We start from the raw sequence: 72,089 nt of genomic DNA on the forward strand, positions 1-72,089 counted from the left end.
AAAAGAGGTAAATTTCAGTCTTGATGGGGCTCCCCGCCCCCTCCTTAAATGAGCTCAGTATCCTTGGTTGGGTCCACCTCCATAGATGTGCTCGCAGCAGCAAGCTCATCGGTCTCCATGACCTCGTCGGCTGCTACGTCGGAGTTCCCCGACTTCTCTCTGGCTTCCAAATCAACATAATCATCCCCATCCTCCTCGGAATCGAGATCTTCACCCGCTGCCTGGATTATAGTTTTTGTGGAGATCCCGATCGTGGTGAGTGGTTGAAGATCAAGCTAGGGAAACGCACGCCTTTCCAACCAGCAACAGACTTTGAAGCCCTTGCGGAAGGCCGAGGTGGTTGCCTCGTTCACAAAGTTCTCAAACTCCGAAGATGTTTTGTAAGCATGAATAGCACGAGCACCGGCCTCCTTTAGCTCTTGGGAGAAGATAGCCTCGCATTCAGTGAGGAGAGCTTTCTTCTCCTCGACCTCCTTCATCAGTTTGCGAATGTGTTCCTCCTTCCACTTCACCTCTGCCTCCTACTTCTTCGCCAGCTCCACAACCTTCAGTGTTCTGGTCTAGCACTCCACAGCTTTCATTTTGGCAACTAAAACCTTGGCCTTTGACTCCAAAACTTGTAACAACTCCATCTAACGGTCGGACCGCTCCACCAAGGAGTGAATCATCGAGTTCGTCTGCAAAAGAGCTGTACCGATAAGTAAGGTAGGAAAAATGCAAAGGATAGAGAAGAGAAAATAGAAACGTACCACCATCAAATGACCCCACGCTGTGGTAGCGAAATTGGAGCATGGCATCCCAGCATACTTTGAAACCTCGGCGGGGAAGATAGCTTCCTTGCTCTTGAGAGTGGCAACCTGGGCATCAAAGATGCTTTAGCCCTGCTTGGGAATTGCACCGAAAGTGGCAACCTCGGATTGGATGAGTTGGGGCTTGAACTCTTGGGCCACCTCGAGCTCACAAGCTAGAAACCTAGTTCCCTGGTCATCCTCAACCAAGTTGATGACAGGCACGTCCTCTCCTTCCTTGTCGGGGCAGCAGGTGCAGTGGGACTAGTGATGGGCTCGGCGGCTGGGGGTTCGGTGCAAGGCACCTTCCTCTTCTTCTTTTTCTTCAAATTAGAGAAAAGCTTGGAGACTGGGATATCCGCCATGGTACTTGTAACACAGACACTGACTTAGCAAAGAAGCCGGTGAGAAAGATCAAAGGTTTAAGTGTGTGAAACCGAAGTGGAGACCTACCCGGACTCAGCCCTGCATTAACTAACTTTTCCTTGGCTAGGAAGTCGTAAAACTCCAACCTGAGCTTCGTCCAGGCACATATTTGTTTCTTCATGTTCTTATCTAGCTTGATGTCGGGGTCACTGATGGCCGTTCTCCAATGCGTCAGAAACGGCCACCCCCCGACTACAGTGACAATAAAATAACACCTCTTCCAGGTTGGGAATTTGTTGGGGAAACAATACAAGATCTTGTATCCAGGTCGGGGGGTCAGGTAATAACTACGGTGTTTGGAAGAAGGAAGACTGGTAGAGTTTTTCTTGATAGAACAGATCGAGCTAAAGGTGTCCATGGTTAGAGGTTTGGTGAAGTGATGAAACAAGGAAATAGTGCCTACTATAGAATGAACCGAGTTCGAGTGAAGCTGGCCTATGGTGATGTTAAAAAACTGGAGGATCTCCACAATGAACAGGTGAAGCGGGAAGCGCATCCCAGCAGTCAGCTGCTCTTTGAACACTACAACCTCGTCGGGATCGGGATCCCAAGGATACCCTTCTAAAGGGATACTCCAGCCATGGTCCTCAGAGAATTTGTAGTACTTGTCTAGTGTTTGTAGTCTCTCCGCAGTCATCACAGAAGGACCGAAGCAATCTGGCCCCGACCTCCAAGAACTGCGGAAGCTCGAGGCTTCCTTTTTGGAGTCCTCTCGCTCCTTTGTTTGGGAGTCCACATCAGGTGGACTAGGCTCAAAGCCATGTGCCGAGGTGCCCAACTCGGTAGGACCTGACTCTACTTTTTGGCCCGAGGAGTCCACCTCGGTCCCACTTGACTCACTACTAGCATCTAGTTGACTACCAGTGTTGACACTTGACATTGTAATTGAAGGAAAACAAGTAGGAATGAAGGATACTTACCTAGATTGGGGAGAGGAGGAGATGACTTTGAAAGACAAGAACAGGTGACACCGGCCTGGAAGAAGACACGCGAGCTCATACCACGAATGCACAAATCACGACGAAGAAAATGGGGACCCCATAACCCCTATTTATAGCTACTGTAGTCGATTTTGGACGGGCAAGATCAACATGATATGACGGCTCCCCTAAAAACTGGTTGCACTCCTCCTAAGGCCAAAATCAGTTGAGCGCGCATTTTGATGTTCGCACGGTTAATAATCTGCGTGACGTCTATGGGTTCTTGATATGTGATCTGGCTTCCTAGTCGAGCCGGACAGGTCACTAAGGTCAAACCACCAGATCGGCCAAGGCCAAATCCACCTCAACTCGTCATGAACTTCTCACATCGAGTCATGACCTGTGCACGAGGAGTGGGGGGCAATTGATGAGGGATGATTTGGCCTGACCTGATGAACAGAGGACTTGTGGACAAAACTTGCCAGCCAAGTGATGACTTAGCACTTCCAACCACCTCGGTAGATCGGTCACCTCGAGTGTCTCATTCACTTCGGATTGGCCCGAGGATAAAGTATCCCGGATGCCTGTATTTGCCGAGATGACATGTAGTAGGTTCTAGAAGCTGAACAGTTGTCTCCAAGCCTTTCAGGATCACATCGCACATTCGTAGGTCTTATCCTTATCCTACCGATGCCGATGGACACGATGAGGTTTATCGGCCAACACATTATCCACCTTTTGGAGTGGAATGGACTCCTACTGCTTGTTCTGAGGATCTCAGAGAGGTTTCGTGAGGCTCATGGCAGCCCAACTATATAAGGGCATTAGCCCCCATAGCACAAGGTACGCGTGATTACTTGCTCACTAGCTTACTGCGTTTAAGCTTTCAGCTCGCTATCAGAATACACTTCTAACTTAAGAATCGGAGCAACCTCACCGGGTTAACTACCCTGGGTTAAAATACTAAAAATAATTAAAAAATTAAATTAATTGTATTTTATTGCAAAAAATACTAAATAATAATAAAAAAATGTATTTTAATTATTAATAGTAATATAATTAACAATAATTAATTTTAAATTGTAATTAATAGTAATTATAATTTAAGCTATAAATAGTAGAAAATTACATTTAATTACCAAAAAATTATATTCAATTACCAGAAAATTACATTTAATTAGTTTTAGTCATGAAATGAGCAATATCTCTAAAAATATGATAATTTCCAAAAAATACTGTATTTTAAATAAATACAGTAATTTAATAATTATAATATTTTAATAATTAATAATAAAAAGTAACAAATCATTTATAATTTAACCCAACCCGATTATATCTATAAATTTGTAGGCTCAAGCAACAACTATTTTCTTTTGAGTTAGGTCTAACTGAGATATGCACCATGCCTACACATTATCAGAGATAATCAGATTCGAAGTCTAATTGTGTATCAAACTTTTGGAGTCCAATGATGGCTTTGGCAATAGGCCCAAGCTAAACAACCTCTAATAAGCTCAACTTGGAAATTATATGCATATATAGTAAATATTATTATATAATATTTAAATAACAAATTTTATATTAAGATATATAGAAATGTTATATATTTTTTTTATATAAACTAGAATTAAATAAAAATTTTAATTTGTAAAAAATTATAGTTTTAAAATTAACACGGTTATTTTATTTTTTTGAAAAATGCAAAATTCTATGGGGTAAAATGAGCATATATCACTGCTAACATAGTTGAAAATGTCCAATAAATGGTTATGTATAGGCTCTGCAATGGTTTGTACCAGTTGATTATCATGTTACAATAGTTGAATGTGGATTTTTAATAAGCAAACATGGTTTATACTAATTGAGCATGAAATTGCAACAGTTGGAAGAAGTTTTGTGGTAGCTTATTATAGTTGATTATAGGTTTGGTTTTTAACAATCGAGTATCGATTGGTAGCACTGAAGTACGGACCGATACAAACTTATCAATTTTTTTCAAAACCGCTATTTTCCTTTTGACCCTTGCATATTGATAGTTTAAATCTGAAATTGTCAAAAGAGCAGTGAGAGATTTTTTGACACTTAGCAAAAAACAATCCATTTTGGCGAAGAGGACGTTGGAGTATTACAACGTGGTATGTATCTTAGCATAGTTTTTGAACTATTGTTGACCAGATAGTCGAAACCGTTTGGGCCAAAAACCATTCAATTAACCAGTTCTGTTCCTCCTCTGAACCAGAATATTGTCAAAAACCGTTGATTTTGTCAGTGACCCGCTGACTTGAAAGGTCAAACCATTGCCTCGAACAACATTTTTTGGTTGCTTTTTATTTTAATTAATTTTTTTAATTTTTATTTTTTTAGAACGCAACAGATTGTCCATTAAGACTGAACGTTTGAACCACTGACCCAGAAACCAGTGGCCAAAGTGATTCTGGTTCCATGTCGATTTTTAAAACATTATATCTTAATGTATCACATGGTATATATTGATTTTCAAATCAAAATGTCAAAGTACAGGAAAACAGGATGTCTCTAAATATTTAAAGAGAAAAACCCATCCCAAATTCCTAGTAGTGAAGAATTCAAATTAGTTGAACGCTTTAACTGTTCAGCAGGCTGTGGAAATAATGAAGTTCTAGCCAATAATAAATTCATAAGCCCCACTGTAAAGATGCGGGCCTCATGTATTTAAATACTAGTTTGGAACCTTATCATTGGTTCCACAGCCTGCTGAACAGCTAAAGCATTCAGCTAAATCTTGATTAGTTGTGAAAACCAAGGATTTTAAAACCAAACCAGAGAGGGAACCGTTCAGGGGTCTGATTTCTGGGTCAAGTGATCCAATTGTCTGGTCCAAATGAACGGCCCACTCTGACACAAAAATTTAAAAAATTTAAATTTAAAAAACCCAAAAAATTGGCCAAAAACCATTCTTGGGTCAAACGGTTTGACAGTTCAACCACTGAATCAGCAGTTCACTGACCAAATCAATGAATTTTAGCCAAACAGTGGTTTTGGGTAAAAGAGAACCGGTCCCCGATTTTTCCAATCCGATTTTGAAAGCATTAGTGAAAACATAAAAACAGACAAACGAACCAAATGTTGTAGGTATTAACAAGGTTCAAATATCGATATGCCCAATACACCGATAGGGGCATATCAGGCGAATCGATACTGTTTTTTTTTTTTACTTTTTATTTTTATTCTAAAACCAGTTCAGGGGAGCAGTTTAGGATTCCACCCCTAAACCGGTCAAACCCCCGATACACCCACTGAGAATCAAATAATGGCGGCGAACATGACTAGGAACACTGCCACTATACCATATACAATTGTTTGTCAAAATGACACAAATCAAATTAACTTTTGAGTTTTGGTTAACATCATAACAGAAAAATAAAAATTGTGAAGAGAGTAATTATTTGTTAATTAAACTTTATATGCCTTCTGTCATTTCACATGACATTGAGGTTCCGACTTTTTCCACATATCACGAATATCCAAAACAAACCCCAATATATCTCTAATTGCTTTTCAGATACTTTGGGCCTCGTTATTATGCCCAAATAATCGCTGTAGTTGGACACTCTAACGAATGGATAAACTCTAGCAAGGAAAAGTAGCATGCACTGTATAAACATTTTTAAGTAACTTGGTTAGAACATAGAAGATGAAAAATTTTTATAGGAAGATTTTTTTTTTTCTTTGCCGCACATGCATAGAGCAAAATTCGATTAAATGTACAAATGCATATTGAATAGTTACAAGATGAACGCAATCAAAAAGGCATGAACAAGGTGTTTGAAGTAGTAAAAAAAAATACTAAACAGTTCCGTTTGGTCTAGTCCCAGCCTTTGTGGATCTCTTTTGCAACTCAGCTTCATAGTGTGCAAAAGCAGCATCTAGAGCCTATAGACAATATGACCATTATCAAGGTGCTATAGGTCTTAAAGAAAGGAATAACTAAAAACACCTAATTCAAACCCTAGTCTCAACATAAAATGAAAAGTAGAAAAATAAAAAATGTAATGTACCTGTGTCACAACTAAGAAATATAATGAAAATCCAAAGAGAGAACTTTATGCTAAATAGAGGAAAACCGAATAGAACAGAGAATAGAGATAATTATAGATACAAATTTGAAAGCAACGAAAACAACTAGACCAACCTAGAAATTAATCTTTTAAATTAATTTGCGACTTTGGGTATACAGGACAGCATACTTCCAAGGATGATTCCTGCAGTTCTTTCAGTTCTTCCATGTAAAATCTATTTTTTCATATACATAGGATGACAATGTAAACATACAAAGAAACAAAGGAGTCCATTTGTTTGGAAAGCAGTATGAATCAACTTGATGCAGCAACTTTTCATAACATTTCTTGTATTTTGGACTTAATAGTTGGTGCCACTGAATCAGTGAAATGAAAAGGAAAATCATTACTGACCTGAAGCATGGGTTGGACAAGGAGAGAAACTTGATGCCGGAAATCTGACTGCATAGACTCTTTTATCTCCTGGTTTTTTGATAGAGAAAAACAAAAATAAGATAAAGTCTAGGTCAGAATGAAGTAATACTGACTAGGGGCTTGCATCCTCTTCATTTTTAATAGCATCTCTTACTAGTTCTAGGAAGTGCAACTTGGGTGGGCTTGGGTTGAGCGTTTATTAAATTTTGAAAGGACCCAAAGGCCTGGGCCTGGTGCATAAAAAATCTTGAAATTGAGCACCTGAGCTGCATGCCTATCTAGGCACAACAGCTGGGTTGCTCACTTGCTCCATTGCAACCTGGGTGACCAGGGTTCAAATCTTGGAAACAGCCTCTCTGTGTATCTACAGGGGTAAGTCTGTACATCTGTCCCTCCCCAGAAAACGCCTTGGTGGGAACCTCATGTACCGGGCTGCCCTTTTTAGTAGCATGCCCATCTAGATCAAACCTATGAAGATTCATATGTTGAAACATTGCTGGAACCATAACCTTTTATAATCATTTCACCAAATAAAAACTAGGTTGTCACATCAAGATCATTGTAGTTAGGGTGTCACCTAGGCATCAACTAGGAGACGTCTAGGTGTCTTTTAAGTCCATCACTGAGGCAACCAACCAGGCAGGGTGTATAAATATAAAAATCTTAAGTGGGGCAAATACGTGTTGATATGAGTTTCTATAACCCATATGGAGTTGATAGGAATACATGCAAAGCTAAAAATAGTGCTCTTAATCCCAGTGTGTATGTGTGCGTTTTCTTTTGAACCAGGGAAGGTCAACTCTTCACAACAACAGCCATTGAAGTCCCACTTACAAAGGAAAACAGAAACCCAAAAAAGAAATTTTACTTTCTTTTCGTTGTGGTGAGAAGACCAAAGGCCTAAATCTAATGGCATCAGGGCAGGGATGATGTGGCCAAAATCATGTGAAGAGCTTTCAGGCCGCCAATTAAGCTTGCAATATGGAACTCCATTGAATGACTAATCTACTTGCGTTAGTTTATATTTCATTATGAAATTTAGTAGCAATCCATAACAGTGTTGTCAGACTCGGATCAGATGTTCAGTTGTTTTTATTCACTGGAGCATGAGTCAAATGGTCCAACTGCTTGGTTCAACCTCCCAACTCCATCAAATAAAAAATGGAAAAAAATCAGAATAAGGAAAAAGGTAATAAAAACTTCTAACCATCTTTTAAGTCTGTTTTATAACAAAACAAGCTTTAAAAAATAAATATTATAATGTAACACCCATTAACATAGGCATTTGAGAAAACTTTGGCCAAGTCAACATTTCTGAAAAAAAACAGGCATCTTGAAATTTGTTTTGACCAACAAATTCCCAGTCCTGGCAATCTGACCAGTCTGATCTAATGTCTGACAAGGCCACACCCAAAATATTACTGCTCTCATTCTAAGAAAGATGAAACTGTAAAGGAATATTTCAGGATTTTCCTATGCCATGGACACACTAGAAGGGTCGAAAATAGAACTTCATGCAAGGACAGTTCCTTGAAAAAAAATAATTACATGTGACATCCCATGTGAAAATGGCCATGACATGTCTTCCAGGCCTTGTACTTGAGATGCAAAGAGAGCCCACAAGTGTGGTTGGAGTGCTACCAAATGTACATAAAAATACAATATTAAATAACCTTACCGGGAAAGCAATAAGACTCTTATAAGAGTATAAACAGTATCTATAAAACAAACAATTCGTGGACTAATGGATCACAAACTTCACTGTAACTTCAATAGATGACATAAGAAAATTAAAATAATAGTTTGAAAAACAATTTAATTGCATAAAATAATTAGTAGTCTGATGCAAGTTGAGTGGTTTTAGAACATAGGAAAAGATCAAAAAGGACATAGATTGAAGTAGTGAGAAACAATCATCTACATGAACTCTGTTCTGCTTAGGGGTGATCATTTCTAGCCCAGCCTGGGCTTATATTCCAAGCCTGACCCATGATCACCTCTAGACTAGTCAGTACCATATCCATTGTTAAATTGTGGGGCTTTGTTTCTTTCACACTGCTTTGTTAATCAGAAAAAAAAAAGTTCATACAAAATTTTGCCTTTCTTGGGGGGTCAAGTTGAACATACAAAAATTCAAAATAAAGAAGCAATGGAGCTTATTTCACATATATGCTCCAACAGTGTCTTTTCAAAATTTTAGAAAAATGGAGAATAGTAAACACTTTGTCCCTTATTGGCATTGTAATGACAAACAGTTGGGGTAGCTACTCCATGTTTGGAGAGGACTGAATTTTTTTTTCTTTTTAACCCCTCCTTTCTATTTTGTCAGTTGATTAGAGGATTACATTATGGTGTCTAACAATGGCTGCAAACTTGACTGCAGTCCATTAGAAGCTCCAAGCTGAATCTTCAAAGGATAACATGCTCTATGTTTTTCCCAGGACTCAGGCAAGAGCATAATAGAAGAATCTTTGAAGGCACATCAAAACCATTTCCTTGAATTTGTTGTTATATTTGCTCATATAAATCTAAGAAATTCAGAAGATGGGTTTGTGTGGAAATTAAAAATGTGACAAATGTCATGGATCAACATCTTACAGAGTTTTATCAAAAAAAAAAAAAAACATCTTACAGAGAATGGAAAGATTTGTGGAGAGGGCCCTTGGTACTTGGGAGGGTATTTTAATGGAATAAGATACATATCAGATTCAAAGTGTCAAACAATGTTCATTAGAGGGTCATAAATAGCATGAGAAAGCTCAACAACCTTATTAGAAATTATGAACCGAAGGAAAGATAATATGCTGCATGTTAGATTCACTTGGTCTAATTTCCAAGAGGACCCCATAAAGCCAAAACTGGACAGATTCCTCTTTTAATTGGATTGATTAGAAAATTGAGGGTTGAGGGGTGACATAATTTCTAAGACACTTCCTAGACCCATGTCACACCCTATTGGAACTATCAAGAAGCAATTACCTGTCAAATTGAATAATTGGATGATAGTAAAGTAGTTGGGTACTCCCTTCAGAGGATAGGCAGAAAAAGGTGGGAATAGTTTCTCAACCTCCTTTGGATACAGGTGGACTCTTCCGATAGAGATAACCACTTTGAGCCAATTTGAAACTCTTCTTGTCATAGTTTCTATACTTCTACCTTCGTTTTTTCTCTAAATTTCTGCCTGGCATAGATCTTGTCCATTGCAATGTCTTGAAACCTGCCCCTCTTTCACGTTCAATAGCAACTCCTGTAAAACCTCTGTGTAAAAGATCTCCACCCTGCTCTCTCTACCCTTTGGCACACATAACATATGTTTTCTTCTACCGCTGTTACTTCCATAACCACAACAAACCAACCATTCGAGTTTCTTCTTAACTCATTTTCAAAGCTTTTCCCAGCTATACTCACTTCACCCTACCAACCCAGTCTTTTAATGGAAAGAGTCGTCCCATCCATGAATCCCTTCAGCCATGGAATCGCTTCCTCAACCACAAAAATGGTGGGTCTTTGCTTCATTATTGACTTCTCTTCTCCATTTCCCACTTTCCAACATAGCCCTCATTGTTGGTAAGAACTTTTTTTTCTGAGGAGCCCTAGGAACACTAATTGCTTCATGCTTCTTTTATCATCTCATAAAATACCATTGCATAGTTTTGCATATTTAACAATGTTCCTATCAGCTCTATAATTTTTACAATAATTCTACATGACATTTATGACATGTTTCCAATATTTGGATGACCAACATTTCCATTGACATGTGGACTACAGGGCTGAGGTCACAATTGAGAACATTATCAGATTTGAAGAATTTACACTGCATTGGAGGTCAGGCTCCTTAAGCCAAGCCTGCCCAAGTTGCACTCCTAGGTTCTTCTGAGTAGCAAAAAATTATAGGATAAGAATGGATAAATACAGAAAAAAGCAAATAAATGGAGCAAAAAAAATACAAAAACAGAAATAGACCTTGCTAAAGTGTACCTGAAGCTTGGGATAGATCTGCGACATGGCATCCTTCAGTCTGGTTACCTACAGTAAGATAAAGTTAGCCAAATAAAAAAGAAAAACTAAGAACCACATCAGTTCACAAAAAGAGAAAAATCATGCACAAAGGCATGTTTCTCGGATTTTCTGCATCTTTATTATGTGTTATTAACTGTTATCCAAACAGTCCTTGACAAAATCAAGATTTGTTATTCTAAAAATTTTCATGCAACTTGACCATGTATTCATGAGAAAATACTTTTACATGCTCTACACATTATTGCACAATGTTTTATTTAATAAAAGTATATTATGTATTTTATTACATAATAGAACTAATATTGTGGGCATTTCTGTTGATCAAAACAAATCTTATGGGTTTTCCACAAAGCCAATGTTATCAAAGCATTGACCCATCAATGATTAGTCAGTTGAGATAATAACAATTGCATAGTTGGCTAGTGGGTTGATATTTGTGATGCGGTCACTTTGGAATGCCAAAAAGAGTGGGATTTAAGGACTTGGCTGCAACAGAAGAGCTTCAAGTTCTTCAAATTTGGTTACTACTCTGCCGGCTCCTAATGGGCCAGGACGAAGGTGATGGAACTAATCAAAAGAAAACGTTTGGAGGAGGAACTGAAAAGAATCTGAGAACAAATTTGTGCCTTACTAGAGGAGTATAGTTTAAAGGAAGAAGCATTTGAGGCCACAAACCAACTAGGAAGCATGGAAGGAAAGGAGAGTAAGATGGTAGAAAGGGTGAGCAGTAATTTGTTAGAAGGAACTTTGACACAGCAGGTTGTTGAAAAGAATGCTCAGAATTCTGAGAAGAAAGAAGACGATAGGCCCTTGATTAGGAAGGAGGAAAAAGAAGAAAAAGTCGGAGGTGAAGAGGTTCATCTCTGATATTGAGGGAGGCATTGAATTCGGTGCAAGAGGGGAGAGAAGGAAATATTCTAAAAACAAGGTGTCTTTGTGGTTATCTGGAGAGTTTCTTTAATGAAGATTATTAGTTGGAATGTTAGGGGCTTAGGGAGCGCAAGGAAAGAAGAGTAAGGACCTACTTAGAAGAGAAAGGTCTGACACTATAATGCTTTAGGAAACAAAACCATCTGAACGTGATAGGAGATGGATCAGAAGTGTTTGGAGAGCTAGAGGAGTAAGCTAATCTTAAGTGCCTTCTTGGGGAGCTTCTAGAGGCTTGGTTACCATTTGGGGGGAGGATATAGTAGAACCACTGTCCATAAAATTTAAAAACATGGAGGATGTAGAGATAATGTGCCGAATGGGACTTAGTTTCTTTGCTTTTCTTTAAGTTATGTTTAAGATTTGTGTTAGAAGGTAGTGGGCCTTAGTTATAGGCCTGTTTTCTCCTTTTTTCATTGTTTTTTATGGTTTTCTTTAGTGATGGACACCCTACTAAGGGCACTCATGTAATTGATCTTACTTTTTACAACAAAAGAATAAAAGAGATCATTGGGGGCTGAAGAGAGGTTTTGAACTACACTCACTTCTTCCTTTTCTTTCATCTTCTTCCTCCACTTCTCTCTCTTCAATCTCCTTTTCTCCTGTTTCTTTTCTTTTAATTCAGATTATTGAAGGTGTGATTTACAACTTGGTACCAGAGCAGGTTATCACCTTCTTTTCTTTCTTCTCTCTTTGCCCATACATAGTTTGTATGTAGAATTGATCGGCTGATTAAGAAGCAGCTTATGTAGCCCAGTTGGGAGGGTTTTTGGAGAGGTCTTGTGAAGTTTTTCATCCCCAATTGAAGCCCAAGGCAGGTTCTTGGAGTTTTTTCCCAAAAACACAAGACAACTAGATAAAACTACTTATAGGTCCTAGAAACACATTGAAATTGGCGCTTGGGGATCAAAGGGTAGCCTTTTGATTTTCATTAAGGGCGATTTGAGTTGGACAGGATTCTGGAACCTCTAGTAGGAGCAGTTGAACTTTCTCCTCTTCTCTCATTCAAGCAGGTCCTGTAAAACTCTAGATTTGGTTGTTCGAAGAATAATTTTTTGCTTGGCATAGCAATTCTAGCTGAGTTGAGACTTATTTTGATCTTTGTTTCACTCAATGGAGCAAACTAGAGGAGAAACCAAATATCCCACAAATTTCGGCTTTGGACATGGGGGTCAATGGAGAATATTTTTGGGGCAGTAACCACTGTGAAGATGGATTGGACCAATTATATATCCTGGTCTTAGTCTATTAAGATACATGTGTCTAGTAGAGGGAAATGGGGTTACATCACCAGGAGCAGGAAGAAACCAGGGGAGGATGACCCTACCTATGAGAGGTGGATGCAAGAGAATTATACAATAGTGAGTTGGTTAGTGAATTCCATGCAACCACTATTAGCCAGCATTACTTGTGGATGGAAGCTACAAAAGAGGTGGTGTGGGATAGTGTCACAGCACTACTTGTGTCTACTACTACAACACCTACTTCATCAGGGACAATTCCCTCTTCATTCGCATATTCAGGTATTTGTGCTACTATTATCATCCTTCTATCTCAAGTAATCGTAGGATCCCTTGGATAATTGATTCTAGTGCTTTTAACCATATGACTAGTGTTTCCCATTTTCTTTTCTACTTACCAGCTTTTATCAGACCGAGATAAGATGACCCTTGCAGCCTTGCCGATGGCTCTCTTTCTCTTATCTCTAGCAAGGAAAACACCAAAGCTTCACACACCTTATCCTCAATCCTTCATGTTCCTAAATTAAACACTAATTTTCTTTCAGTTAGTAATTGACAAAATCTTTGAATTGCAGTGTGATATGCCTGTTGGACATGCCTGGACAAAGTCAAGTATCACCTCCGAGAGCAGCTTTTTGTTCAAATGTGTTGGAGTCAATCAGTCATATGTCATTATCGTTTGGATTATATTTTTTTTTCTTCATTGAGTCTTTTGCTTCCAGCTTTAAAGAAACTAAGTTGTTAAGTCTACATTATGAGTTATGCAAGTTGTGAAAGCATTGTAGAAACTCTTATTCTGCAAGTGATAAAAGATCTACAGTTCATTTTCATATTGTTCACTCTGATGTGTGGAGACCATACCATTTACCTTGTATGGGTGGTTATAAATATTTTATTCTTTTCATTGATTTTTCTCGTTACACACTTACACCCGGCTTTATCTTACACATTCTTGTGCTAAAGTACCCAAACTTGTAAAACAGTTTCATGAATTTGTGCTTACCCAATTTGATACCCACATCATGATATTGCGATCAGATAATGCCAAGGAATATTTCGAGAATGATCTTGTATCGTACTTTGAGAAGTTTGGGGTACTAGAGAGAGAATCGACATGTTGTTGAGGTATCCAAGAGCATCCTTTTTGCCTCTCATGTTCGAGTGAGATTTTGGGGTGTAGTGATGACAACTACCTACCTTATTAACGGCATGCCTTCTCAAGTCTTGGGGTTCAAATCTCCCTTTGTTGTCTTGTTTCCTAAGAGTGAATTGTTTCCTATTCCCTTGTGTGTCTTTGGGTGCATGTGTTATGTTCATATCCCTAGATCTTAGAGACATAGGTTTAAACCCAAGGCCCAGAGGTGCATTTTCTTAGGGTATGCCTCCACACAAAATGTCTATCACTGTTTTGATCCCACTAGAACTCGTTTTGTCTCCATGGATGTTACCTATGCAGAGTCACTTCCATTTTATGGTCATTCTTCCGAGGGGGAGCATTCCGTTGAACTGTTTTCTTCACTACTTCCTTTGCCTTCTCCTGTTGATCCTAAGGTTCTCATGTGGTTCCTTCTGTTCCAATGGCAGAGCCTTTGTCTCCAAGTTCTACCACTCCTGCTCCTCCTCCTACTAGTCCTCCAGTTTTCATTACTGATCCTATTATCCATAGGTGGTACCAGACACAAAGGCTATAGCGTGATCAAGTTGTTTCCCCATCTATAGTTGAGCCTCAACCCCTGAAGAAAGGACAAATCCTTCATTGCCTACTCCAAAACCTCCCTTCCTAGACGTGGGTGTACCTATTGTTGTAAGAAAAGGTAAGAGGAAATGTACAACACATTGTATTTCCAAAAACTAGTCTTACAACTTGTTATCCCCATTTTATTGTTCTTTCTTAACCTTCATTTCTTCTTAGCCTATACCCAAGTCAATTACAGAGGCCTTGTCTAAGCCATAATGGAGGGAAACCTATACCCACAAGTTTGAATTGATAGATTCAAAACTGCACTTGTTGAGTTTGGTTATACACAGACACAATTCAACCATACCTTGTTTGTGAAATGGAGAAACACTCAAGTTACCTTCCTCATTGTTTATGTTGATGATAAAGAGGAAGTTCAAGCACTCAAGACATTCCTTAACTCAGAATATGAAATTAAGGATTTAGGAGAATTGAAAGATTTCCTAGGAATTGATGATGGTGAGCTTTTGGCAAACAAGGGAGTGTTCCAAAGACTTTTGGGGAAGTTGTTATACCTATGCATGACATGACCAGATATCTCATATGTTGTCAAGTGTGATCAGTCAATTTATGCATGCCCCTAGAGATACACATATGGCTGTTGTAAAACAAGTTCTCTGTTACTTAAAGGGAACTCCAAGAAAGGGTCTCTTCTCTAAGCATAGACACATGAAGCTAGAGGCATACATACATGTCGATTGAGCTGGTAGTGATAATGATAGGAGATCTACATCAGGTTACCATGCCTTGGTTGCAAGGAACATTGTCTTCTAGACAAGTAAGAAACAATCAGTAGTAGCCAGGTCTTCGGCTGAGGCAGAGTACAGGGCAATGGCACATGGAGTTTCAAAATTGTTATGGCTCAAGTCACTTCTAGAGGAGATGGGTATTACACATGTTAAGCCCTTAATGCTTTACTGTGATAATCAGGTTGCACTCAACATAGCTCACAAACCAGTTCAGCATGACAGGACAAAACATATTGTAAGTTGACCGGCATTTTATACGAAAAAGGGTAGCTTCCAAAGAAGTTTGCCTTCCTTTTATTGCCTCGCAGCAACACTTAGCAGATGCTCTAACCAAGGATGTCCCAAGGCAAAGTCACAATGTTGTGTAAGCAAGCTAGGCATGGTTGATATTTGTACTCAACTTGAGGAGTGTAGAGATAATGGACCAAATGGGCCTCAGTTTCTTTGTTTTTCTTTAAGTTATGTTTATGACTTTTGGCACTCGTGTAATTGTCCTTATTTTTTACAACAAAAGAATAAGAGAGATCATTGGGGGCTAAAGATAGGTTTTGAACTATTCTCTCTTCTTCCTTTTCTTCTATCACTTCTCCCCCTTCAACCTCCTTTTTTTCCCATGTTCTTTTCTTTTAATTCAGATTATTGCAAGTGTGATTTACGACTAAGAACAACTTCATCTAGGTGTTAACCAATGTGTTCAAGCCAAACAATTATAGAGAGTGGAATGAAATGTGGGAAGAGTTGTACGGATTACAAGATCTTTGGGAGGGACCTTGGTATTTAGGTGGAGACTTTAACGTCTTCAGACTTTTTAATGAAACCAATAACCCCCAACATTTTGTTACAACTACCATGCGGAAATTCAATGAGTTCATTAGTGCTTATGAGTTAAAGGAGATCCCCATGATGAAAGCTACTTTCACTTGGTCAAATTTAGGTGGAGACTTTAATGTCATCAGATTTTTTAATGAAACCAATAACCCCCAACATTTTGTTACAACTACCATGAGGAAATTCAATGAGTTCATTAGTGCTTATGAGTTAAAGGAGATCCCCATGATGAAAGCTACTTTCACTTGGTCAAATTTCTAGGAAATCCTTTTTGTTCTAAATTGGATAGGTTTCTTTTCAATGAAGGGTGGGAGAACCATTGGAGGAATTTGATGACTAAAGCCCTACCAAGAGTTACTTTTGATCACTAAAGTCTTCTAGGAATGCACCAAGACCCTTCAGATTTGAGAAATGTGGTAAACACATCTGGACTTTATACACAAGGTTAAGGAGTGGTGGAATGAAGAATTGGGAGGGGTGGAATGGAAGAGAGTCAAATTCCATAAGAAATTTAAAGGACTTGGAACCAAATTAAAAGAATGGAATAAAGACCAGTTTGGGATATTAGAGGAGAAAAAAACCCAATTGTCCCAAATTAAAGAACTAGATGAAAAGGAGGCTCAAAGATCTGAGTGAACAAGAGAGAGAAGTGATATAGAAACCTAAAAATGATTTGGAAGAAGTCATTCTAACAGAGGAGATTTCCTCGAAGTAGAAATCAAGACACAAATGGATCAATGATGGGGATGCAAATACTAAATTCATTCATGCTTTGGCCAATAGGAGGAGAAAAGGTTATGTTGGTAATTAGAGGTCAACGGGGAAGACGTCACTTCCCAAGATGTGAAAACAATAATCTTTGAGTATTTCAAATCAATCTGTAGTGAAACAGTGGACCAGACCTGATATGTTTACTTGTGGTCCCATAAGTTCAGTTATTTTTGTTGCTCTTTCTACATTATGCTTACTTTCTTGCACTGTTATAGGCAGCAGGGCATTTCTGTCCTTTTACCTCATGTTATGTTAAACACATATACTTAGGGTGGCAGCATCATAACATTCTGCCCCCGTTCCTCTTCTATTCTTCTTCTCTCTTCTTCTCTTTTGGTGGAGTTCAAAGCTTGCCCAAGACACTTTTATTCTTGGAGATTGCCCAGCAGTCAGAAAGAATCAGAGAAACTTAGTTTGAGTAAGATTTAGGGCTTAAAGCTCAGATTGAAGGTGCCGTCCAGAAGTTTCTGGGTAGTTTTTCAGCTTTCCTGAAGTTTTGCAACAAGAGGTAGGGTTCTTTGAATCTCTGTGAGTGGCTGCTCTTTTTCAACCTTCTCCAAGACTGTTTTCTAGGGTTTCTTTAAAAAAACAAAACAATAAATCTACTGGGTTGTTGTCCCTATTCTCAGTTTTGGGGGTTTTTTGTATTCAAAAGGGGAGCCAATTGTGTTCTTTTTCTTCTCTTGTTGAGTCCATCATGGAGTTCTTTGGGACTGAACAGAAATCTTCTCGAGAAGGTGATGGAGGAGCTGTTAGTATGACTGATAATAACCCTTTTCAGATTACCACAAATAGGTTTGATGGTTCAAACAATTAGGAGTGGGCTCAATCTGCCATGGTGGCCATTGGAGGAAGGGGAAAGTTAGGTTATGTGACTGGAGACACTATGGAACCAGCCAAGGAAGACCCTTCTTATGCAAAATGGATTCAACAAAATTATCTTGTGATGACATGGTTGTGCAACTCGATGCAGCCCCATATTAGCAAAAATTACCTGGGCAAAGACAGCCAAGGATATTTGGGATAATATGAAATAGGTTTACTCACAGCCACTTGATGTGGCTAGGGCTTATGAGTTGATAACTGAAGTGAACAATCTGAAGTAGGGGGAGAAACCTGTACCGACTTATTTCTGTACTATGAAATCCCTATGGCATGAGATAGATCACCTTGAAACAATTGAGTGGGAGAGCAGTAAGGATGCAACAACTTATAATAAAAGTTGGTTGAGAGAAATAAAGTTTTTGAGTTTCTTGCGGGCCTAAATTCTGATTTTGACATTGTTAGACAACAACTTCTCACTAAGAAAAACGTTACCTTGTCCAAAAGCCTACTCCCTAAAGCACGGTGACGAGAGTAGGAGGAAGGTTATGCTACAAAATTCTCAAATGGAAGTAGCATTAGCAACTGCAAGACAGAAGCATGGTGGTAAGAGGGAGAAAGAGATGAAGAGTGAAGGAAAGAAATTGGTGTTTTGTGAGTATTGCAAGAAACCCAAGAACACAAAACTGACAAAAGACACTTGTTGGAAGCTCCACCCTAATCTTGTACCAGAAAGACTCAAGAATAAGAAGGGAAATGCAAATGCAGCTATCACATCTGATGGTTCTTCCCTCCCTGGCCTCGTTCTACTTCTTTAGAGGCCTTAGCTGCAGTCAGGGCAGCTTTGGCACAATTGGAGAATGAAGTTGGACTTACAGGATCATCTCAGCCTACCTCTGCCACCACTGCACCTCCTTCCTCTACATCAGCTTTTCCCCACTCAGGTACAAAAGCCACTGCTTTCCATACCTCAACTCCAGGTAACACTAATCCTACTTGGATTATAGACTCGAGTGAATCAGATCATATGACCAGCTTGTCTTCATTATTCACTTCATATAATTTATCTTCAGGCAAAGATAAAGTATCTTGGACCCCTGATCCATATACAACGCTCCTAGTTTCTCCCGATATTTCTTTTCTTGGCTCAAGAGTTTTATGTACTTCTAACTGCATGACTTTATAAGCTTCTTGGACTGATCCTCCTTCATAACTGGGCCCACCTTTCAGTTCACTTCTGAATGATTTACAACTCCTAGGCCCTCTATTATAATCCCGCTTACTATTTAAACATTTCCGGCCTAAGATTTCGCCCTCAATTATGTCCACATGCTCCCCAAGTGGATCACGTGTAGATCCATTGAAAACCGACCCAGCCAGTTGTAAAGGCTTTTCTTTCTCACGATACACCTGTTTGTCTTCTTCTTCTCCCTTTACAATCTCCTTGATCCCGATATTGTCAAAACGATTCAATCTCGATTTTTTAAAACCCAACATCCCTTCGCTCTCTGCCTTCTCCCCGACGGCTTCCAATCTTCTTGTGCCATGTGGAGTCCACCGAACCTTCCTGCAACTTCAACGTCTTGCCTCCCATACCACAGAAACGCTTCAGCTTCCGATGCCACCAAGAGCTTAAACCATCTCCCTTCAGCAAAGATATCGATTGTGTGAGGAATCCTCTCCAGCTTGGTTTCTAATACATGTTTTCCTAGGTTAATTATTAGGCCAGACCAGACCAGACCAGATGCACTTATCTGAGTCCATGACAGTCTACAAGTCTATGCTCTTACACCTTCAACCAAAGTTCATCTTGAAGATATCAAAATCTTCAATTGTTCAAGTCTATCCAGCAGCAGGATACACTCATCCATCTCTCAATCCAGTAGTAGCCTTCTAAACTTAGGATGCCAAACCAGCTGCTGACCTCTCATTTCATAAAATTGGTTAATTCTAATATCATGATCAGCAAGACTGTAAAGCCTCATACATAGATAGCATAATTTTCCAACTCCACACCATTCATCCTCCCAAATCCTTATTCTAGCTCCATCCCCCATAAAAGGAGGTCCAATGGTACATTTTGTTTGCTGATGACATTATCTTAATTGATGAAACTAATAAAGGGTTAAATGCAAAATTAACTTTATGGACAAATATCTTAGTGAAGGATCGTAAGAAGAATGTTAATGGAGTTGGAAAGGATTAATGAAAGCTCTAAACAAGTAAAAGATTGTAAGAAGAATCTTAATGCATTGTAAAATCCATGAACAGCATCAAGTTATCCCAGTTTCGATGGTGTTTTCCAGGATGAAGGGCGGTGTTTTTGGGTTGGAGCCTACCAAAAGAAAGTCAAAAAAGCGTCGAAAGTTTTAATGAGGCTCTGAATTTTGACTCTAAAGTAGATGTTTAACTTGGAATAGTTTCAATTAGCAGGAGGTGGTGGTTGAATTCTTTGTTGATTTGAGAGTTGGTGAGGTAGTGGTGTTGCAATAAAAATGATGTTTAGGTTGTTGGGGTTTTCGGTGATCTTTCATGGATTTGGGAGGAAACTTGGTTTCAAAAAGATTTAACTAGAGTCGGTGTTGATTTTGGGGTGGGTTCTTTTTGCACTGTTTAAAGATAATTTTGTATCAGGGGTTTTATTTGGTTTCTTGGGAGTTGTTGGTGAGGTATTGTTTAGAATTTAATTTTGGTGGTGGTGCCAGGGTGGCAGTGTGTGTGTGGATAATTTTTGTTTTGTTTCTTCTCTCAGATGACTTCTTGTCACCTTCCTTGTACTCTTCTTTTTCTTTTAATAAAATTTTTATTTTATCTTAAAATAAATACCTTAGAAGCAATAGGTTTTAAAATAAGTAGGTGTAAACTTAAAATAAATAGGACAGGTATGCAAATATGGAGCAGAGTGTTGGGCAATCGAGAAACATGTCCAAAAAATGAGTTTGGCAGAAGAAATATGTATGCTAAGATGGAAGAACGGAAAAGCTAGAAAGGATAGGATCAGAAATGAAATCATTCAAAGGAACCCATGAGTAGCTCCAAGAGGTGATAAAATGAGAGAAAGTAGACTAAGATGGTTTGTTTGTGTGCATAGAAGACCTTTGACATCACCCATAAGAATTGATCTATCTGTGTGGTTACTATTTGCAAGTTACTAAAAGTACTGATCAAATTTCACCATAAGGAGATTGTTCAAGCATAGACACTATAACATTATCTCATTTCAAACAAATGCATATATCCATGTTAAAAAAAAAAAAAAGCAGTTATTTCTTTATACCCTATATGATACAGAAAGGCATAAGTGTAAAGAAAAGATATAGTTTACCTTTGAATAAAGGTGTGTAGTTGTTATTGGATATGATGACCAGAAATGCTTTAGTAACTCCTGAATAGATGTCCAATGCTGAAAACAACAACAGCTGTCTTAACATTAAAAAGAAAATGATGGGCTCAAAGATTTAAATTAATAAAAAAAGCAAGAGGTTAATCTAAGCCCCTGATGTCATGAAAGATATACTGATAGAACCCACTCACATGCAGGAGTTCCTCTTTAGTTTTTCTTGGCAGCCTATCAAGGACACTTTCTTGAGGGTTCTTTCCAACATGATGCTTAGTACTTGAGAGATGTTGTGTCAATGCATTAAGAACCTAGATCATATGATAGAAGTCAATACACTATCTTGCCCCCGAGTGAATTTATGTTTCTTCTTGGAGAGGAATCTGCCCCTAACTCCTAAGATGTCAAAACTTAAGAATAAAAATTGCACTATAGACACTTGTACCTTTAAAGCAACGTCAGGTTTAACTACAGGATGATTCAGACCAGTTGCCTTCATCTCAGAAATGAGATCCCTCAATGAACCATATGCCTCCTCTGTGCTGAGGCTGTAATTGATTGGCTTCATTCCACCTATTGTATCCCCTAAAGCTTGAAGTGCATTAGCTTGTTGAGAATCAAAATACTCTCGAGGGTCCTGGCAGATGGAACTTGGTTAAGACATCCATAAGCTGATAAAATTGAAAGTGATTCATGAGATAAGAGCTGCACCTTTATGCAAAGAGGTGCAAATGGTAGGCCACGAGAAGACTGAAGATCTTCAATCCCAGCCATCTGAGATAACCTTTCTAACCGCTTCTCGTTTGCTTTCTCATCAGAGGATTCAGTAGCCAATTCAACTGTGGATTCACAAATTAAGAAGGAATATCTTTTGGTTGAGAGGGACAAAATGAAGAAAGAATGAACATAAAATGAAAAAAGGTAAAAAAGACAGGAATAAACAGATAACAAACATTGCTAACCCTGTTTGGACCTGGCAAGTGCCTCTGCTACAGTCCTTGTGTCTCCTAACTCCAAATCTGCATTTGGGGCCATGAGCAAGAGATTACTAAACCCTTAATCTACAAAACACTTTAACTAAAGTAAAGTTCAAAAAAATGAAGTATAAATATAAAATAATGGAGGTTGAAAAAAGTGCAGTTTCTGTTGACAGAGAAATCACACTTCTCATCAACAAAAAGACTAAAGCAATTTTCCCACATTGACAAAGAGTACTCTCAGTACAGAGGAAAGGAAGAATCACAAGAGCACACTGAACCAGAAGAAAGAGAAACTCTCAAGAGTCAAGAACGCCAAAACAACGAAAACAAAAATCCTTCTGGAGAACTGAGCGGGAAAAAAGAGATCCTTGTGAGGCAACACTATAGGGGGGTTACTGAAGAAGAGAAGCTTCACAGAAAACCCCAATCTCAGAACTATCAAAACATTGAGCTTCATGGTGTTCAAAATTCAAATCAGCAGGACTCATAGGAATGAACCCTTGGAAGGCTACGTAAGGGCATCCAAACAGATCAAAAAGATAGATAAGGCCATCCAAGACCTTTTGCTCAGAAAATTAATAACAGAAGCATTTTTGAAAGAGGGAAAAAAATCTGACAAAAACAACAATTGCCATTCTGATAGAGGCCAAGCCCATGACCCCATGGACAGAACAGGAATTATGATGAAGCATCCAGAACCCAATTCTTAAATTCTATAAGCCATAGCAGCAAATGAATATCTACAAAGTAGTTTGATGATCCTCCCACCTGGATATCACAGAAAACCAACAAATGAATATTCATGATAGTACCAAGATGCACTATGGAAAGACCAGAAAATGAAGATCAAAGGTATATTGCTGACAAATACAAACAGGGTTCTTCACTCCTCAATGGATAAAAACAAGATACTTTCCTCACCATTCTGCAGATCATGATGACCTTGCAAAAGACCTAGGAGAATAGATTTAAGAGGAAAAAGATCCATAGGATTCAAGGGACCATATGGTACAGTTAACAGAGAAGAAATCATTGTCTAGAAGATTAATGCCAGAAAGAACAGCCAGAACTTTACACTCACTTGAGCTCTATGGCACCATTCTGCAGACCATGTTGACCTTGCACAAGACCTGAGAGAATAGATTTAGAGGAAAAACTATCCATAGGATTCAAGGGACCATATGATACAGTCAAAAGAGAAGAAATCATGGTTTAGAAGGCCAATGCCAGAAAATAACAATCAGAACTTTAAACTCACTTGAGTTTTATGGAAACCAAAGTCCCAATGCAAACACAAAGTGGATTGAGAAGCTGATATCTCAATAAATGGAAAAAGGACCCGAACAGAAAATATAGAAATACTAAAAGTATAGAGATGATGATGGCAGTAGTAGTAATAACTAAGCACATTACATGTGAAAATGAGGAAGAAAGTTTCTTAACAATCATTTTGATATAGCCAGAGATATGCAGAATTTTCTTCATCTCTGTCTGGGATGAGGGGTCAGTATTAAAGGATTCTTGTTTTGGCCTCATGTTGCTTTTGTGGACTCTGGTGCTGTTTATATTGGATAATAGTTTGCATTGCTACATTTTGGTGATTGTGCAAAGGAAAGATAGGAGAATCTTTGAAAATATTCAGTCAATTTCCAAGGCTTTGTACTGTCACTAATTCCTTCAGAATAGACAATTCACCTAAAGCTCTCCCTTCAAGAACAACTGCTGCATGCCGGTTAAGGTCTTGTGATAGAGTCCTCTTATATAATTCATACTCTGAATCCATAACCTCCTTGTTTCCATCACGAAAAATCCCATGATCCTGCATGTTAAAAACATGAGTAAAATAGGCAAAGAGGAGATGCAGAAACAAACTTGTAAGACAATTGAGAAAACCTAGTTCTTAATAACTACCAAAAGGAACTTTAGTATTCAAGCTAAGGAAACAATTTTTATGCAACAACAATATCCAAGAAAATAGAAAATGCCTTCAGGAGATAATTTATAACTAAAGGATCTGATTGAAACAGTATTTTTATGGGAAACAGTAACTTTCACTAATCTTACAGGAAAATTAGTAGAACTGTCACCTTCATAGGTAAGGTGACCCTCAAAATAAAAACAACTTACAAACACACCCAAAAAAGAATTTCACTACTAACTCCTTGATTTTCTAAGGTATCAGCCATTACATTTGCTGACCTCCTAGTTCATTTAAAATGTGGTTCAAGCTCCCATAGATTCAATATTTTCCTTACAGGCGGTCTAAGGGACCAAGTGCCCAAACTGTTTGTTTGCATACAGCCTACTACCAATTTGGAATCTCCCTCCACTTCTAACTGTTGAAAACCCAATTGTTTAGCCAACCTGAGCCCCTGAAGGAGCACCAAAACTTCTGCACTAAGTAAGTCACCCAATTCTATCGGGCTAGAGAAAAGGGCCAGAACTCTTCCTTCCACATTTCTAAAAACACCACCAATTCCAGTAGGGCCAGGATACCTACAGAGCTGCCATCAAAATTCAACTTCACACCAAAATGCAAAGGAGGGGACCAGTCCTCTTGAAAGGTAATATCTGAGCAGAAAGAGCTCACTACTGTGCTCCAACCTCTAAACTAAACAGATCATCTACAGAGAAGTCCTTGAAGAGATCCAACAATTTCAGCCAATGTATAGCCTTGATGGCTTTCCCTTCTATGAGTTCAAGTGCTGTCCTTTTTTTCCCTTGGAAAATCCTGTTATTTCTCTCTTCCCACACCACCCAAATAATTGTTGCCCTTGCTGATCTCCACATAACCCTTTCTCTTTTATTTGGTTGTTGGAAAAAGCTAGATTCAAAAAGATCTGCCACGCTTGTGGGAGGATTCCACCTGCGCCCAACAAGAAAGGAGAACTAATCCCAAATATGAGTAACAAAAGGACAGGAGATTAATAGATAATTTACCATCACACCACTCTTCAAGCAAAGGCTATAGACATGTGGGGATAAGCACCAATTTGGTTGAAGCACATTCAAAGTGTTAATTTTTTGGACAACCACTTTCCAACACAAGGTCACCTTTGGAGGTATAGGAGCACACCACACTTTTACAGGAAAAGAAGTATCAAAGTTAGAAGATTGCAACAAAGCATTGAAAAACAAAGAAAAAAAAAACACCCCCAGGAAGATTCTGACCAAATTATACTATCACGACAAGATTGGTCCAAAAACACTGAGTTTAGATTAGAAGAGAATAATTCATCTGCCAAGCCTACTTCTGAATCCCTTATGCCCCAATCCCATGACTCTCCAAACACACGAAAGGAAGAGAAACCATGGAAGAAAAAATAAAGTTTCTCCAAATTCCTATACTAGTGGCAATTTCATAATTTTGGGGTCATCCAACATTTGGTCGCTTTGAATTTTTTTAATGTTCTCTAGTTTATTTACATGATGGGAGACCAAATACAACGCAAGCATTAGTCTAGGAGGGTAACAATAGACCAATAAGGGTTTAGGAATGACTGTAGAACTAAAGGAACGGATCAGAAAGGTTTTCAGTTAAAATGCTGAGAATTGAAAATTCTCTAAGGAAACATGGAAAAATAGAAAATCCAAAAGCTAGTGTAGGGAGGGAATTTTTAATAAAGTATATGCTAATGTTGAAGTAAAAAAGCATTCTGAACAGTTTTCCACAAAAGGTCAAAAAATTCCCTTAATGAGAGAAATTGCCAAAACATAGTTGTCAAGGTGACACCTAGGCGACTAGGCGATTTTTAGAAGTCGCCTCGCCTAACGCAAGTGTTTTTTGTATTAGGCACTCATGCATATACACATTATATCATTTTTTGAATGCGTTTATATATATTGTATCATTTTATTGGTTGGTGGTTTTATTTTATTAGAATACACCATGTTGTATGTTACAACATTTTTATAAAGATAAATCTTTTTTTACTAAAGCTACGAAAGTTTCTTTGGGTTTGCATTCTGAACCGAGACTGAGAAGAGAGACGGAGGACTCAGTCCAAGTCATCCAAGACCTCCCGGTAAGTTTCTTCTTCTTCTTCTTCTTCTTCTTCTTCTTCTTCTTCTTCTTCTTCTTCTTCTTCTTAAACAGTCCAATTGTTCTGTGGTCCTTTTTTTTCTTACTTTTTTGGGATGAAACAGGGGCTCCGCCTGTTCAACCTCCCCCTCTCCCTCCTTCCTCAAATCAACCTGGTACTCCAGTATTTTATTTTCTATTTAATTTTTTTTTTAAAATAACTTTTGGAAACGAAACAGGGATTCCGCCCCCCTTCTTCTTCTTCTTAAACAGGGGCTGCGCCCCAACTTTCTAAAACTTTCCTGTATTTTTTTTTTTGCACTATTTTTTAGTAATGCTGCTTTTTAGACGAAATAGGAGCTCTGTCCCTTTATTTTTCTCTCCTTTTTCGCATCATTCTCCCTTTTTGTTAGCCTGAAACACGGCCTTCACCATCTTAAACACAGTTCGAGTCTCTTACTCCTATTTTTCTTTCTTGTTCCATGTCCCCTAACTCCTATGTTTTTTTTTTCTTTTTTAAGAAATATTTTTTGGGAACAAAATTGGGGCTCCACCCCCTTATTTTTCTCTTTTTTTTTGCTACATTCCTCATTTTTTGTTGGCCTGAAATAGGTATGATGTATATGATGGAATTTTATGTTTTATTTGAATGAATTTATTGCTAATAACCAGTATACGGTATGTTGGTTAGTATAACAAACTAAAGCAGTAGCTTAAGAAGGGTTTGGGATCTTTATTTTATACTTTCAAATTCCATCACCTAGGCAGCCTAGGCAACTGAGCGCCCTGTGGTCGCCTAGGCGACTTGACAACTATGTGCCACAATTCCAAAAACTAGGGTTTTAGATAAAGCTTGAGATGAAATTGCTTAGCATGTAAGGTGATGAAGAACTATGGGAGGCAACCTATTAGCATTCTAACATAGTTTGGCACAAAAAGACAATAATTGAAATAATTGAAAGCTTTTCCAAACTAGGGGTTTTAGTGGGAATTATGAGTTGTTCTAATGGGATGAAAAGGGGCCTAACAATCAATGATGGGTTAACCAAACTTAGTTTTCACAAAGGTTTGACAGGGGTTATTTAGAGAAATGTCCCAATCTTGGGAGGAAGTGTGTAAAGGTTAAGAATTGAAGGAAATTGAAAGGAGGCTCAGGGATCAATTCAATCCTTATTTGAAGTTGAGTTGTAGTTTTTCATGGCTTTGATTCCAGCCTTTAATGGTCATTAGTGAATGAACCAAAGAAACTTGCAAGAAAACAAGAAAATAGATCAAAAGACAAAACCACGGAATTGGTGTTGGAGTTTCCTAGAATTATTCTAGGACGAAGGAATCACTCATCAAAAGTCACATAGCAGAAATAATTTCCAAATTTATTAGCTAAACTTTTGCAATTTTTTCACATATATAGTGTCTAGGGTCAATAGAACTCATTCCTGAACTCAGAAACTCAGAATTATGATTCTGCCATCAATGCTCTACACAAAAAAAATAAAATAAAAAACTAAACTACTTAACCAATGAATCTGAATTTCTTTATCAATACAATGACTCCAAAGTCCAAGTTCTAAACACAATTAAACTATAACTATTCAAATCAGACCAAGAGGCTGGGACAAACCACATACAATCTGTAAAGTGATCAAAATACCCCTACTATCAGAAAACATAGAAATACATAAAAGTCAAGAAAATTCCTGTTTTGATTTCTTTACTAGAGTTGTTTCAGGAGTCTTTATTTGAGTGTCCAATGGGTTACTATGAATTTACCTTAGTTCTAATGCAGTTAGGAGTTGTTTCTTGACAGTTTTCAGATCCAAATCAGAGTTTATAATGGAAGATCCAAGTATATAAAACGGACATCATAATGCTACCCAAGCACCCAAGCATTGAGAGCATGAAGCAATGATACCATTTAGACTAGGGAAAATTGGAAGTACTGCAAAGCACAAGTGGCCACAAAAGAAAATACTTAAGAAATAAAAGAACAAAGTTTATCAAAAAAAAAGAGAAATGAAAGAACAAAAAGTTTGGCATGTGTGATAGTAATGCTTGGCATTCTATGTAACCAATTCTTTTTACCATCTAATAAATTTAACTACTAATAATCCAAAAGATCCAAAAGAAAAATAAAATAACAAAAGTTAAAAAAAGTGAAAACCTGTAGAAAAAAAAAAAAAAAAAAAAAAAAAAGAGACTATGAAACATTAGTTACAGAAATGGTTTAAAAATAGAATGGCATATTTGGGAGAATAAGATATACCGGAAGATGCATGTAATCATCCCCTTGATCCGCTTCCATGTCCAGAGTTGGATCAACACGTCTGATCTGCAAACAGGAATTCCTCAAGAATAAATATGTAAATCAATTAATTGGTAAAGAATATAAGATGGAGTATAAGCAGTAGCCCTTTTGTTCCCTAGTAAGTAAAGAAAAAACTAGGAACGAACCAAAACTGCAGATCATGAAAAAAAAAACACCTTCCGCCGGGCTTCACTGGCCAATATGTCATCATGCTTTAAGAAAATAGCAAGCTCCTCATCTTCAGCAGCTTCTGCGGCAGCTGCAATGGAATTTTTTGTCCTGTGGAGATATTCAGCTCTACAGTATTTTGTCCAGAAATCCTTTTCTGTCATCTAAAATCCAGATAATTTATAATGTGTGAATTCAATCAAAAATTTGTCCAGAAATCCTTTCCACATAATGCTTGAACAAATGAAATATGAGCAAGGATCAAAATTTTGTCATGTATCAGCCCGTATCAGCTGATACGTATCGTATCGGAGCCTTCCCAATACACCCCTACAGGGGGTGTTTCGGGTCGGCAAGTGGTTCAGGGGGTAGACTGGCCTTAAACCAGCCCCTCTGAACCAGTTTAAAAAATTAAAACATAAAAAACAGTACCGATACAGGCCGATACGCCCTACCGGCGTATCGCCCTGTATCGATATTTTGAACCTTGGATAAGTGTAATTTTTTAATACCTTGTTTGGAACAAAATTCAAAAATGCCTGATGAACAGCTGGCTTTTCAGCAAAAATCTGAAAAATAATTACCATCACCAAATGTTAAACAGACGAAGAACACCAAATATATTTTCTGCTTAATCAAAATCAGACATTTGCAGTGTATAGAAGAAGCTGGATGCTTGGAAACAGCCTCTTTGTGTATCAGCAGGGATAAAGCTGCATAAATCTGTCCCTCCCCAGACCCCACATTGGCAGAAGCCTTGTGCACTAGGCTGCCCTTCGAAGAAACTAGATGTAATTCAATTAAAAAGAACACATTTCCAAATACCCTCATACCCACAAACATACACATGAACACCCCATTATACCTGATGAATGATCTCTGGAGTCAAGCTAAATGTAACCTTGTTGGTCTGAAAACAGAACATAAGCATTGAAAATATTAGAGCCTCTATGAAAAGCAACAATATAGGGAGCATAAATAGAAATAAAAGTGAACTTTACAAATGAACAATAAATTCCACAAGTTACAATTCAAATGCAATAGTTATCAGAGCAGGATATGAAAGTAAAATCTCTTTGCAGCAACAAGAATTACTTTAACTTAAAAGGCTTAATTTTTTATTTGACAGAGAGAGAGGGGGAGGATGAGGTTTCATGTTGTACCCGACCATCAGTCAATGGCCTAACATCTGCAAGCATGGCACTTTTGAATCCCACTCGTTGTTTCGATGTCCGGGCATCTGTATCAAGCAACTTCTGCATTTAAAAGGCAAAAATATGAAACTTCATTGTTTGACAACCCTGAGCTATACTAACAGGTAAAAGAATAAAATTTAGGGAGATAGTGCTTTTGTCAAAAAGTAAATAGGCAGAAGATACTTGAGTATAAGAAAAGTTCAAAGTTTGTAAGTAATAAACGATATAAAACAGATAGAAACCAGAAAATAAATCACAGCTTTACAAGCAACAGACCTTTCTTGTAGCCCAGAATTCACTTTCTGTCAAAACACCAGCAATGACAAATTGCTTATGTAGTTTCTGCAACTCACTGCAAAGGATGCCTTCTAGTTCCATTAAGTAGAAAATTAAAGAAACAAATAGAATGTAAAAGAAGAGGAAGAAAAAAAAAGCTAAGAAGAAAGCTCCATAAAAACTGCTGAGATTTGGTTGTAACAGCAAAGCTACATCTATTTTCAGAACAGATAATTGCCAATACAATACATATTGTATCATTTTCATACCACAATAACATGAGAGCAATGGCACTGAACAAAAATGGAATGGTGAAACAGGATTCATGTGGCCAACCCTATTAGATGATGATATGATGACGAGTAATATGTAAACAATACCTTTTTATATGTAATACCTATTATTGATAAAACAAATGGCATTATAAAAATAAGAAGTATATTATAAAAATTAGAAAAAGTATGTAGGCCCACAAGTATTGGATTCCGACAGTCATACCTGTGCCCGTGTAACACTACTATTTAAACTTGTCATATTTGGCATATGTGATCATTTTTAATAACTGAAAAAAATGGGACCAAATCTCATAGGTCACATTATAATGTATCAGTAAATACTTGCTGATTCTGCCTCCAACAACAAAGGATACACTTTAGAAAGAGTAACTGGTTGTAATGTATTAAAAAACATAGGAGAATACATGACAAAATGTACAAAGGAAGCAGACCACACACAGGTTACAAATGCATAACTCTATCACTATACAAGCTTTCCCGGTGTACACCAGATTTGGCTAAGCTATCTGCTACTGAATTTAACTCTGGGAATCCAGAGTAGCATTGCATTCAAGGATTCCAACATATCTCTTGCCTTGTCCAAGTAGTGAGACAATCTCCAAGGCCCGCTTTCCTTCTCACTTAGTCACTTTATCGTGTTAATAAAATCAACTTTGATTATTAGATTATTTGAGCCTAGATCTCTTGTGATACAGAGACCAGTTAGTACAGCTAAAATTTCAGCCATTGATGAATCAGCAGTCCCAATATGTCCACTAAAGACCCACAAAGGGCCCCCATCCTTCCTCTTAAACATATTACTAATTCCTGTTGTTCCCAGGTTTCCAAGGGCACTTTCATCTCTTAACATAGTTCGAAAAATAGAGAAAGAGAATTGAATAGGGTGTGTTAAGTGATCAGACACCCAAAAGAATTATCTTAATATATGTTTGTTGTACAAAAATAAGTCGAGACTGGGTGAGGTACCACTAATAAGGATATTTGACCATACAACTTCGTACTCTGGTCTAGATACATTAAGAAATGCATTATATTTCTCCTGTCAAAGTGTTCTTTCATGGCCTTAATGCAGCAAGAAGAAGTTGAGTCACCCATATGGACCAGCTCATGCTCTGTCCATAAGTTCACAAAACCAGCTAAGTATTCTTGCATTTTCTTTTCAACCAGACAGTAGTAAAATATTTCCATCTCACCCTGGGTGTTTTCTCTTACTCCTTTTCTTTCTCCTTCCTCATTTACTCTTTACACGTCTCTCCTTTTTCTCTCTCTTTATCTAGAGGTTGAACTCCTAAACACTCTTGAAAGTGTTGAGCTTTCTTATAAACATTTCTTCCAAAGGGGGGTTGTAGCCTCTCTGCGAGGAGATTAAATAAGGTTTGTGGCGGTTATGTAACCCTCCTCTTTTAAGTGAACGACACCAGGACTCCCATCCAATGAGAGGGAGAGCCAGGCATGGGACACTCTTTTAATGGCTTAAATGGGCTTTATTTAGCTCATTGGCCTTCTTTTAGGTTCCAATCCACTTAATTAGGTTTTAAATGGGCTTTAAATAACTGGATTGCATGAGCTTATAATTTTTTCATTGGTAATTGCATGGGCTTATAATTAATCCCATTCTCTTTATTAAAGAAAAGTTAAGATACATTTGAAAGCATCTTATTAGAAATTTCAATATCAACAGTCATGAAGATGTAAAAAGGTGATCCATGTGGATAAGTTCATGTCAACACTATGTTCAAATCCAGCTAATCTACCAAAGGGGAAAATATATGGCTAAGAGGTATTTAATTGGCATGTGGTATTGCATGACACCCCGAGGCAGAAATAAATTTAAACTTGCACTTTGCCGATATTAATCATAAGTGATAAACAGAAGTAAGTTAAATTATATCCTAACACAAGAACAAATCAACTTATATTTATCAAAAAGAGAGAACAAATCAACTTATCAATCACTACTAACTAAGCATACCAGTCCTCTTGAAACATAATATGGATTTATCACAGCCAGTAAAATACCTATCCTCCCGCAACAGCTTCATTCGATGCTCCATCTCTCTTGTACTTAGTTGTTCATCATGAACTGCAACTGCAGATCTTTCAGAAACTGCTCTGGCATCCTGTCCAGATGATACCATAGACTGGATCTTCCCCAGGACTTTACCTGTTCAATGGGCACCATACAATAGATCTACAGATGAACCATTTCCACCAACATTTATTAAGATAAAAATGAAAGAATAGTCTAAGAAAAATATTCTAGAGGTAACCACCAAAAACTATAGATTTTTCCTTGGTTATATTACCAAAAAGAGTATAAGTTACATGACAAAATGGGATTGTCATACTTTGTCAAAGTGTATTAAATTAAGATGCAGATAGTCCAAGGCCCTTAGGTTCTCATTACAAGATTTCTCCAGCCCAAGACATGGAAAACAGCTCTCTAAATTAGATGAGTGAATGAAATCAAACCGTATATAAGCTAGGAGATGTTTGACATGGAGTGTCTTTTAACATCTGTAGAAGGATCATAAGCTAGAATAAATTCCCATGGTATATAATATTTTCCTTCTTTTCCAGTTTCAGCAAGGTGTCTTTTCATAGGTAAAAGATGGCATTTGTATTAAGGATATAACCGGCTCAAAATCATAACAGCACCCGTGTACCCAAGACACTATGCAATGGGAATATACAGGCATTGAAAAATACAATCATCTGCTTCTGTTGATAACTGATAAATAAAATCAAAAAACAAACTATAGATAACACCTCTAAATTCTTTACCTGCCCACATCAATGAATGCATCACACCTTGGTCATCCACAGAACCATATCAGTATTGCTAATCTTCTATTCAAAGCTATGATACTGGGATACCTGTACAAGGGTTTCATATCATGTCAAATACTTCAATTTTTAGTGTAAACTTCATATCTGATACACATCCATCCGTATCCTTGCTGCATCCAAGTAGCATAGGTTCAAAGATATAAGGATTCCTTTCACCACATATGGCCTTAAAACAGCTAAGGTTACCATGTCCCAAACAACTGTGCTCCTTTTGTACAACCCCTGCACCACCGGCCCTCTTCATAAAGTCTTCAACCAATCCTGGAAAGCATCTTTATACCTCAAAGAACCCCAGAAAGCAGGCCTAAACCTTAGCAGTCTATTAGCAATGCAGAAAAATGTGATTTACCAAACACGCATGTATGACAGAGCACACAATCAGCACTATCAATGGCCATACCTCTCTAAATGAGGTAATCTGCCACAAAGCATTTCTTAGGGTGGTTGTCGACCTAAAAGGTGAACCTTCTACAGTGTACTTGAACACCAAATATTATACCAGGGAAATGTGCCTTCCTACTGTTCTATTTATCCTGTTTTTCTTTTTTTTTATCAATAACTGTAAACTTTCATTTATTAAACAGAAAAATTACAAGAAGAGGAGAGGTAACCTTTGTTTTGCAAGCACAAAATAATTGACTGAATCCAAAATAATTGACTTCTCCCCACCCCTTGTTTTGCAAGCACATCAGCAAAAACATTAGCCAGATCATTTGGCGCATTTAACTTTCACGTCCATATTCTGTGTCAGTCATTTGAACTTCTTCCTTTCGCAGCCAATCCACCACCAGCTTTGAATCACTTTCTATTATCAATTTGCTCAAAATCATCTCTTTTGCCTTCCACAGTCCCCCCATAACCGCCAGAATCTCAGCCCTCAAAGAATTGCCCACCCCTATTGGACCAGAGTATAGACTAATTACTTTCCCTTCACCAGTTCTGAACATACCTCCGATACCTGAAGGGCCTGGGTTTCCAGCACTACTCCTGTCAAAATGCAACTTAATATAGTCATTGGCTGGAGGAACCCAAAGGGGGCCTTATGACACTCTGAGTCAGCAAAGATCTCCAAGGACTTCACCCAGTAGACCACTCTAACCATAATAACCTCTATAATTAACTCTTTGCTTCTTTCTTCATCTAAAAAGATTCTTGAGTTCCTCTCCTCCCAAACCGCAGCCCTTACGCACTTCCACAACATTTTTCCCCCTTTTTAGGCCACCTAAAGAACCCCTTCTAAGACCCAAATCCCCGTTAAACCTAGTTCTTGAGCTAGAGGGAACAAGAAAGGTAGAAACCAACTCATCTTTGTATCTTAATAGAGCAAACAAAGAGAAAAATTTGTCTTCCAAAGGAAGGTTGCCCACCCACAGTTGTACCCTGAATTTTATATGGTTCCTAGAACAAAGATCATACCTGATATATGGAAAAAAAGAAGGCAAGACAGCATGGATGGCCTTCCAAGGGAAAGTTCTAGTAGCCCTAGTTAGTATACCAGCATCCCAACCATTAGCCACAAGCCCATGTATGCTTACCACCACTTTAGCTCAAAGCTGTCTCTATCCACAAGTAATCTCCACAACCATTTCCCCAATAATGCTTCATTCCATTTTAGCGAATTACCTAGACCTAGACCACCAACATCCTTATTCCTATAAACAACATCCAACTGACTCTATGCTCCCTTTCTCCTTCCCTGGCTCCCACAAAAAGCCCCTCATCAGCTTTTCCAATATTCTTCCCACACTCATTGGCATCTCGAACACAAACATGTAATACATAGGTAAATTAGCTAGAGTGGATCTTATCAAAGTAATCCTTCTTCCTAGAGACAGGTAACCTTTTTTCCAAGAGGCAAGTCTTTTCTCAAACCTCTGTACAATTGGATCCCAATAGCAACTCTTCCTTGGATTGCCCCCAGTGGAAGGCCCAAGTATTTCAAGGCCATTGACCCACAGTAGAGCTCTTCTCAAAATTCACTTTAAGGTTCAAGATCCGCTCAAATAGTAGCACTGTTAGCATAATCCTTGGGTGTGACCGGCACCCCATCATGAACAACTTTCCATCCCCTAACTAAACCTTGTGAATCCACCTTGCCAATCAACTTTCCTATGACTTCCACACTATTCTATTTATCATGTTGTAGAAGTATCAAACATAATATCCCTGATTTTCCCAAGCCTACCCCCTTTTATCTTCTATACTTGGTCTAGATGATACCTTTCTCTGATAGGTAATTATTATAAACATTTTATCGATTTGTAGAAAAGAATATAAGTTTATATAGATTTTGGTAGACTATGTTACCATGGCTAGTTCCATAATTGTTATATACAATCCTAGGAATCTAGGTTCCTAGTAGTGACCCCAAAAAAAAAACTCTTGTCACTGACCAGATTCGACACTGTCCCTTTACCCTCATTTTCTACATCAACCTCCACCTCTTTCCTGACCAACTCCTCCTTCCCAATACTCTCTTCCAGATAACCTCCCCTGTGCTTGAGCTCCTCAACATCCAGACAAATCAATCACCAATTCTTTCCATCAGCTCTTCCAAACCCTCTCTAAATTCAAACTCAGCCTTTTCTTTTTCCTTTTTCTCCTCTAAGGAACCTCTAGCTCCCCTTTGGTTTATCACCACCTCCTTCTAGATGAGATGCTAGGGTATTATCTGCAAAAGGCTCAGCACACAAGTCAGTACCTAAAACTGAAAGGGCACACATACCTGTGTGTCGAGAAGACGAGGGAGGATTGGATGAGGCTTGGAGTTGAGACTTTATGTCTAAGGCCAAGTGTTTCCCCTTGATCAAACATTGCAGTGGGGTGTTGGGATTAGATTAACAACCCCTTCTAATCTCATCATAATAGGACCCTATCCCTGTATCTCCCTTTCCAGCCTACCTCCACAGATTACATGAGAGTCTTGCCTCTCTATACCAATCCCCATACGACACTACTCTATTGGATTAGCTCCCTTGACATTGGGGGTGTCATTTGCACAGCATCAGCAGCCGTTGTTTTAACCCTGCAATCCTCCTTGGCTTTGCCAACAACTACCTTGTCTTCCACTAGGAACAGAAGTTTTGTTTTGAAGCTATCTTCTTCCAACATATCCACGTTTGTTTGCAAATCAACACTACCCAAGCTTACCGTGTCAGCCAGGTTTGAAATTCACTAGCGTCATCATCATCAGACCATTCTCAATCTTGTAAGAAATCGAGATCTTTTCCTTTAACACACCTGGTATTTCGTCTATAAGGTGAGATCACCTTGAATTTCTTTGCAGGGATCCATTGTAAGGAGCAGTTGGAGAGAGCTCTCACACCTGAGTAGCAGCAACTAATGGAGGAACTCGAAGCAGACGATGATAGACGGTTCTTTCCATCTATCAGAGTTATTCCCCTTCTGATCACATGAATATTAAGTGACTCATGTGCCTCCCCTATGATTGCTTCAAAAGAGCTATCATGGGCCTCCTTTATGCCTTCGTCCCTCAGCCCAACTTAAAGGTCATGAAAAATGGGCTTTTGTTCTTTTGTCAGCCCATTGGTCCTATCTTGAACCATCACCTCCTCTGTGTTTAAACCTGATACATAGGAACCAGCTACCACCTGCACAAAGGCCCAGCCACCCGCCAGTCTGTTTTCATTACCTACATGTATAAGAAATTCCTCTTGTTCTCTATCTTTTGGTATCCCCAACATCTATATTCCCATTTTAGTGCAAGTTTTATTCTTGCTTGAACCATCCAATCCCTTAGTGCCATGCAGCTCTTCTTCTTCAACCTTCAGGTCTCCCTCCCTGCAAGCCTCTTTTCAAAGCAAAGCTTCAAAGGATGAAGCCAACCAGACTAATATAAACTACCCTTCCACTCTCATCTCTACCTTCCATGGTATCTCCTCTGGCTTCACTCCACTTGGTCAGATAGCTGCAACTGCAAAGTGGAGGTGGTAAGAACTGCCCACCATAGGAGCTGCTTCGAGGGAGCCCTACCTACTAGAGAAAAGAAGAGAGAGTAATCTAATCTGCCCATCTCATTACTTAGCCTGGTTTATATAGGTTTTCACATCAAAGGCACATGGGAAAATTAGAGATATCATAACTAACTCATTTGCTGTGGCCTTCTAATGCATACATGCTGGATGGGTGGCTTTGGGCCTTTGGCAGTATTAGGCTTGGAGCTAACATAGTGCACCTGAGTCCTCTAGGCTGGTTGAACCTTATCAAGTCTCCCCAGTAAGCACCATCAAGTGTCCCTCCAAATATCTGTGCAATAGATTCAGAAATGTCTTGCTTCGACAGGTGAAAAAGGCAAGCCTAAGATTCTCAACAGTACCCCATCTTCAATAAAAAGGTCACTGGAATTTGACCCTGGACACAATTTCGAGATCGTGAAGTTCCCCAAATCTGCTTGGATGTTTAAGGCCACAATTTCTACTCTATACTCAAGCAGATCCAGCACTGCCTTACACTTCTCAAAAGAGGTTAAAATGAAAGTCCTCTTCAACTTCAATCTTATTGTTATTAAATCTGCAACTTTCCTCCAGTATCTGACACAGGTTTCTGCTTCAACTACAAGTTTTTTTTCCCAGTCTTCTCTCTTTAGATTAGCTCCCATTCTGTGTCTCCCTGCACCATTCTTGCTTGTCAGCCACTTCCTAGCTAGCAGTAATAAGTTTCTTTTCCTTCTCTATAAAATTTTCTACTCATTTGGCAGCCACCCAATGCAACAGCTCATTTAACACCCCATTAACCCCCTTCCGACCATGACCTTTTCTTCCCTCTGGGAAACATTCAATCTGCTTCCTACCCTTACCAAATTATTCAACCAGTGATATAAATGAACCTTTAGAGTTTCTCTTGCATTCTACTACATATCTTATTCCACTTCTGAAGGATATTCCTTCCTCTTCTTATCTCTCTTATTTCTTCTCTATTTTTCTTCCTAATTTCAAATCATGTTGTTATTTTTATTGGACAGATTCACATCTAATAAACACCACCAGCAGTATGCGGTGTACAAGAGATAGTTTCCATGGGTAGAAACACAAAATTTTACTAGAATCAACATATTCCCCATTGAACGCTACTAGCACTATGAGAAGTACAAGAGATAGTATTACAACATAAGTTGGTGACAATATTGGCAATGTTATTGCCACCTTACTTGCATGATTACCACTTTGAGCCACCTCAATTTTTTCATTTCAAACATGAAGTTAAATAACAGTTTTTGTTTGTGTAATAGATTATTTGGTTGATCTATTAAAACCATTTGCATTTTCTATAAATTTAAATTCTTCTTTAACTCATTCTATAATGTAGTTTTGAATCTTAAGGTTTACAGGACAACTTTTGAATGTATTCTTTCGTCTGTAGCTTTAGTTTCTTAGCTTTGTTTAATAATTTGAAACAAGATAATAATATAAAAAGGTGTGCCTATGCTTCTTTAATCATTTCATAAAATACCATTCTATATTTATTCATATTTTACAATGTTTCCACCTTGTCCATAATTTTTACATATTTCCATGCGATATTTCTGACATGTTTCCTTTATTTGGACAACTGACAGTTCCATCGCCACCAATATTTTAAACCTTGGATTTTTTACAGGATGATATTACCAATAAGGTAGACCTAAAGTTTAAGCTCCAAAACTCCCCCCGCCCCTCCATAATCAGCATTAAGAACATGAACTTGGTAGTATCTCCTTTCAAAAGCCATGTTGGAGTGGAATTGCTAGAGCACCTTCATCAGATCTTCCTTATTTATGTTCAAATATCTCTTGTAAAATGTCATAATGAAGCCATTGGGTAGGGGTGGCAATTTACAACCCAACCCACCCATTTATTAGCGGGTTGGGTTGTGTTTGTTAATCCATAGCGGGTGGGTCAACCCAATAAAAATATTTTTAATGGGTTGGGTGGATTGGGTCATGGGCATCCAATAAGGCTACTTTCTTTTTTATTTGGAAAGAGCTTTACTCCTCCCTTTTTCCAAGACCAACATTTCTTCGTAATTACTGCAATCGTTAGAGAACATTATTTTCAACATTATCGGTTCGTCGATTCTTATGGTGATGTGAACAGTATCGGTGTTGTTGCCTTAAGTCGTGGAAGACGGAGGTATTACTAATACGTCGGTGAAATTCGGATAGAGTACAAGGAGTTCGATACTAACGTGATAGTGTTGTTTCTTGAAGTCGCAGTTCATGTTGGAAATCTGATATTGGTGTGGAACTACTAGTAATGGTGTAAAACAGGCCAGGCCGGGCCGGCACGGCACGGCTTGTGTGCGGCCCCGCACAAAGTTCGGGCCGTGCCATGCCGCCCTCCCCTGGGATAACTTGGGGTGTCAGCCAAGCACGGCCCATGGCCCAGGCCCGTGTCGTGTTGTGTCGTGTTGCGGGCCTGGTTGGCCCGTGGGCCGAGCCTTGGGCTAGGTCGGGCCGTGCATTGAGCCAAAGCTATTTATTTAAAAACTTTGACAAAAAACTTAAAATTTTAATTTTATATGAATTTCGATGTACACAATTGCTTATATATACAATAATTAAATAAATTAGTATAATAAAATTTAAAAAATTTATTTATTTTATTAACATACTATATACTATATATTATTATATAATTATAATTTATACAATATTACATAAATATATAAAATATATCTAAAATATATATGGGTCGTGTTGGGCGGGTTGTGGGTTGGGCCATGCCGGCCCAGCCTGTGAATCTAAAACCCCAAGCGTAGCATGGCCTGCACAATCGTGCCAAGCCTAGCACGGCCCACGGACTATCGTGTCGGGTCGTGCCAATTTACACCTCTAACTACTAGTAAGCCATTCACAACTTGCCCAATTGCCACCTCTACCATTGGGGGCCAGGGCCTTTAACTCCTACTACAAGTAGGGTAAAGGCTAGGTTGGGGGGAGTGGTCTCTTCGAAAGACAGAGAAAGACCGAGGGTTAGAGAGGATTGGATCTTAGGCTAGGGCATCAAGCTTGGGTGGTAGAGTTGGGAGTCAATGGCAAGGATGTTTGATTGCTAAATGAATTTCATTACGAGGAGGATCCCTATTTATGGGAGAGATCCCGAGATCCTAAAAGGAAGGAGCCAAAGGTGTGTGTCTCCTACTAGGAAAGAGAATATTGGATTTGTTGTCAATATTAAGGGCACCATTGGGTTTCACCACATGTCCCTATGAGGATCGGCTTTCCTTCCACTCGGGGATCCTCATAACTCACATGTACTACTACCTCTTGCGTGCCTTATTTAATTGACGTCGCGCTAGTGACGCCATCGTCTGGCAGACGACGTCTTGTCAGACTTACGTGGCTCCCTGCCACGTCCGTCTCCACGACATTAGACACACGGGTGGTATGTGGATACAGTTCTTTAGCGGGCCAGGGTACCGCGGTGATTGAAGGTTTATCGCAAGGCCTAGTGCATGTGAACCTCATCGCGGGTTCAGCCTAGGTTTACCTTGGCTCAAGTTGTGAATGGGCTCTTCGAGAGAGTGTAATGAACCGCGGGTTTATCGCGGTTTTGCGATACACGTTGTGGGTTCATCGCAGGCCCGCGATGCGTCGTGGATTCATCACAGAGGGAAAGTTAACAGCAAACTGATCGTAGGCGTTCATGTGGTATCGATACGGTGTTTACTGTGCTCTAAGGGACTGAGTGAGCACTATATACCTACACCTACCATCTCACTTATTTAACAAACACTTCTTGTTCAGTTATTCCATCTTCAATACCCTATCTTGACTTCCTAGCAGCTTATCAAGCTGTAAGTCATCCAACTGCATTCTTGTTTTCCATCTTTCCTTGCATAATTCCATGTACTATTCCACTATAGCTCTTTAATTCTCCCCTCTCCTTCAATCAGTTCCCCTTTCACCATTGTACAGTGGCTCATTGCACATGATTATATTTGTATGTGTTCGGTGGACAAATACTGTTGAGCAAGAAAAAGAGAAGAGAGGAGGAAGAGAGGAAGAGAAGAGAGGAGAGGCGAGAGGACTGAAAGCCCCAAAAGAGTATTGCAGGCGTGTGCAGTAGTTATTATTTATACTAGTTTGGTCGTACAACATAAAATATGGGGAAATTACAACAGTACCCTTGCGGTACTAAACCTGTGTACAACAACATCTGTCAACACTCCCCCTCAAGTTGGAGCATAGATATCAATCATGCCCAACTTGTCACAGAGATCATGATGTCTGGAATGGTTTAGCCCTTTTGTAAAGATGTTTGCAAGTTGGTTCTCAGAGCTGACATAGGGAGTACATACTTCGCCTGTGATGACTTTCTCTCTAATAAAATGCTTGTCAACTTCGATGTGTTTTGTTCTATCATGTAGCACTGGATTGGCAGCGATGCTTATAGCTACCTTGTTATCACAGAATAGAGTCATAGGTTTGTCCATTGGGAAACCCAACTCACTCAACAGATTCTTTATCCACATACCTTCAGCTACTCCGTGGGCCATAGCACGATATTCAGCTTCAGCACTAGATCTAGCCAACACATTTCGCTTTTTACTCCTCCATGTAACAAGGTTCCCTCCTATAAAGGTACAGTAGCCACTAGTAGACTTTCTGTCACTTTTAGATCCAACCCAATCTGCATCTGTATAACCTTCAACTTTCAAATGCCCATGCCTTTGAAATAACAAGCCAGCACCTGGAAACTTCTTTAGATATCGAAAGATTCTCTTTGTTGCTTCAAGATGAGAGGACCTAGGTGCATGCATGAACTGACTGAGGACACCAACAGCATATGCAATGTCTGGACAAGTCATAGAAAAGTATAACAATCTCCCTACAAGCCTCTGAAACTGTTTCACATCCTTGAGAGGTTCACCTTGGCTGTCACCTAATTTTTAGTTGGGGTCAATGGGAGAGTCAACGAGCTTCACCCCCATCTTTCCAGTGTCCTGAAGTAAATCTAGGACATATTTCCTTTGAGAAATGAAGATACCCCTTTTTGATCGGGCAACTTCAATTCCAAGGAAGTATCTGGCAGGTCCTAGATCCTTCACTTCAAACTGAGTGGCAAGAAAAAACTTCAACCTCTGAATTTCATCCTTCCAGTCACCAGTAACAATTATGTCATCCACATATACTATTAAGGCAGCAATTTTACCTTCTCTCACAAACAGTGTGTGATCTGATTGACATTGCTTGTATCTGTTGAACCGCAACATGGAATTTGCTTAACCAAGCTCTTGGTGATTGTTTCAGCCCGTATAAAGACTTCCTCAACTTGCACACTTTCTGTTCATTGCCTTGAGCCAGAAAACCAGGGGATTGAATCATGTAAACTTCCTCTTCAAGGTCACCATTCAAGAATGCATTCTTGATGTCAAGCTAATGTAGATCCCAATCCAGATTAGTAGCAAGAGAGAAAAGAACTCTAATGGAGTTCATCTTGGCAACTGAGGCAAAAGTTTTTGCATAATCAACTCCATACACTTGAGTAAACCCCTTTGCCACTAAGCGAGCTTTATACCTCTCCACCGTTCCATCAACCCTATGCTTGACAGTGAACACCCACTTACATCCAACTGGAACCTTTCCCTTAAGAGGATCAACAAGCTACCATGTGCCATTTTTATGAAGAGCATTAATTTCTTCCTTCATGGCATTTGTCCATTCAGGAATTGAAAGAGCTTCTGCCACATTCTTGGGGACAGGGACACTGTCAATAGAGGTAAGGAAAGCACAAAATAAGGGTGAAATGTTCTCATAAGAAACAAAGTTGGAAATGGGATGTCTAGTGGTGCACAATCTAACACCTTTCCTATGAACAATAGGAAGGTCAAGGTCATTTGCAGCAGAGGAATCATTTTCAATAGAATTAGGAACATCATTGGGAGCCAAGTTACCTGAGTGGGTATGATCCTCCCCCGAGGAGTTTGATGGCATGGGAGGTACAGCTTCTAGATTCTCCACAGCTCTTGGATTTGGTTGGCCTTTGCGGCGACGAGAAAAGACACGAAAAGTCGGAGGATCAGGAAGAGAAGGGAGCTGAACCAATTTCTCTTCATGCCTACACACCCCCTGAGAAGAAACAGGAAAAAAATGCTCATCTTCAAAGAAAGAAACATCCAAGGAGACATAAAATTTCCGAGAAACAGGATCAAAACAACGCTACCCCTTTTGAGTGAAGGAGTAACCAAGAAATATGCAAGGGATAGCACGAGAATCCAATTTCCCACGAGTGGGAGATAAATTTTGGACAAAGCACCGACAACCAAATACACAAGGAGGAATAGAAAGAAAGGGAGCCTTAGGAAAGAGAAGCTGATGTGGGGCTTTGTACTCTAACCAACAAGAGGGCATACGGTTTATGAGGTAAGTAGAACAAAGGACAGTCTCAAGCCAAAAACGTTTGGGGACATTCATATGAAATAGTAAACCCCGAGCCACTTCAAGGAGATGTCGGTTCTTCCGTTCGACCACACCATTTTGTTGTGGTGTTCGGGCACAAGAGCTACAGTGAATTAAACCACGTGAAGCAAAGAACTCCGTGAGATCACTATGAAAAAATTCTTTTGCATTGTCTGACTGAAAATTTTGGATTTTAGTATAAAATTGAGTGAAGACCATCTGCTAGAAATCTTGAATAATTTTTGGTACTTCCTCTCTGGTTCGCATCGTATATACCCAAGTATATCTAGAATAATCATCAATGAAGGTAATGAAATACTTGTAGCCACTCTGAGACGGTGAAGTAACAGGGCCCCATACATCAGAATGAACAATGTGAAAAGGAAATTCAGATTTACTATTTTTCTGAAGAAAATGAGTTCTACAATGTTTACTTAACTAACACGTTTGACAAAAAAAATCGGAAACAGACATTGACTTAAACAGTTCTGGGAATACAACTTTCAAAGACTCAAAAGACAAATGACCAAGACGACAATGCCATAAATAAACTTTACTCTTACAGGACTGACTCATAGACTCTGTAACATGAAGACCAGCCTTATTCTCCAGCATGTAAAGTCCATCAACCATAGGTCCCCTACCAATCGTCCTCCCCGAGGTTAGATCCTGAATCACACAATGAGAAGGAAAAAAAGTCACGGAGCAATTTAAGGAATTAGTAACACTACTAACAGGGAACAAATTAATGGGAAATTTTGGAACATGAAGGACATCAGAAAGGGTAAGACCAAGAGGAAGAGAGAGGGTTCCTTGACCAGCTACGGAAGTGTATGATCCATCGGCTAGTCTCACCTTGTCTCTTCCAGAAAGAAGGTGATAGGTTTGAAAGTAAGAGGACGTACCAGTCATGTGTTTTGACGCTCCAGAATCAATGATCCATGGAGAATCGGGGGTGTGAGAAGCAACATGAAAAGCTGTGGTAGGGTTACCTGACGTAGATGCAAATGAGGTAGATGGAGAAGCATCCATCTAGCGAATTGCTCTACCATAGAACTCTAAATGGTCACGGAAGGAATTCATAATATCCTCCCTCGGGTCAGATTCGGTGAGATGTGTCTGAGTCACAGTAGAAATGGGGGGTTGATTCTCCCGAGTAACCATGTTGGTCATGTGGTATTTCTTTGTACCTTGCTGTCTGGACCTCTTATTCACATCTAAACCTAGCTTCTTAGTCAGATCTTGAGTCCATTTTGGTTTCCCATGAAGATCCCAACAGGTATCTTTGGTGTGTCGGGGTTTCTGACAATGAGTGCACCACAATTTGTCCTTATCTTCTGTTTTTTTCTAGAGATCTCCTTTCCTGGAAGAAGATCCCACACTAGTAGAGACCCCATTTTGCTGCCAACACAACTGCATCCCCACCAGGGTTGTTCATCAAATTCCTCCTACTCTCTTCAGATTGTACAAAAGCATAGACTTCCTGAACTGATGGGAGATCCTTGGAGCTGAGAATCTGTACTCTGATAGATTCATACATAGGACTTAGACCATGTAAGAAGACAAACACTCTTTGTTGGGAAACAAGTTTCTTATACATTTTGGATCCTCATCACACTTCCAATCCACATTCTGGTAATGGTCCAACTCCTTCCAGACAGAATGCAAGTCAGAATAATATACTGATAAACATCTCTCCCCCTGTCTACAAGTAGATGATGCTGCCTGCAGTTGATAGATCTTGGCATAGTGTCACAATTCTGAATATGTAGATTTTGCTTGTTCCCAGATTTCATTTGCGGTTTCAGCCCACATGAAATTCTTCCTTATTTGAGGTTGCATGGAGACCAAGAGCCAAGACATAACCATACTGTTCTCCTGATTCCATCTATCATATTCAGCATTCCCAAAGGGTGGTTCTTTGATTCTCCCATTAATATAGCCTATCTTCCCCCTTGCAGTGATGTATAACTTGATCCCTCTTGACCACTCTAGGTAATTTAAACCATCAAGAGGGTCAACAGCCATAGGAAAGGATAGGTCACCCCCACCCATTCCATTCAGCATTGAGGAAACTCTAGATGTGGCTGAATCTTCACTACTCATGATTTCGGGTTTAAGAGAAGACAGCAACCAAAGGAGTACTGCCTTACAGAGCTGTTACAGAAACAGGTCCTTATGACCTTCAGTCCACAAAAGAAAGAACACTTGCTGTTTCAGCACACAACCAGGTCCTTCTGACCTACGGTTTCACTGGCAGCCAAGACCAAACACTGTTGTTGCAGCACTTAAACAGGTCTGTATGACCTACGATTTTGTAGGAATCCAAACAAAAAATAACATTGCAGTTGCAGTACATAACCAGGTCTGTATGACCTATGATGTTACAGAAGTCATATGACCCCCAAACAGAATGGAAAATAGAAGGTGAAGTTCACCACACACCTAATCGGCAGACCTGGTAGCCAAACAGTCAATCAACAGGGTAGTCGAACAGTCAATGGAAAATACAATACCAACTTTAGGGCATCAACAGTCCATCAAAGGGTGCAAAGAAATACAAAAGAAAAAAAATCAGTTGAATACCAGGGCACCCAAACAGTAGATGAACAGTTCCTTCTTGAACATCAGATGATAGCCTCTCTGTAAACAAGAACTTCCTCTACGAACATCAGATGATAGCCTCTCTACAGTCGAACAGACAATGGATACAACTTCTGGGCTGGAAGATGAAAAGTCTCTATAACTAGAACCCTTTTCTGCGCTGGAAGATGAAAAGTCAGGCAGGCATCTTCATGCATAAGGTCGAACTAAGCACAACAGATTAGTAGTTCGATGGATATAGCTCTGGGAGATGAAGAGACTAACTGCTTGACATTGAACACAACAGATTTTCTTGACACCACCCTTCAGGCCTGGACGACTTGCTCTGATACCATGTTGAGCAAGAGCAAGAGAAGAGAGGAGGAAGAGAGGAAGAGAAGAGAGGAGAGGCGAAAGGGCTGAAAGCCCCAAAAGAGTACTGCAGGCGTGTGCAGTAATTATTTATACTAGTCTGGTCGTACAACATAAAATATGGGGAAATTACAATAGTACCCTTGCGGTACTAAACCTGTGTGCAACATCTGCCAACAAATACAACATTGTACCTTTCAAAAAAAATCTTCTACTAGCTTCTTAGCCTAGTTTAAATAATTTTGGTTATAATTTGACCAAGTTAGAAACTTACCAACAAAATCTCGACAAACGTCACGATCAGAGAACTTGTCAAACTCAAAAATGTAACCACCACCCTGAAATAATAAATAAGCTAGTTACGTATGTTCAAGTCATTAAACAAGACTAGGTAATTATAATTTCAAACATTGCATTGATTAAGCAGGGCAATATTAAAAAAAATCTTCTGATATAGATAACAAAGTACAACTGCCAAAACATTCAGATCTGCTTGAATAGAAATTCAAAGCACAGATAATGCATTATGGAAGCCTAACAAGTCAAAAAAAAAAGCATTAGTAGTTGGTTGATGTGAACCATTTCAGGGTCTTGTGTAAGATTCAGCAATGCTTGTTTGGATCCCTCCTTGGTAAATTTATGACCTGAGAATCCACAACAAAGAGAAATGTCAAGGTATGAAATTAGTCTATTACATGAATAAGAATATTGAATTAAAACCCAATCAGATTGGAATATAAACCATGTTCTATTCATCAGTCATTCCACTGAATGATTCTCATTTTATTCTAGAGTTCATCAACCAGTGTACACAAAGTGGAGTAGCAACTGAGTGACCAATGAATAACAATTTATAATATGCTTATTCTGTTTGTGTATAAATAAGTGGTATTTTATTAAGCATAGAATAGAAAAGTGTACAATCAGCCTAAGAGGAGGCACGAGATGTTACCTCCCCTTAGAGCTAAGCAGTTAAGCACACACTCTATCCTGAATTACAATTATAAGGTAGCCCAGAACAGATCACCCCTTGATACCCCATGTTTAGCCAAGGAGTCAGCCATGGCATTTGCCGATCTGCTGACCCACTAAAAAATAACATATTCCTAGTAAGCCAATGAACTTTCTTTAGAAGATCCCAGTAACCCCAGTGTGTTGCTTCTGGGTTTGACAGCCAGCCCACTACCACCTTGGAGTCCCCTTCAACTATCAGGTTCTCCACTCCAAGCTGGCTAGCAACTTGTATTCCTTGTACCACAGCTAGTATCTCAGCTCTTGTAGAGTCACCAATTCCCACTTGTCTTGAGAATAAAGATATTATGCTGCTATCCTTATTTCTCATAACCCCTCCTATACCCGAGGGCCCTGGATTACCTTGACTGCTTCTGTCAAAATTCATTTTTACCACACCTTCTGGGGGAGATTTCCGTTCTGCTTGTAGAATAATGTTTGTGGAAGTTGTGGATGCCACTACTGCCCAGTTTCTCCTCAAATCATCAATGGAATAGTTCACAAACAGATCTGAAGTTTTCAGCCAAGATATTGTCCTTGTCATGATACACTCCTTGACCTCAGCAAGGCTTCTTTCCTTTTCTTGGAAAATTCTACCATTTCTTTCTTCCCAAATTGTCCACAAACTAGCTGCTCTCATGCACTTCCACATTAAACTCCCTCTTTTTGTAAGCTGCCCTAAGGCATGCAGTTCAAAAAGCAGCTTTACTTCAGAGGGCAAGTCGCACCTGCAACCAAATAGCGTTAAAGACCCAATTCCAAATATTAGCAGCGAAAAAACAAGATATCAGCAAATGGTAACAGTCCTCACTCTTCACTTTACACAAAATACACCAGTTTGGGGATAAACACCAATAAGGTCTTTTTCTTTGTAAGTTTTCAAAGTGCTGATCTTACCATAAAAGGTTTCTCAATAGAAAACAGTTATTTTATGAGGAATTGGTCTTGACCAAATTTCTTTAACTAGGAAAACCCAAGAGGAAGGGATGGAGCAAAGGAATTTAAAGAAAAAAGCACAACTGAAGGAGCCATTCGAAGTCAGAGTCCAAATCCTTTTATTGAGTTTGGAGGGATCCAAACACACAAAGTCTAGAAGAAGCAAAAGTTCAGCAACACTAGCAGAATCATCATCCCTTAAACCACTACAAAAGCCAAAGTCCCAGTTTAAAGCCAACGAGAGAACCGGGGGGATAGGAACCTTGAAACAGGTTCCTTTTTAAGGAGGGAAATTGAATAGAGGGAAGGAAAATGATCTTTTAATGGTTGAGAGCCCACCAAAGTATCTTCCCAAAAGAGGATAGAACTTCCAGAGTAAACATCATACCTTACAAACTTGAGGAATTTAGGGAGAGTGCCAGAAATTGCCTCCCAAGGTGTTGTGAGCAAAGCCCTTCAAGATACCCCAGCATCCAAACTGGATTCAGAACAACCATGAATACTTTTTACCACTTCATGCCATAACCTCTCTTTCCAAAGGCCACCTCCAAAGCCATTTGCCTAGAAGAGCTTCATTCTTACTCGGTATATTTCCTACCCCTAAGCCCCCTTCTTTTTTACATTGGCTCACCACTTCCCACCTGATTAAATGATCCTTTTTCTCTATCCCAGGCTCCCACAAGAAGTCTCTCATCAATTTTGCTAACCTCTTAGCCTCCCTATTAGGAATCCTAAAGATTGAAAGGAAATAAATTGGCAAATTGGCTAGTGTTGCCTTAATCAAAGTTTACTTCACCCCACAAGGATATATAGTTTCTCTTCCAAGCTGCCAACCTTTTTTCAAACTTTTCCACCACAAGGTTCCAAAACCTACTTTCCTTTGGGCTAGCACCTAGGGGAAGTCCTAAATAGGATAAAGGCCACTATGACCATGTGCAACCTATGCAAGCTGCTATAGACTCCATCTACTCTCTATTCAGGTTTATCCCTACCATGCAGCTCTTCTCAAAATTGACTTTCAGGTTTGAGGCTCTTTCAAAGAGGATTATTAAATCCTTCAATTTTCTCACCTTCATCAAATCATAATTCTCAGAAAAGATTATAATGTCATCTACAAACTAAAGATGAGTAACCGGAACTCTATCTCTACCCACTCTCCATCCTCTTATTGACCCATTCTTGTCCACTTCTAATATGAGTCTACTAAAAGCATCGACAACTAGTGTGAATAAGAACAAAGACAAAGGATCCCCTTGTCTTAGGCCCTATAAGCTAGGAAAAAGTCATTAACAACCCCATTGACTAAGATGGAGTAATGACAAGAGGTAAGGCAACCATTTATTCATTTGCACCATCTATCCCCAAACCCACACTTCCTTAGTACCTTTAACAGAAAGCTCCAATCCACTAGATCATAGACCTTTTCAAGGTCTAGTTTACAAATAAAACCTTGATTCTCTTATCTCTTCATCTCCCCCACCCATTCATTTGCTATTAAAATCTAATCAATTATTAGTCTCCCCTCAACAAAGGCTCCTTTGACTAATGAGGGATGGAAGAACCCTTGTAATTGTAATCCTCAAAGATAGGACCTTAGCCAAAATTTTATACACACTAGTCACCAAACTAATAGGTCTAAAATCCTTTGGCTATTTGGCTTCTTTCTTCTTTGGAATTAGGGCTAGAAAAGTAGAATTGACTTCGCAACTTATAACTGAATTATCCTCAAATTCTTTGAAAACCTCAAGCAAATCTTCTTTGATTATATTCCAACAATCTTCAAAGAAAGCCATAGTAAATCCATCTGGCCCTGGTGCTTTAAATTTGTCCATTGAGAATACAGCTTTCCTAATTTCCTCCTCAATATTCCTTTCCAGCCAACCTTCGCTTTCTTCAGAAAGTCTCTACCAATTCATTCCTTCCAAATCCACTCTAGTAGCTAGGAGCCTCCTTAGAATGGATGGATTTAAGGTGATCAGCAAAACAAGTGGCACCTCTTAAGCCTCATAAACTGACCCATCCACTTCTAATTTAGTCACCAGATTTTTCCTTCTCCTTCCATTGGCTAACTCATGAAAGAATTTGGTATTTTCATCCCCTTCCTTGATCCACTTACATCTTGATTTCTGCCTCCAAGAGATTTCTTCCCGTTGGAGGACCTCTTCTAGATCCATCTTCAACTTCCATCTCAATTCTCTTTCCTGAGTATTCATGATTCTTAGTGATTCCTTCTTCATATCCAATTCCTTTATTTGGATCATCAAATAAGATTTTAATTCTTCTATTCTCCCAAAATGGTCCCTATTCCATTCCTTCAATTTTGACCTCAATTTTTTTTTATTTTTGTGAAAATCTTACCCCTTTCCAGTTTACCCCCCTAATTTCAACCCTCCACCATTCCTCAATCTTCTTTACAAAGTCCGGGTGTATCAACCACATGTTCTCAAACCTAAAATGTCGGGGTCATCGACTAAAAGGCTCATGTCCTAACTCAATGGGACAATGGTCAAAGTAACTTTGGGTAGGGCTCTAGCTATCAAATCCCTCCAATTGTTTTCCCAACTCTCATTAAAAAGGAACCTATCTAACTTTGAGCAGGTTAGTATTTCCTGAAAATTGGACCAAGTATAGTGGGCTTGACACAAAGGGAGTTCCTTCAGCTCATAGTTATTAATGAATTCATTGAACTTTATGCTGGTTGTAACAGCCTGTTGAGGATTAGCTTGTCATATTATCCGTGCGTAGAATTGTGTGCATAAATTCTCTGCCCATTATATTTTTGCTTGATTGTTAGATTGTGGATATGTTCTTCACTTGTTTTAAGAAAGTGATTGAAGAGTTGGGATAAAGTGCCCTTTCCAGGAGGGCTTTCAAGCTATGGACTTTGGCTTTGCAAGGTAGGGCCCACCCAGAAAGCCTATAAGCAATGTTTGGTAAAAAATCCAAAGAGCCAGTTTTGGTCATCTACAACCATTTACATGGCTCTCCAGACAAGCTTCTTCCATTAGCTTCTTCAAAGGAGCTGAACCAAAGTTAAAACATCCCAAATGGGCCCAAAACATACAAGGAAAAAGGAGAAACAAGTTGTAGAAAGTTTGAAGAGGGAGGAAATACGGTATATATTACAATGCAGCACAAAATATATGCATACAATACATGCATGTATTTATTTAACTGATGGGATATGTTGACTTAAAGTAACTGACATAGTGACACCTTATATTGGTAAGCATTCCCTTGCTTAATGGATATTCACCAACACACAAAGTCCAACCCCAACACAAGTGTAATGTCAAGTAACAAAATCATAAATGTGCACACACAGACACACACATAAGCACCTCCTTGTTTAATGGATATTCACCAATCAAAGTCCAACACAACTGCATTTCAAGTAACAAAAGAAAAAATACACACATACAGACATAAATACAAAGAAATGTCTACAGGCTAGGAAACATATAAAAAGGAGTGGCTTCAGGCTGGGGTAAAGTATCGCTAGTTTCTATCGGAGGACCCAATCACTTGCCACCTGTTGAGAGAAACTGGACTGGCGGTCCTCAACCTTCATCCTTAGTGATTTTGAAAGCTAAATGTTGGTTATATATCTTATTCTTCCTTTGCAGTACATGGCTTTGTTCATTAACCATATAAAGTGTTGTGCTGCTTTGGGACGAATGTTAACTTTCCCATAGACTACTTCTTAGCAGTACATGGTTTTGTTCAAAAACAAAAGCTGTATCAGCATTGAAAACTGCTTACACAAAAGCCTTTCCCAACCCAAACTAGGCAAGATCATCTGCCAATTGATTTTCCTCCACATGCCCAAAAAAGGAAAAAAAAATAATTGTGTTCATGGCACTCTTCTCCTTTTCCATGTAAATGCAGCATCATTTTTTTGTAAGTAAAAGATTGCATTGAAATCAAAAAGGAAAAGCAACAGTTACAAGCATCCCAAAGGGACGCAAGGTGCAGTCTCACTCTTAAAGAAAAAACAGCATGAAATTTACAAGTGTGTTATAAAACAACTGATCCCTCATTACCACTTGCTTAGCTAAAGAATCAGCCAAACTATTAGCTTCCCTCCCCACACATTGTATAACCAAGTTCATACGTTGTGTTAGCCCTTTGAATTTCTTCATTTCATCTCTATAACATGATATCACTGAATCCGGATCTTTTAGCCAGCCCACCACCACCTTGGAATATCCTTCTATCAAGTTCTCCAACCTCATCTCTTTTGCCATAGAGCACCTCTTAAAACTGCATACAATTCAGCTTCAATGAGTCTTCATTCCCCACAGGTCCTGAATAATGTTATAATATTCCCTTCCTTATCTCTTGTGGCCCCTCCAATTCCAGAAGGATCTGCGTTGCCTCAACTGCTCCCATCAAAATTTAGTTTCAGAAAACCTTCAAATGGAGGTACCCAAACCGACCTTATTATAACCTTTTGCACTGAACTAGAAGCCACTGAATACTAGCTCCTCCAAATATCATCAAAGGAGAACTGTCTAAACAAATCCAAAGTCCGTAGACAATGTATAACTCTGGTCATTATACAATCTATAATTTGTTGTTTACTTCTCCCCTTCTCTTGGAAAATTCTAGCATTATTTTCTTCCCATAAGGTTCAAATCACTGCTGCTCTATTGCATCTCCACGCCTTGCCCTTCTTTTTGGCCAAGCAAAAGTTGATGAATCAAACAGCATCTTAATTTCCATTAGCACATTTACACCTACACCTAGACAAAGAGAAAAACCAATCCCAAATATCTGCAATGAAGGAACAAGAAATTAGTAAGTGGTAACAAGATTCACCATCAGATTTATAAAGAGTGCACCAATTTGGGGAAATACACAAAAAAGGTCACTTCTGTTACAAGTAACCCAGAGTGTTAAACTTTCCCATAGACTACTTCTTAGCAAAAAGCCTTAATTTTAGGGGGAATCGGCTGACACAAACTTCTTAGCAAAAAGCCTTAATTTTGCACACAATCTCCCATTGACTAAGTGGTCTTTTCTTGACTCTCCCGGCTCCCAAAGGAAACTCCTCATGATTTTTTCTAATCATAGGACCATAGCAATTATTTTCTAGATATTGGTCACCAAACTAATGGGTCAAAAATCCTTAGGTTGGCTGGCATCAAGTTTTTTTGGAATTAAAACCAAGAAAGTTGTGTTAACTCCATGGCTTATGGTATGTGTTCAAGAATTCCTTAAAGGCTTCAAATAATTCATCTTTCAGCACTCCCCAACAATCCTGATAGAAAGCCATTGCAAAACCATCCAGACCCGGTGCTTTAGATCTACCCGTAGAAAAAAATGCCCTTTTTATTTTCTCTTCCTCAAAATCCCTTTTTAGCCACCTTGTTGCTTCCTCTTTTAGTAATGGCCACTCTAATCCTTCTCACCTCGTTCTTTCATCCAAGGGTCTTCTAAAAAGGATTTGAAATGATCCACAAAGATTTTAGCTATCTCATCCTAGTTAGAGGTCACTTCTCCATTTGTCTCCAATCTAACCACAAAGCTCTTATGCCTTCTACCATTATCCATCGCAAAAAAGAATTTTGCATTCCCATCCCCTTCCTTGATCCATCTATGTCTTGACTTTTTTCTCTAGCTGATTTCCTCCCTAGTAAGGGCTTCCTCTAGTTCCTTTCTTAACCATTTCAATTCCCTTTCTTCCACATTAAGGTTTCTCTCAATTTCCACCTCATCTGGTTCTTCAATCAAGAGCAATCTCCTTTTCTTCTAGCCTTCCAAAATGTTCTCTATTCCACACCTTTATTTTAGATCTCAATCTTTGCATTTTTTATGAATACTCAATACTCAACATTTGCAATTCCTTATGGAATTTGATTCCTTTCCACCAATATTCCACTTTGCAAACAAAATCTAGATGTGTCAAGTGTCAACCACATATTTTCAAATTTGAAGGGTGTAGGACCACACCAAAAAAAAAAGAAGAAATGAGCCTAATCTAATGGGATGGTGATCCAAAGTGGCTCTAGGCAATGCTCTAGGCACAAAACCGTCCCAATGATTCTCCCAACCTACGTTAAACAAAAATCCGTCCAGCTTCAAACACAAAGGATTTTCTTGAAAGTTGGACAAGTAAATCTAGTTTGCAACAAGGGAACCTCCTTCAATTCACACATCTATGAATTCATTAAATTTTCTCATACTAGTTGTGATTGATTTTTGAGGGTTGGAAGTTTCATTAGAGAATCTTATCACATTGAAATCCCCACTCGAAAATCAAGCACCTTCCCACAAACCCCATATTGCATACAATTTCTCACACATACCATTCTTCTCTCTATAATTATTTGGTCAATAACATTAGTTAATACCCAAGTAAATCCATCCTCCACATTCTTGAACTTTACCGAAACAGTATATCTACCAATTAGCTCCTATATTGATTCCAGCACTTCATCCTTCCATAGTGTCATTATACCCCTTGAAGCCCCCCAAGATGGAGCCCCAATCCATCTTATACCCCTCAATTTCCACAAGCTCCTAATCCATCTTCTATCCAACTCTGCTAATTTAGTCTCTTGCAACATCACAACATCAGGACTCTCTTTTTAATATATCTTTTATTACTCTCCTTTTTTTTGCACTCCCCAATCCTCTTATGTTCCAACTGGTTATTTTCATTCTTTCACCATTTAGTGAAACCCTCTTCCTCTACTCCACTCCCTACTTAGTTTGTTTCCTTCTACCTCCCCTCCCACTAAATTCAATATCGCCCTCTACATCAGAAACTAATCTCTACACTTCTATCTTTTTTCTTCTTCCTCTTTTTCTATTTTTCTTCACTCTTCCTGGAGTACATTTTCCCCTTCTAATCACCTTCAGAGCCCCTTGACTTTGTGTGTCCCTATAGTTGGGTTGACCTTAACTTTCTCCTTTTCCTTCTTATCCATCTTTCCTTCCATACAGGAATCTTTAGTACCCTCCTCAGGTGTTAATTCATTTCCTTTGAGGTCCCCTCCAGGAGTTCACTAATTAAATGCCAAATCCTCTCTACTTCTTTCACCCCTCCCTTTCTTCTACCTCCCACACTTTTAAATTTACTGTCACACCTTCACCCTCCCCCCTCAATCCTTCGGGTTGGGTGGCTGGTGTACCTGTTTCAGGCAAAGCACAAATATCAACAATCATAACTGAAGGAACACACATACCTAGATTTGACGAAGGTGGAACGTGTGCAAGGGGTCCAGAGAACCCACAATTGGAAAGTCAACACATCAGGCCTAACACCTAGGCTGCTGTAAAATGATAATGGGGACATTAATGTCTTTGTCTACTCTAACAACCTTTACTGGTACACCCTTCTCTATTGCCTCAATGCAAACCTTCAAGGTTTCCACTTGTCTTCCAGTGCTTCCTGAGTTCCTGTATAGGCTGAGAATTTGAAGGTAAATTCTCAATGTCAGGGGAGAGGGTAACCTGCTCAACTTCAGCTAAGTGTACTGCCTGCCCATTTCCCTTGCTTCATTTTTAAAATGCATATTCTCTTCTTTTTCTTCCAGAAATAGCTCTTCTGTGTAGAAACTTTCCGCTTCATTCATACCAAACCTCACAATTTGATCGATACTTCCCATGCTTGAGTATTCAAAAGAATCTAAATCGCAACCACTGCCATTATCATCAAAATCTGACTCAAGTCTTGAATTTTCTCCTTTCCTTTGCTGCTACATCTGTTAAATCTTGGGTTGTGCTTTTCAGGAGAAACACCAATCTTCCCTTTACTCTGTACCCATATCATCAAAGAATGACGCTTCAATTTCTCACTTCGGCCTCCAAAGGACTCTGTTTTGAGCAATGAGGAAGATGATGGAAAAAAGTTATTGTCCATCATCAGGCCTCCCTTAAGTGTCACATGCTCTTTAAAACAGCCATGTGTTGAGGCCAATTGAGGCCCAATAGATGGGCCTGACTTCAGGTTCAGGGTTTTTTCCTTGTGGGCTTTAAAGAAGTAGACCCAAGCCCAAAGTTATTTAATGTGATCACTTAAAGCGCCATGTGATAGGTTTAGTTTACTTGAATCAACTAATTCGGTCCAGTTCAAGGTTGAACTACCGATGACCCACACCCTCGTTTAAATTTTGAACTTGGGCCTGCTGCACATGCCAAGGTCCACCAGTCAACGCCTGAACATAAGAGCAGCCTCACGTCCCATCCCCTTCTTTCCTTGGCTTATACATTTCTTCCCTTGTAAGCTCACCTTCTTCTCTTCCAAGAAGTTACTTTGCCATTTCAGTATAATTTCCATTTAACTTCACTTCCGCCATTTGACTCCTGCCACATAAGAAGTCTTCTTCAAACCTTTTGTCTTCCTTCTAACCGCTCTCCACATTGCAGCTTCAATGGCAGTTGTCAACCAGACTGGAGACACCATCTGATCATCTGCAACTAGTATTCTTCTTGGAATTTCCTCAGGTCTAACCCCGCTCAAGCAAATAGCTGCCGAGTTTAGATCAATTGCAAGGATGCTATCTAACTTGGCACTACACAGTGAAGCAATTGACTAAAAGATTTCTTCCTTCCATAGATGGAAGGGGAGTCTAAGAATACAAACAATGACACTATCTTCTATAGCAAAGCTTATTTCATTAGATAATGGGCTCCATCTTGCCACTGTAAATCCGCCAGATTCATCCACAAACTCCTTTGCATCTATTTCTGCCACATCTTCTACTAATTCAAGCAGCGCCTTCTGTTTCTCAAAAGGAGTTATGATTACTGCCCCCTTAAGCTGTAATCCCTTAATTATTGTTTCTTCCATTTTCTTCCAGTCTTGTGGCTGTTTTTTGTCTGAACAACTAGTTTCTTCTGCCAACCTCCTCTCTCCCAGTTTGCTATAATTCTGAACAGACCTCCTTTCCCTGTCATAACCTGTATTTTATCACCACCTTCCTTTTTCTTCAGTTCATTAGTCTTCCTTTCTTCTAAGCTTTTATCTTCCACTGCCTTCTTCTCGTCCCGCTTCAAAACTCCTGCAATGCCCTAAGGATCTCCTTCCAACCTTCCCCTCTTCTTCCTTCTGGAAAGCAAGCCACCTGTTTCTTTCCTTGACCAAAATGTTCATACAGAGTTATATACCTGCCTTTAATATTTTCCTTTCTTTCCATGTTGTAGTTTCTTTCCTCCACTACCTTTGAATCCTTAAACACAGAGTTTCTGCCCAACTGCAGAGCTCCTTCCATAAACAGCATAAGCCATTCAATCACCTTCTTACCTACTAACAATACCATCGCCATATTGTTTCCCTGACCTTCAGAACTATATTCCTTCTAGTTCTGTAGCTCTCAAGCACAAAGTTATTTGCTTCTATCTTCAACAATCTTCTCCAGCGAGCAGCACAAATGAACCTCTCCTCCATATCCTCTATTCGCTATTTTTAGAGGAGATGGTTTTTCTTGTTTTTTGTCCAAGGTTTTTTGTTAAGGAAAGTGCAGCATCTATTCACATGTTTTCATTTTTTTTGCCTAAATATGTATGTTTTCTTCAGGCTTTTTGATCAAGTGACTAGTGCCTCAAATCCCAATGATCAGAGGCCCTATTGCATTGGGTACTTTTTGCCGCTAGCTATCTTGTTTCCAAGATTCCACAAGTCCCTTTGTTATCGGTTGTCAGTAACAGTTTCTTCAAATGCCCACTCTTATTAATTCATGCTTAGAGAAGTACAATAGTGAGTTGACAGGAAATCAAGACAAGCATTAAAGTGGTCAACTACAATATGCAGCATGATTTATGATTCATCTTTGAGTAACATAAACAAAAGGGGGAAGCATTTCCAACTCCCTTTGAGGTAATTAACAGAACTATCAGTCAAGCTACTTTCTTCATTGATGAGCATTTCATGATACAACCTTTCAAGGATAATCCAAGGTGTTGCAACAGGGGAAACAACTTCAGAAAGAGGAAGTACCTTTAATGGATCCAAAACTGACACTGAGCTTTCCAGATGACATGGGTTCATTAGGAGTGAATACAAACTTGTCCTCAGTCTGCATAATGAAAAAAAAAATTAAGGTGTTGACAACATAAAGAGGATATAAGAATTACAATGTCCTTGTTCAAGAAAATATCCATAACAATATCGTTCAGATATCCTCAGCATGGTATTTTGAGAATTTCGGCTTCCAATGTACTTTGCTAATTCCTTTACTTAGAGAATAAATGGAACAATTCACAGAGAGCAATTCAGCCAAACCAATCTCATAGAGAGAGAGAGAGAGTGAATCAACACTTAAAACTATTAAAAAATATTGAAATTAATTGAGAGGACACCAAAAATTGATATTGTAATTGTTTGAACAGCATATTAATCCATGTATCTCAATAAATTGATGCTAATCACGCATATAAACGCTCGATTAAAAATCTTAAAAACTTCAAAAGCATTACCATTCTGAGTATTCCTGGAATCCCTGGTTCTTTGGGCGAGGTCTTCTTGTATTTAGCATTCATGACGACCTGCCCGGCCGCCATTGTATCGATTGATTAAAGATCGCAACCGACCAACCTATCAGAAGCCCAATTCAATCGAAAATCGGAATCAATCAGGATTAAAAGAGCTTTTACTTATTGATTAGCATCTCATAGTAGGAGAAGAATACTTCGGCAATAGAGAGGACGAAAAAGATATGCAGCTTCTGCTGCAGAGAGACAGAAGCTCCAGAGGTTGGAGGGCTAACAAGATCTAGGGTTTATGGCAATTGTATGTAAATGATTGGAGGTACGATACTGCAATATAGGAAAGCAGCGGCTAGGAGTAGTTTTTTGTACTCGATCAAGAGAGGTTGGAGAGTGCGTAGCCCCAGTGGACAGTACGCAGCCCAGTGGGCTCCGAAGTCGAACCCCTTTGATTTTGAAACACCTCCTGCTTTACTGATATTACAAGTCAGTCCCGTATTTGGGATTTGAGTAGGACCTGTTCATGGGCCGGGCCGGGCCGGGTCGGGCTTTACCTTTTTTAAGCAGAAAATTACTAGGCCCGAGCCTGAACCCGGCCCGACCATTGGGCCTAGATTTTGAGCCCAAGCCCTATATAAAGCCCAAAGCTCGACTTTGATAGGTATTTTTATAACATATTAATTATATATTATTAATAATATATTATATATTATATAATATTTTATATAATATATAATATGTTATAATATATAATATATTATCAAATCCCGCTACCACCAGGGAGGGGTTGGGGGGGTTAAGGGAAAGGGGATGGGCTACCCCTGTTGTGTAGCCCCATGAAGCGAAATAAAATAATATTTTATACATTTAATATATATAATACTTTTTTGGGAGAAAGACATTTCAGCCCACGGTCAGAATTTGTAAGCCCAAAGTACAGTTGGGATAGGTGCCAGCTTGGAATTGATGCCAATTCACGGGTGGGCATTGGTGCATAAAGTGTGGGTTGTTGACACTTTGAATGTTTAGAGCTCTATAGTGTAAATCAGAAATCTGCATTGGGCTTGTCCTTACTTTTCAATACTCTTTTTTGCTAGTAATTTTATTATTATATAATATATATTATGTATTATTAACATATATATTATATTTCTATTATATATTTAATATTACCAGGTCGAGCTTAGGTTGGGCTTATTTTGGAAAGCCCGAACTTGGCCCAAAAAATAGTCGGGCCCGATTTTTAGAGCCAGAGCCCAAGCCCATGGGCCTAAACTTTTGTTCAAACCCAATTTAGGACAGGTTGGGCTGAGCCAGCCCGTCAAACTACCCAACCCGTGAATAGGTCTAGATGTGACACATAGGAATGGGAATGGGGCGGGTTAGGAAAGGGTTTCATAAATTCTCTATACCTGTCTCCTTAAACCTCCCGACTTGTCTCCGTCCCAAAACCTATAGCGGGTTGGATTTTGACAATCCAAATTCTTGCCATACATGAAAATGCAAAACCCTCATCAACCCTATTCTTTCTATATTCAAGGGTAAGACGAGTTGGGTTTAGAACCTGCATCTAATTTCCTATTATTCGTGTTTTATAAACAATAAATAAATAAAATAACACAAACAACAAAATTTTCAATTATTTAATTAAAACAGATAAAAAATATATAAACTATCAATATTATCCTTCACATAAAATTCAAAATATTATTAAATTCAGCACCTAATAGGTTTATATGCTTTTTGAACAAAATGCATGTTGGAGAGGGGGTTTAGTTTAATACCGTACCCTACTTAAACCCGTGTGGATTGTAGAATCCCAAAACCCATCCTTCAAGCAAAAGAAAAAACCGCCTCACCGAGGCAAGTACCCATCAGGTAGGGTAGAAATTGCCATCCCTAGTGACACATTTTAGCTGCATCCCTTTCGTTGATGGAACGAAACAAAATATGAATTTTACCACTTTGCCCTTCTATTACTGCCAAAAGCAAAGTTTTGACTTTTCAGCCCATCATGAACCTGGGCGGTTGGACCAGTGGAACCATCATAATGTGGGGTGTTTTAAGGGAATGTGATGAGAGACAATGACAATATGCCTGCAATGGATGTACTGAGAAACTAACTAAAAGGACTAGCAATGGATAGTCGAACACTAGAGAGGAAGGTTGTGCTGCCATGAGAATGCGATGGGAGATTGTAACATGGTACACCATCATAGGATCCAAATACATTTGTAGCATTGTCGCATGTGTAGTCTTATGGTGGATCCTACATTGTAAGTAGTGCAGTGTCTAATTCTATGTACTTACATTATACATTTGGCCCAAGGCTTAAGAGCACAATCAAATTTGATTTATTTAACTTGGGCCCAATCTGCATTATGGACTCAAACTTGGATTTTCTAATCAACCCCATGATAAAATCTAACATAAATGCATGCGTATAATTGTATTTGCATGAATTTATGCAAATATTGCAAGTTAGGTCAATTCAGGTTAAGTTAAGTTTACCCAATTTGCAATCGTTTGGACCATTTACAACCATTAGATGCAAGAATAATTTTCTTTTCAAGTTGGTTTATTTTTCTATTTTATTTCTATAAAATGCCTCTTATTTATTGCAATTATTTATGTTTAATATGATGAATATATTATATTAGAGATCTCCTCAAACATTTTATGAATCTTTAGCAATCTTTATTTTGTTTTTTATTGGAAATTAAGCCTAAAGAACTCTCAAATTGGACAGGTACAATAACTTGAAGAGAGGAATCCCTAACACCTTCTCTCTTCCAATCCATTTGAATCCAAAATCTCTTGGTTAATTGCCTTCCTTATGGAAAAATGGTGTAACTATTTCAAAAACAAAATATTTTTTTCACAACTGAAATGAGTGCCCATTTCCTCTTAAAAATAGGTAACAAGTCCTTCCCTTTGATCTAGCCATGACCTTCTTGAAGCCCACAAGCAAGCCATGGGCTGAATTGAGTTAGTTGAGGATAGACTAGGGCATCACAGTAAGCTAGTAAGAACATGCAAAGCCAAGGTTATGGAGACAGGCTAAGGTGAATTGGTTGAGCCATGGTCGAGCATGTGGGGGTGGGTGTTGGCGTGGGCGACTAGGCTAGCGCATGTTGGTGAGCGCAAGCATAGGCGAAGGCTAAGAACTAGAATAGGTGGGGGCAAGGCCGCAGACCAAGGGCTACAATGGGCTAAGGTTGGGCTCACTATAAGGCTGAGTAAAGGGAAAAGCTCCAAACATTCATAACTTTTTATCTGGGTATCCATTTTTTTACGTTTAATATGTTATAGCAATCAGATCATCACTATGTGTTCACAAACCATTCTTTTAGATTTATTTGCATTTTCAGGCCCCAAACCCGCCTTTTTGACCTTTAAATGGGTTTCTTTAAGAATTTTTCTTTTATAATAAGTCATGTATATTATCCATTTTAGTTCCATTTGAGTCCTTATTTGTTTTTGACAACTTTTTCATTAAAATAATGTGTTTTTAGAGGGTTTGGGTTCAATTGGGGGTTTTACTATTTTTCGAAAGTTGGGTTAGAAGGAAGGCCGCAGGCACGAACTAGGCTAGAACTACGTGTTGTAGTTGTGGATTGGGCTAGAGCTACTCGTTTGTCTTTCTTATTTTCTTATTTATTAGTTTACTCATTGGTTCTCTTATTTTTTACTATGTCTTTCTTTCATTCATGGTTTCAATTAGGTCAACTATGATTCACATCATTAAATATAATGTAAACATTATCTCATAGAAAAGTAAGTTAAACATACTACTTTTAAGAACATGTCATTATGAAAGTTGTTAGAGAGGACACATGGTAGTAAGGCGGTTAAAACTAAAACATGCTGATTTGGCAAGACAACTGTACAAGATTCAAGATCTCAACCAACCGATCTCCCCATCATCTATAAATATGTAAAATCTCTCATATTTATTATATTTGAAAATAAGGAAGTTTTTTGGTAACTCTACTTTCATTCTATCAAAATCTCATTGCAACTTGTATTCTACATTGAGTTTTTCCTTTTGTCATTGCAAACCTCCATGGTTTGTCAAAAGTAAACAAAGAAACTGCAATGAGATTAGAGTTAGGACAAGCTTCTATCACAATAAAAGGTGACACTTGTGGTTTAAAGGTGACACATGCTGCATCTTTATTTTCTTGTACTGTGGTTATGTATACAAAACAAGGGATGAAGAAACTAGACAAGTGACTTAAAGACTTCACCTAATCAAGGCATTATTAAACAACAATAATGGAATCAATGGGTGTTAAGCAATTTGGCAAAAGAAAGAACTTGTCTTGATAAATTAATGAGATAAGAGCAAAAAATCTATAAGAGGTAGTGGATCAAACACTTCATCAACAAATGTTTGATAGTAAAAGAAATTACAAAATTAGAGAGAAAATCCAGCAATCTAATGAGCTCGTATATAAACAAAAAAAGGAAAGGATGTAGATCTGAAATTTTATAATTGGAGTATCAAGAAAGAATTCAATATAAATGACATCATGCCATCAAGGAAGTTCGTTGTCCATATGCATGTAAACCCAAATGAGGGAGAAAGAAGTTAGCTTACTAATGAATCGTTATGTGAACCAAATATTGTTTTTGTTGGATATGAAATTTGAATCAGAATTTTCAAAATTGCCAAAACTTTCCCCCATTTCTAGATCTAAAACTTTAGTTCTAATTTAAGAAGCCCTATACACCATGAACTTATTTCTTGAAATCTGATTTCCATGCTTGTGTTCTCTTGCAATTTTTTAAATATGAAACCTGAACCTGAATTCTTTTAGCCACCCCTTCTAAAGATAAAAACCAAAGCAGAGATTCTTTATGTATGGCGATGGCGATGGTGGCCTTTGCACTAAAAGTCTACTTAGGAGGTGGCTGAAATGGAAAGGGGAGAAGAATGGAAAAGAGGAGCTGGTCAAACCCTCGCTGCATACCCTTCAGCGAGGGATTAGGCCACTGTAATTTGCTGGAAGGAGAAGGAGGATAGGGAAGAGGGTGGAAATGAATCTCCACCAAGTAATGGGTTAGAAAAGTCACCAAAATTGGGTATGGGGCTTCAACTTATAGAGCTTTTAGGTCCATATTCAAGAAATTTCTTATCTTACTGTTTTCCACTTTTACCCTTAATTATTTTGGAACGTTCCCTTACTTTTTTGTGTGCATGTTTAATTAACTTTCTAGAATATTCATGGACTAATCTGAGTGTTTTGTTCTTCTAAAATATTCTAGCAATTGATTAAAACACATGTTCATTAATTTTTAACACTCAAGCCTTTAATTAATTGGTTTAAAAAGTGTACCAGTTTCCCTTAGGGTGAGAAATCATCAATGTTTTAATTAATTGTATTAGTCTCCCGCCTTATGTCAAAGAAGCTAGTGTTTTTTCATTTAATTGTGTCAATATCTTAGTCCCTTATAGTGTAGAAATCATTCATTGTCATTTAATTGCATCGGTTTCTCTTGTAGAAATGAGAGTTCTTATTTTAGAGCAATGAAATCAATATTTTTCATTTAATATCCTTCATCCTAAAGTCATTCTTAGTGAACAAAGTCATTTAAATTTTCAATTAATCATTTCAAAGTCCCTTACGGCAACAAAGTCTCTTGCGATAGAGAATTTCATTTTATCTATTCGCTAAGTATATTGTTTCCAATGTTCCTAGAAACGTTAAAGTCCCTAATGGCAATGGATTACCCGAAGAAATCAAATCCCATTAAAATAAATTGAGTATAAAAATTAAAATGATAGTAAAGATAATAAAAATATATAGGAAAAAGAAAATGGAAAAACTAAAAAAAGGGGGAAATGGAAAATTGTAATGAGAAACTCGGTAGCAAATCCTTCATCATTTCCTAATGTGTGACAGCTTGTCCAAAAACCAACCACCCCACTTTTGTGCTAACTTTTCAGATTTCTCATCATCTCCAAGGAGCGCAAATGAGAATCACAATTTACCGCATTATATTAATCATGTGTCAATATCACAAGTTACAAGCACACACCTGAAAGCTCAACAATTTGCAATGTCATTGAATTTGTTGATTATTTCATCAAAGTTTTCGAGGGTATACTACTTTTGCATTGAGGGATGCCTTTCACCTATAAAAGAGCATTTACGCTATGTCAATTATAAGACCTTTGTCAAGTTTTGAAGTATTTTCCTAATACCTTTCTTGAGTTACTTTCAATGTTATATTCTATTTGTTTTCTTGAGTTACTTCCAATGTTGTTTTTAATGGTTTCTTTAAGGAAAATAAACCCTAATTCTATAAGGTTCCTTTATACCTAGGAGGGGACAATTTTCCATAAACAAATTGCCTTCACACTATGGGATGATGTTGCACGATAACCCTCTTTTTTCTCCTTAACCCTCTTCTAAACCTATCAAATCATATCATTCACAAAAATCTCTATATACTTCTTTTATTCTTTGTTATTTCATAGCATGCTACTTCCCAACAAAGAGGGGCAGGTATTAATGCCCAAATTTTGTTCAACCCTTGGCCAAAATCTCAAATCACCCCTAAACACCCGATTGAAAAACACCCAAAAAACCTAAATCTCACCCCCGAATTCTCAAAATCCACCATTGAATTTACCCAATACCAATTTGACAGACCTAATTGAATTCCATCCAGCACATGACCATCAAATCAAACACAACCATCTCAATTAGAACTTTAAGGTACTTGTTCAAACCAATCCTCAGATCCCAAAACTTTATACTTTCATTAACCATTATCTAAAGACTCCATTTCAATAATTTCAATTAGCCAATACCTTTAAGCTTAGATAACTACTCAATCCCATCTCACTAACTACATCAGACTCAACCATTGATCCCAAAATCCTATACTCAACCAACCATTGAATTCCCTTATTTGACCCATAAATAATTCAAGATCCCGTTCCAAGTGTACACACTAGCTAACTTTATATAACCCAAGACACTTTCAGCACTTAAATCTTTCATTCTAACCATCTAACTGAAGATCCATTTTTTCTGCTATCAAATATCCCAAAATATCTACTTGTGAATTTTTTAACTCAAAATTCTCCATATTACACCTCCACCACCCTAAATTCTCCATATTAACCTAAACACCCACGGTCCATATCTCCTTGATCCCAACACCTTTGGACCTATTAAACACTTCCATTAAACTCCTAACATCCCAAAATACCTACCTGTAAATGTTCAACTCAAAACTCCCCCATTTACCCCTTTATTAGACCAAGATTCCTTTTCAAACCCTTTCATTAGTTAAAACACACATAATCCAGAGCTTCATGATCCTAACACCTATAAACCTATCAAACACTTCCATTAAACTACTGACATCGTAAACTACCTACCCATAAAATTCTAACTCAAAATTCCTCAATTTACTCCTCTATCAAATCAAGATTTCATTATGGACACTTACATTAGCTAAAACACCTACAATTCATATCTCCTTGATCTAAGGGTGAAAATGGATCAAATCATGATCTGATCCAATCCGAGATTCAATCCTATTTGGTAGAATTCGGATCACCCCTGTTCGGATCTTCATATCAGATAATAGGATCCAATCAGAAATTGGATTGGATTTGGATCACCCCTATCTAATCAGATATATGTTATATTTATAAATATAAAATATATATAATACATATATATATATGTTATTCATTTATTTATAAATGTATTATTTGTATTGTATTTTTATAAATATTTTTTTATAAAAACATGTATATCTATAGCAAAAATAATTAAAAAAATACATGCATTTTTTGTTTTTTCTTTATTTAAATTAGTATATTTTATTTTTTTCTTCAATAATTTATTAATTTTTATAGAAAAATAAATTGGATTGGATCAGATCTGAAGATCCAACTTATCGACAAGATTCGAATTCAAATCAAGGCCTATCAAATCCAAGCACAAAGATTCCATGAAGTATTCTCATTAACTAAATTGACAATGGCATACACCCATTAATAAGCAATGAGTTAATGTGAGACAGTGAACATATTATAAGGTAAAGAGGTAAAACCTCATTTACTTCGCAAACTAGCCTCGCAAGGCAAGACTAATTCAACCTCATGATTCAAGCTTCATGAGGCTAAACTTGTTTCCCCTCGCGAGGTAGATCAAATCCTATTAATTGAACCATACCTCGCAAGACCATATCAAGAACAAAGAATGTAGGGATTCCTTTAAGGGTGTTAAAGACGTGATTAGTAACCCAAGGAGGCCATGGCTGGTTGTACCTAATAAATGTTATACCAACATGTGTCACCCTCTGAGGAAGCTTGAGATCGTTCTCCAAGGACCTTGTGTTCTTGATGGACACATTTCCCGAGGGAGAAATGGATGGGATTTGTTCCCATGCATTACCTAAGCTGAAGAATATTCTAGAATTCTTGCTTTATGCAAGATAGCATTTCCTATCACTTCTATAAATAAGGGAACCATCCTTTATGGAGGGGATCCAATCTCATTTTATTCTGAGTAAGTTGCATTTCCTTTCCCCTTGGTGATATCTTCTAATCCACTCCCAAGACTCTAAATCCATCATTATCTCTATCGACTTACAGATGCATTAGCCTAATTCAAATTAGTCTTAATCATCTGGATAATGGCAAACAAAACATTTAACATAGTAGTTGCTTGTTGTCTTCAATGTAAGCTTTGTAAATTCTAAATGAAATAAAAAAAATAAATGAGGTTTTTTTTGTTTACAATTTGTCTTTGCAAGTTCTCTTGCTGCAGATGTGATCCCTCCAAATCTAGCATTTGGCTTTGTCACATTAAGTGGCATCCGTGATTAGCAGCCTTGAGTGGTGTATGCTACCCTTAGTTAAGTGACATTCTAAGTTATTTCCATTCTTGGCCAAAAACTCTTGGGGGGCGTTCTTTCTTCGGATTTTGAGAGGGGGGAAAGTTGGTCAATGGGATTTTGGTTCCCATTGACCAAGAATCCCATGTTCTTTTTTCATATTTATGTGGAGACCAGGGAAAGTTTATTTTCTTGGGTATCACTTACCTACCCATCTCCTAGGTGGGTAAATAACTTTCCCACCTAGGGGCAAAGTTGCCAACACTTGAATGAGACAAAAATGCCCTTTTTAATAATAGATTTTTATGGCTAAAATGGTCATTGCATTATTTACATGAGAACTAAAAGAACATGGGTAAATGCACTTACCCGGTAAGTGTTTCCTATGAAAAACTTACCAAGGTAACTACATTTACCCAAGTAAGTAACTTACCAAAAAGCGAACGGGGCTTTGGTTTCTAGTCTTCATCTCTCATTGCATGTCTTTTCTACCCTATTTTCATGGTTAGATCCAAGCTGACACTAGAATAGCATGTAAAGTATTTGGTTTTGAATATCTCTTTCTATGGTTGATGTTGTAGTTGAAAGTGGATATTATTATTTGATGCAATCTATGGAAAACCTAGCTATGGTGGCTAATCTCAAAGATTGGAGGAAAATATGAAGTGTTCAAATTTTATGGAGTAGTAGGTTTGATGGACTCATTGGTTAACATTGCACATCATTGATTTGTCTATGAATAACTTATTTGTCCAAGTCTAGATTAGAACCATTTGTAACCTTTGTCCAACTCTAGGAGTAATTGGTCTTGTTGTAGATATCACTTTTAATGTTCTTTCCAATGAGAGTGGACGTCAGGACTATTTGTTTTTCAGAGAAAATGGAATCAATTCTATTCCATCTCCAGAAATTGATAGTAAAGGTGAAAGTTTAGGAGTATTTGGTGTCATTATCTTAGTTGTTTTGGACATGAGTGTCACTCTAGAAGTATTGAGCTTGTTATGGAGAGACTTTGGGTGCTTTTGGATGTTATTCTTAGATGTCTAATGATATGTTTCTTTAGAAATGTGATTGATATGGAAATATGGAATTGCTTTCCATTTTTATGAAGGGGGTGATAAACCCTCTCTTTCATGTCATCCTTGAAGGTCATGTTTGGAATTGCCAAGAAACGGGTAATGTCTTAAAATCGTTATTGACTTAGACGGTTGAATTGCTCAACTTAAAAACTAGTTAGGCCACTAGTTTCGTTTTTGCCTTGAACTACTTTTTTTGCATAAAATTGTTCAAATGGTTAAAGAACCGCTAGCCTGGAGTGCTTAACCATTCAAGTGTTTTAGTTGGTTAACTATTCTCAAGTTGTCTTTAAACTAATTCAAAATTTTAAATTATTATAAAATAGAAATTGAAAAATAAAAGAATTTAAAAAAAAAGTCTTCAATATCCCATAATCTTGTTCAATTATTCATAATTAGCTAGGGTTTTTAGTTTTTCCATTTTGGTTTTTAGTTCTATTTGATTACTTCTAATCATCTAATGGTTGTAACAAGGAAGACATTGGGATTTCGATAAGTTATAATATCCATATATCGATTTGAGATATGAAAGATATGAGAGATCTAAGATCTACAAATGAAACTAGTGATGATTTGGGATTGCAGAGAAAGTTACAAATGAAATGACAATAATAGAGCAAACATGTTGCAATGAAAATGAGATAGATCAAACATGTTGCAATGACAGTAATAGTGAACATGACGAAAAATATTGTTGGTGTTTCATTCTTCTTCTTCCTCCACCTCCTCCTCCTCCTCCTTCTTTCTTAGCTAGACTCTCCACCCTTCTCAGTCTCACTCTCCCCCTCTCATAATAATGCATATAAATATATATATATATATATATATATATATATATATATATTATAGTTTGACAACTAAGATGCAAAATCCACTATAATTTACATTTAACTATTTTGACCCGTTAAAATCGGGTGGTTGAATCGTTGATTTAGAAACTAAATTCCAAAGCAGTTCCATTTCCATGTTCACTTTTAAAACTTTGGGAAGGAGTTGGGCCTTGGCAATTCATCTTCTCAAATACCATCTCTTTATTTTGGATTTGAAATTTGGGGTTTTCTCTCTTTCATTAAGAAGTTTTTGCTTGTTTAAGTCCCATCTTTGTTGGAGTTTTTTTTCCTTCGTTTTAGCATTTTAAACTTCTTATTCTTGGTTGTGGAGATCTCTTGAGCTACCCTCCTAATGTGCAATTATTTTATTTCCATTTGTTTCGCGTCATCTTGTGGTTTGTTTGTTCTTGGATTGTATGTCAATGTTTTCAACCTGCTATTGACCCGGACGGTCAAACCATCTGAACCATAACTTGGCCATGATCTAGGTCCGGTTTGGCTAAATATGAGATTTGGTCAAAACTATCTGACCCAAGCGCTTGAACCATTGATCCGTTCAACCTGGTCAATTGTGTCATGGGTTGCGGGTTGCACATTCAATATATGTGCAAAGTTTCAAAGGACATAACTTTATGCTTAGATGCTTGATTTTTTTTTTCTTTTTTGAGTAACATCTCAAGGTTGCCTTCTTATTCTTACAAAAAAGAACCTTTTTTGGCCTTACATTGAAATTTGTAACAGTTTCTATAGATAAAAAATTAAAGGCTAAATTAAAAAATATAAATAAATATAAAACAAAGATATATTACATGTAGAATTTAATTATACATACATTATTTATTAATAAAATATGAGTTTATACCCCTCCCCCCATACATACATACATACATACACACATAGACTCTGAATCTCCTGCCTACAAGAACTCTACCCATGTCCCACAACACACTACCTCCAGTCTGACCTGTTCGACATGGACAGTCCAATTGCTAATTCGCAACACGAAGGCAAAAACATTTCAGTCTCTAGGTCAGTTTTTAAAATGTTGTTGTATGTTGAGCATTGATGAAAGAATTTTTACCTTTTAGGCTTAACAAAATATTTTCTATAAGCAAAAGTAAGTGATATCTATATCTATACTACTATTAAAAGTGGGCATGAGGTGTAGATTCTAGATATTTTCTTGACCAAAATACCCTCTATTTTTAAAATTGGTCAATCTTTATTATAAGGGAAAATATATAATTTAAACAACTGCTTATATTAAATCCATTCCATTCCCTCTTATTAAAACCTATATTTAAGGTATTAACTTCCATGTCCTCTCATTAAATCCTATGTTTACTTGTATATTAAATCCTATCTTTGTGGACTTTTTCTTAACTAAAACATCCCCACTTTCGATTTTGGTCCTTTTGTAATTGTTAAGGTAAAAAAATGTAATTAGAACAATTACTTTTCACTCCATTCAATTCCCTAATGTGTAAACTACCATTCTCTTTCCATAGATCCTTTATTTGAAGTTTTTTTTTTGAATCTCCCCAAATAATTTACTAATTAAATCTAGGGTAAATTTCTTAAACTACCCTTATGGTTTAGCAAATTGACTAAGCGTACCCCTACTGTTTGAAAAGTGTCTTACCTCTACTGTTTCTGACAATTGACTAATACTTCCTTTGCCATTAACATTCCATCATAAACTATTAGCATATGCCATCATGTGACTGTTATAATTTTAAAAATTCCCTACTTACCCTTTTATGTTCGAAAATGCTCTAGTTTGGGAAAGACGTTTCCCAATCACAAAGGTAGAGAGAAGAAATTTGACAGAGGAGGACATCCACCAACTCAGAGGAGGATTGCTCAACTTGTTCTCTTCGACACCAGCACCGACATCTACATATCAGACACATCCAACACCGAACCGCTCCACATCCCCCTTCTTCTCTCTCTCTCTCTCTCTGTCCCCTTCGTTATTTCTCCCATGTTCCCTTCGTTCTCTCTCCTTGTCGTTGCTGCAAGTTGTAACAACGGTAGACCCCTCCACATCCCTCCCTCTTTCTCTCTCTCTCTCTCCCCATTCCCTTCGTTCATTCTCCTTCCTCTCCACATCCAACATCTCCTTGTATTGCCCAAAAATCTAAGTGGAAATCGGTGATGTAGAGCCCTCTTTGCCGATGATACAGAAAGAAGAATAATAGAGCAAGCTATGTATGTTCTTGGCTTCAAGCAACACCATAGATAAAAACCTCTTATAAGTTTGCTTCCACCTCGGAGGGTCCTGATTTCCTTCGTCGTTCCATCAAAATATCTAGATGAAATTACAAAATAATAATTACAGGTCCGTATCTTCTCTAATCATCCGAATTCCATCGGAGGAGCTAATCTTTGGAATAGCCTTTGCTATGGCAATTACCTTGATTCAACCACCTTATGAAATGATAGA

General features: G+C 38.2%; 1 protein-coding gene across 4 annotated transcripts; it reads right to left on the bottom strand.

The window, feature by feature from the left end:
• Positions 1–5,815: 5,815 nt before the first annotated feature.
• LOC104589524 (general transcription and DNA repair factor IIH subunit TFB1-1-like) lies at positions 5,816–59,318 on the bottom strand. Of its 4 annotated transcripts, none has more exons than XM_088897594.1 (21): positions 59,073–59,318; positions 58,861–58,978; positions 58,382–58,460; positions 47,068–47,132; positions 46,763–46,826; positions 32,304–32,448; positions 29,989–30,064; positions 29,680–29,772; positions 29,382–29,426; positions 29,029–29,085; positions 28,525–28,680; positions 28,307–28,372; positions 23,718–23,841; positions 22,005–22,061; positions 21,754–21,881; positions 21,488–21,679; positions 21,240–21,353; positions 21,031–21,108; positions 10,573–10,635; positions 6,586–6,654; positions 5,816–6,046 (listed from the first exon to the last, which is right to left on the bottom strand). In XM_088897594.1, the coding sequence occupies exons 2-21, from the start codon at positions 58,942–58,944 to the stop codon at positions 5,960–5,962; spliced, it is 1,842 nt and encodes a 613-aa protein (XP_088753720.1). In that variant the 5' UTR covers positions 58,945–58,978; positions 59,073–59,318; the 3' UTR covers positions 5,816–5,959. The 4 variants fall into 4 exon arrangements, with proteins under 4 accessions (XP_088753720.1, XP_019051904.1, XP_088753719.1 ...); XM_019196359.2 differs by adding an exon at positions 47,899–48,227 and having other exon boundaries at positions 10,588–10,635; positions 58,861–59,296; XM_088897593.1 differs by adding an exon at positions 47,899–48,227 and having other exon boundaries at positions 58,861–59,296.
• Positions 59,319–72,089: the final 12,771 nt, after the last annotated feature.

The sequence above is a fragment of the Nelumbo nucifera genome, chromosome 2 (assembly GCF_055504915.1).
Source record: "Nelumbo nucifera cultivar China Antique chromosome 2, China Antique-T2T, whole genome shotgun sequence".
Lineage (NCBI taxonomy): Eukaryota > Viridiplantae > Streptophyta > Magnoliopsida > Proteales > Nelumbonaceae > Nelumbo > Nelumbo nucifera.

What these genes read in the sequence shown, in the direction of transcription:
- LOC104589524 (XM_088897593.1), bottom strand. Translation starts at nt 48,151, where the DNA reads ATGTGGAAGTGCATGAGAGCAGCTAGTTTGTGGACAATTTGGGAAGAA. An exon ending in TTACACAAGACCCTGAAATG is followed by an intron (nt 46,827 to 47,067) that starts GTTCACATCAAC and finishes TTATTATTTCAG; the next exon opens with GGTGGTGGTTACATTTTTGA. An exon ending in AAGCTGTTGCGGGAGGATAG is followed by an intron (nt 30,065 to 32,303) that starts GTATTTTACTGG and finishes CATCCTTTGCAG; the next exon opens with TGAGTTGCAGAAACTACATA.